The sequence below is a fragment of the Aegilops tauschii genome, chromosome 3, assembly GCF_002575655.3.
Source record: "Aegilops tauschii subsp. strangulata cultivar AL8/78 chromosome 3, Aet v6.0, whole genome shotgun sequence".
In the NCBI taxonomy this organism is placed as follows: domain Eukaryota; kingdom Viridiplantae; phylum Streptophyta; class Magnoliopsida; order Poales; family Poaceae; genus Aegilops; species Aegilops tauschii.
The window spans coordinates 127509524-127581612 of NC_053037.3; positions in this window are offsets into that span (position 1 = coordinate 127509524).

A 72089-nucleotide genomic window follows, 5' to 3' on the forward strand; every position below is an offset into this window, starting at 1 on the left:
ATTATAGATACATTGGAGACGTATCAAGCATCCCCAAGCTTAATTCCTGCTCGTCATCGAGTAGGTAAATGATAAAAACAGAATTTTTGATGCGGAGTGCTACTTGGCATAATTTCAATGTAATTCTTCTTAATTGTGGTATGAATATTCAGACCTGAAACATTCAAGATAAAAGTTCATATTGACATAAAAATAATAATACTTCAAGCATACTAGCTAAGCAATTATGTCTTCTCAAAATAACATGGCCAAAGAAAGTTCATCCCTACAAAATCATATAGTTTAGTCATGCTCCATTTTCGTCACACAAGAATGCTCTCATAATTCACAACCCCGATGACAAGCCAAGCAATTGTTTCATACTTTAGTAATCTCAAACTTTATAAACCATCACGCAATACATGAGCGTGAGCCATGGATATAGCACTATGGGTGGAATAGAATATCATGATGGGGGTTATGTGGAGAAGACAAAAAAGGAGAAAGTCTCACATCAACGAGGCTAATCAACGAGCTATGGAGATGCCCATCGATTGATGTTAATGCAAGGAGTAGGGATTGCCATGCAACGGATGCACTAGAGCTATAAATGTATGAAAGCTCAACAAAAGAAACCAAGTGGGTGTGCATCCAACTTGCTTGCTCATGAAGACCTAGGGCACTTGAGGAGGCCCATTGTTGGAATATACAAGCCAAGTTATATAATGAAAAATTCCCACTAGTATATGAAAGTGACAAAACAAGAGACTCTCTATCATGAAGATTATGGTGCTACTTTGAGGCACAAGTGTGGAAAAAAAGGATAGTAGCATTGGAACTTAAATTTATCATGAACTTAAGTGGGAGTTCTTAAATAATATGATTAATTGAACTTAAATTTATCATGAACTTAAGTGGGAGTTCTTAAGTGCTTGTCTATGTTGATTGTAGATAGATGGCCCGTGCTGTTGTTCCGTTCAATTTTAATGCGTTCCTTGAGAAAGCAAAGTTGAAAGATGATGGTAGCAATTACACGGACTGGGTCCGTAACTTGAGGATTATCCTCATTGCTGCACATAAGAGTTACGTCCTGGAAGCACTGCTAGGTGTACCACCTGCGCCAGCAACTGCAGACATTGTGAATACCTGACAGTCATGAGTTGATGACTACTCAATAGTTCAGTGTGCCATGCTTTACGGCTTAGAACCGGGACTTCAGTGACGTTTTGAACGTCATGGAGCATATGAGATGTTCCAGGAGTTGAAGTTAATATTTCAAAAGAATGCCCGGATTGAGAGATATGAAGTCTCCAATAAGTTCTACAGCTACAAGATGGAGGAGAATAGTTCTGTCAGTGAGCATATACTCAAGATGTCTGGGTACTGCAATCACTTGATTCAACTGGGAGTTAATCTTCCGGATGATAGCGTCATTGACAGAATTCTTCAATCACTGCCACCAAGCTACAAGAGCTTCGTGATGAACTATAACATGCAAGGGACGGATAAGACGATTCCCGAGCTGTTCGCAATGCTAAAGGCTGCGGAGGTAGAAATCAAGAAGGAGCATCAAGTGTTGATGGTCAGTAAGACCACCAGTTTCAAGAAAAAGGGCAAAGGGAAGAAGAAGGGGAACTTCAAGAAGAACAACAAGCAAGTTGCTGCTCAAGAGAAGAAACCCAAGTCTGGACCTAAGCCTGAGACTGAGTGCTTCTACTGCAAGCAGACTGGTCACTGGAAGCAGAACTGCCCCAAGTATTTGGCGAATAAGAAGGATGGCAAGGTGAACAAAGGTATATGTGGTATACATGTTATTGATGTGTACCTTACCAGAGCTCGCAGTAGCACCTGGGTATTTGATACTGGTTCTGTTGCTAATATTTGCAACTCAAAACAGGGTCTACGGATTAAGCGAACACTGGCCAAGGACGAGGTGACAATGCCTGTGGGAAACGGTTCCAAAGTCGATGTGATCACCGTCGGCACGCTACCTCTACATCTACCTTCGGGATTAGTATTAGACCTAAATAATTGTTATTTGGTGCCAGCGTTGAGCATGAACATTATATCTGGATCTTGTTTGATGCGAGACGGTTATTCATTTAAATCAGAGAATAATGGTTGTTCTATTTATATGAGTAATATATTTTATGGTCATGCACCCTTGAAGAGTGGTATATTTTTTATGAATCTCGATAGTAGTGATACACATATTCATAATGTTGAAGCCAAAAGATGCAGAGTTGATAATGATAGTGCAACTTATTTGTGGCACTGCCGTTTAGGTCATATCGGTATAAAGCGCATGAAGAAACTCCATACTGATGGACTTTTGGAACCACTTGATTATGAATCACTTGGTACTTGCGAACCGTGCCTCATGGGCAAGATGACTAAAACGTCGTTCTCCGGTACTATGGAGAGAGCAACAGATTTGTTGGAAATCATACATACAGATGTATGTGGTCCGATGAATGTTGAGGCTCGTGGAGGATATCGTTATTTTCTCACCTTCACAGATGATTTGAGCAGATATGGGTATATCTACTTAATGAAACATAAGTCTGAAACATTTGAAAAGTTCAAAGAATTTCAGAGTGAAGTTGAAAATCATCGTAACAAGAAAATAAAGTTTCTACGATCTGATCGTGGAGGAGAATATTTGAGTTACGAGTTTGGTATACATTTAAAACAACGCGGAATAGTTTCCCAACTCACGCCACCCGGAACACCACAACGTAATGGTGTGTCCGAATGTCATAATCGTACTTTACTAGATATGGTGCGATCTATGATGTCTCTTACTGATTTACCGCTATCGTTTTGGGGTTATGCTTTAGAGACGGCTGCATTCACGTTAAATAGGGCACCATCGAAATCCGTTGAGACGACGCCTTATGAACTGTGGTTTAGCAAGAAACCAAAGTTGTCATTTCTTAAAGTTTGGGGCTGCGATGCTTATATGAAAAAGCTTCAACCCAAATCGGAGAAATGTGTCTTCATAGGATACCCAAAGGAGACTGTTGGGTACACCTTCTATCACAGATCCGAAGGCAAGACATTCGTTGCTAAGAATGGATCCTTTCTAGAGAAGGAGTTTCTCTCGAAAGAAGTGAGTGGGAGGAAAGTAGAACTTGATGAGGTAACTGTGCCTGCTCCCTTATTGGAAAGTAGCTCATCACAGAAATCTGTTCCTGTGACGCCTACACCAATTAGTGAGGAAGTTAATGATGATGATCATGGAACTTCAGATCAAGTTGTTGCTAAACCTCGTAGGTCAACCAGAGTAAGATCCGCACCAGAGTGGTACGGTAATCCTATTCTGGAGGTTATGTTACTAGACTATGATGAACCTACAAACTATGAAGAAGCAATGGTGAGCCCAGATTCCGCAAAATGGCTTGAGGCCATGAAATCTGAGATGGGATCCATGTATGAGAACAAAGTGTGGACTTTGGTTGACTTGCCCGATGATCGGCAAGCAATTGAGAATAAATGGATCTTCAAGAAGAAGACTAATGCTGACGGTAATGTTACTGTCTATAAAGCTCGACTTGTTGCAAAAGGTTTTCGACAAGTTCAAGGGATTGACTACGATGAGACCTTCTCACCCGTAGCGATGCTTAAGTCTGTCCAAATCATGTTAGCAATTGCCGCATTTTATGATTATGAAATTTGGCAAATGGATGTCAAAAATGCATTCCTGAATGGATTTCTGGAAGAAGAGTTGTATATGATGCAACCGGAAGGTTTTGTCGATCCAAAGGGAGCTATCAAAATGTGCAAGCTCCAGCGATCCATTTATGGACTGGTGCAAGCCTCTCGGAGTTGGAATAAACGCTTTGATAGTGTGATCAAAGCATTTGGTTTTGTACAGACTTTTGGAGAAGCCTGTATTTACAAGAAAGTGAGTGGGAGCTCTGTAGCATTTCTGATATTATATGTGGATGACATATTGTTGATTGGAATTGATATAGAATTTCTAGATAGCATAAAGGGATACTTGAATAAGAGTTTTTCAATGAAAGACCTCGGTGAAGCTGCTTATATATTGGGAATCAAGATCTATAGAGATAGATCAAGACGCTTAATTGGACTTTCACAAAGCACATACCTTGGCAAAGTTTTGAAGAAGTTCAAAATGGATCAAGCAAAGAAAGGGTTCTTGCCTGTGTTACAAGGTGTGAAGTTGAGTAAGACTCAATGCCCGACCACTGCAGAAGATAGAGAGAAAATGAAAGATGTTCCCTATGCTTCAGCCATAGGCTCTATCATGTATGCAATGCTGTGTACCAGACCTGATGTGTGCCTTGCTATAAGTCTAGCAGGGAGGTACCAAAGTAATCTAGGAGTGGATCACTGGACAGCGGTCAAGAACATCCTGAAATACCTGAAAAGGACTAAGGATATGTTTCTCGTTTATGGAGGTGACAAAGAGCTCATCGTAAATGGTTACGTTGATGCAAGCTTTGACACTGATCCGGATGATTCTAAATCGCAAACCGGATACGTGTTTACATTGAACGATGGAGCTGTCAGTTGGTGCAGTACTAAACAAAGCGTCGTGGCGGGATCTACGTGTGAAGCGGAATACATAGCTGCTTCGGAAGCAGCAAATGAAGGAGTCTAGATGAAGGAGTTCATATCCGACCTAGGTGTCATACCTAGTGCATCGGGTCCAATGAAAATCTTTTGTGACAATATTGGTGCAATTGCCTTGGCGAAGGAATCCAGATTTCACAAGAGAACCAAGCACATCAAGAGACGCTTCAATTCCATCTGGGATTTAGTCCAGGTGGGAGACATAGAAATTTGCAAGATACATACGGATCTGAATGTTGCAGACCCGTTGACTAAGCGTCTTCCACGAGCAAAACATGATCAGCACCAAGGCTCCATGGGTGTTAGAATCATTACTGTGTAATCTAGATTATTGACTCTAGTGCAAGTGGGAGACTGAAGGAAATGTGCCCTAGAGGCAATAATAAAGTTATTATTTATTTCCTTATATCATGATAAATGTTTATTATTCATGCTAGAATTGTATTAACTGGAAACATAATACATGTGTGAATACATAGACAAACAGAGTGTCACTAGTATGCCTCTACTTGACTAGCTTGTTGATCAAAGATGGTTAAGTTTCCTAGCCATTGACATGGGTTGTCATTTGATTAACGGGATCACATCATTAGGAGAATGATGTGATTGACTTGACCCATTCCGTTAGCTTAGCACTTGATCGTTTAGTTTGTTGCTATTGCTTTCTTCATGACTTATACATGTTCCAATGACTATGAGATTATGCAGCTCCCGTTTACCGGAGGAACACTTTGTGTGCTACCAAACGTCACAACGTAACTGGGTGATTATAAAGGTGCTCTACAGGTGTCTCCGAAGGTACTTGTTGGGTTGGCGTATTTCGAGATTAGGATTTGTCACTCCGATTGTCGGAGAGGTATCTCTGGGCCCACTCGGTAATGCACATCACTATAATCCTTGCAAGCATTGCAACTAATGAGTTAGTTGCGGGATGATGTATTACGGAACGAGTAAAGAGACTTACCGGTAACGAGATTGAACTAGGTATTGAGATACCGACGATCGAATCTCGGGCAAGTAACATACTGATGACAAAGGGAACAACGTATGTTGTTATGCGGTCTGACCGATAAAGATCTTCGTAGAATATGTGGGAGCCAATATAAGCATCCAGGTTCCGCTGTTGGTTATTGACCGGAGACATGTCTCGGTCATGTCTACATAGTTCTCGAACCCGTAGGGTCCGCACGCTTAACGTTTCGATGACAGTTATATTATGAGTTTATATGTTTTGATGTACCAAATGTTGTTCGGAGTCCCCAATGTGATCACGGACATGACGAGGAGTCTCGAAATGGTCGAGACATGAAGTTGATATATTGGAAGCCTATATTTGGATATCGGAAGTGTTCCGGGTGAAATCGGGATTTTACCGGAGTACCGGAGGGGTTACCGGAACCCCCCGGGGGTTAATGGGCCATAGTGGGCCTTAGTAGAGAAGAGGAGAGGCGGCCAGGGCAAGGGCCGCGCGCCCCTCCCCCCTAGTCCGAATAGGACAAGGAGAGGGGGGCGGCGCCCCCCCCCTTTTTCCTTCTTCTCCTCCACCTCTTTCCCCCTCTTCTCCTAATCCAACAAGGAATAGGGAGGGAGTCCTACTCCCGGTGGGAGTAGGACTCCTCCTGGCGCTCCCCCTCCTGGCCGGCCGCACCTCCCCCCTTGCTCCTTTATATACGGGGGAAGGGGGCACCCTAGAGACACAACAATTGAGCATTGATCTTTTAGCCGTGTGCGGTGCCCCCCTCCACCATAGTCCACCTCAATAATATTGTAGCGGTGCTTAGGCGAAGCCCTGCGTCGGTAGAACATCATCATCGTCACCACGCCATCGTGCTGACGAAACTCTCCCTCAACACAGCTGGATCAGAGTTCGAGGGACGTCATCGGGCTGAACGTGTGCTGAACTCGGAGGTGACGTGCGTTCGGTACTTGATCGGTCGGATCGTGAAAACGTACGACTACATCAACCGCGTTGTGCTAACGCTTCCGCTTTCGGTCTACGAGGGTACGTGGACAATACTCTCCCCTCTCGTTGCTATGCATCACCATGATCTTGCGTGTGCGTAGGATTTTTTTTTTTGAAATTACTACGTTCCCCAACAGCAAAGTAGCTTAAGTATTTCCCTCAGTTTTTTAGAACCAAGGTATCAATCCAGTAGGAGGCTACGCGCGAGTCCCTCGCACCTGCACAATACAAATAAATCCTCGCAACCAACGCGATAAGGGGTTGTCAATCCCTTCACGGTCACTTACGAGAGTGAGATCTGAAAGATATGATAGGATAATATTTTTGGTATTTTTGTGATAAAGATGCAAAGTAAAATAAAAGCAAAGTAAAAAGCAAAGGCAATAACAAAGTGTTGGAAGATTAATATGATGAAGATAGACCCGGGGGGCATAGGTTTCACTAGTGGCTTCTCTCAAGAGCATAAGTATTTTACGGTGGGTGAACGAATTACTGTTGAGCAATTGAGAGAATTGAGCATAGTTATGAGAATATCTAGGTATGATCATGTATATAGGCATCACGTCCGAGACAAGTAGACCGACTCCTGCCTGCATCTACTACTATTACTCCACTCATCGACCGCTATCCAGCATGCATCTAGAGTATTAAGTTCATGAAAACAGAGTAGCGCCTTAAGCAAGATGACATGATGTAGAGGGATAAATTCATGCAATATGATAAAAAAACCCATCTTGTTATCCTCGATGGCAACAATACAATACATGCCTTGCTGCCCCTGCTGTCACTGGGAAAGGACACCGCAAGATTGAACCCAAAGCTAAGCACTTCTCCCATTGCAAGAAAGATCAATCTATCTAGTAGGCCAAACCAAACTGATAATTCGAAGAGACTTGCAAAGATAACCAATCATACATAAAAGAATTCAGAGAAGATTCAAATATTGTTCATAGATAATCTTGATCATAAACCCACAATTCATCGGTCTCAACAAACACACCGCAAAAAGAAGATTACATCGAATAGATCTCCACGAGAGAGGGGGGGACATTGTATTGAGATCCAAAAAGAGAGAATAAGCCATCTAGCTACTAACTATGGACCCGAAGGTCTGAGGTAAACTACTCACACTTCATCGGAGAAGCTATGGTGTTGATGTAGAAGCCCTCCGTGATGGATGCCCCCTCCGGCGGAGCTGCGGAACAGGCCCCAAGATGGGATCTCGTGGGTACAGAAGGTTGCGGCGGTGGAATTAGGTTTTTGGCTCCGTATCTGATCGTTTGGGGGTACGTAGGTATATATAGTAGGAAGAAGTACGTCGGTGGAGCAACATGGGGCCCACGAGGGTGGAGGGCGCGCCCCCTACCTCGTGGCCTCCTGGAAGCTTCTCTTACGTAGGGTCCAAGTCTCCTGGATCATGTTCGTTCCAAAAATCACGCTCCCGAAGGTTTCATTCCGTTTGGACTCCGGTTGATATTCTTTTTCTGCGAAACTCTGAAATAGGCAAAAAAAACAGCAATTCTGGGCTGGGCCTCCGGTTAATAGGTTAGTCCCAAAAATAATATAAAAATGGATAATAAAGCCCAATATTGTCCAAAACAGTAGATAATATAGCATGGAGCAATCAAAAATTATAGATACGTTGGAGACGTATCAAGCATCCCCAAGCTTAATTCCTGCTCGTCCTCGAGTAGGTAAATGATAAAAACAGAATTTTTGATGCGGAGTGCTACTTGGCATAATTTCAATGTAATTCTTCTTAATTGTGGTATGAATATTCAGATCCGAAACATTCAAGATAAAAGTTCATATTGGCATAAAAATAATAATACTTCAAGCATACTAACTAAGCAATTATGTCTTCTCAAAATAACATGGCCAAAGAAAGTTCATCCCTACAAAATCATATAGTTTAGTCATGCTTCATTTTCGTCACAGAAGAATGCTCTCATCATGCACAACCCCGATGACAAGCCAAGCAATTGTTTCATACTTTAGTAATCTCAAACTTTATAAACCTTCACGCAATACATGAGCGTGAGCCATGGATATAGCACTATGGGTGGAATAGAATATGATGATGGGGGTTATGTGGAGAAGACAAAAAAGGAGAAAGTCTCACATCAACGAGGCTAATCAACGAGCTATGGAGATGCCCATCGATTGATGTTAATGCAAGGAGTAGGGATTGCCATGCAACAGATGCACTAGAGCTATAAATGTATGAAAGCTCAACAAAAGAAACTAAGTGGGTGTGCATCCAACTTGCTTGCTCACGAAGACCTAGGGCACTTGAGGAGGCCCATTGTTGGAATATACAAGCCAATTTCTATAATAAAAAATTCCCACTAGTATATGAAAGTGACAAAACAAGAGACTCTCTATCATGAAGATTATGGTGCTACTTTGAAGCACAAGTGTGGAAAAAAAGGATAGTAGCATTGCCCCTTTTTTTGGGCCTTTTTTTATTTGGCCTTTCTCTTTTTTTATTGGGACAATGCTCTATTAAATGATGATCATCACACTTCTATTTATTTACAACTCAATGACTACAACTCGATACTAGAACAAAGTATGACTCTATATGAATGCCTCCGGCGGTGTACCGGGATATGCAATGAATCAAGAGTGACATGTATGAAAGAATTATGAAAGGTGGCTTTTCCACAAATACTATGTCAACTATATGATCATGCTAAGTAATATGACAATGATGAATGTGTCATGATAAACGGAATGGTGGAAAGTTGCATGGCAATATATCTCGGAATGGCTATGGAAATTCCATAATAGGTAGGTATGGTGGATGTTTTGAGGAAGATATAAGGAGGTTTATGTGTGAAAAAGCGTATCATATCACGGGGTTTGGATGCACCGGCGAAGTTTGCACCAACTCTCAATGTGAGAAAGGGCAATGCACGGTACCGAAGAGCCTAGCAATGATGGAAGTGTGAGAGTGCGTATAATCCATGGACTCAACATTAGTCATAAAGAACTCACATACTTATTGCAAAAATCTACAAGTCATCAAAAACCAAGCATTACGCGCAGACTCCTAGGGGGATAGATTGGTAGGAAAAGACCATCGCTCGTCCCCGACCGCCACTCATAAGGAAGACAATCAAAGAACACCTCATATTTCAAATTTGTTACATAATGTTTACCATACGTGCATGCTACGGGACTTGCAAACTTCAACACAAGCATTTCTCAAATTCACAACTACTCAACTAGCACAACTTTAATATCACTACCTCCATATCTCAAAACAATCATCAAGTATCAAACTTCTCTTAGTATTCAACACACTCATAAGAAAGTTTTTACAAATCTTGAATACCTAGCATATTAGGATTATTTAAGCAAATTACCATGCTATTTAAGACTCTCAAAATAATCTAAGTGAAGCATGAGAGATCAATAGTTTCTATAAAACAAATACACCACCGTGCTCTAAAAGATATAAGTGAAGCACTAGAGCAAAACTATATAACTCAAAAGATATAAGTGAAGCACATAGAGTATTCTTACAAATTCCAAATCATGTATGGCTTTCTCAAAATGTGTGTACAGCAAGGATGATTGTGGTAAACTAAAAAGCAAAGACTCAAATCATACAAGACGCTCCAAGCAAAACACATATCATGTGGTGAATAAAAATATAGTTCCAAGTAAAGTTACCGATGGAAGTAGACGAAAGAGGGGATGCCTTTCGGGGCATCCCCAAGCTTTGGCTTTTTGATGTCCTTAGATTATCTTGGGGGGGGGCCATGGTAATCCCCAAGCTTAGGCTCTTTCCACTCCTTGTTCCATAATCCATCAAAATCTTTCACCCAAAACTTGAAAACTTCACAACACAAAACTCAACAGAAATCTCGTGAGCTCCGTTAGCGAAAGAAAAAACAAAAGACCACTTCAAGGTACTTTAATGAACTCATTCTTTATTTATATTGGTGTTAAACCTACTGTATTCCAACTTATCTATGGTTTATAAACTATTTTACTAGCCATAGATTCACCAAAATAAGCAAACAACACACGAAAAACAGAATCTGTCAAAAACAGAACAATCTGTAGTAATCTGTAACTAACGCAAACTTATCGAACTCCCAAAAATCAGCCAAAATAGGACGACCTAGGCAATTTATTTATTGATCAGCAGCAATTGGAATCAGTATTTTATCACGTTCTGGTGAGTTTTAACAATTATTTTCGTGAACAGAAAGTTTATGGAAATTTCTGCAAGATCAAATAACTATCATCCAAGAAGATCCTATAGGTTTAACTTGGCACAAACACTAATTAAAACATAAAAACACATCTAACCAGAGGCTAGATCAAAGATTTATACCTAAACAGAAGCAAAAGCAAAAAAAACTAAAAATAAAATTGGGTTGCCTCCCAACAAGCGCTATCGTTTAACGCCCCTAGCTAGGCATAAAAGCAAGGATAGATCTAGGTATTGCCATCTTTGGTAGGCAATCCATAAGTGGCTCTCATGATAGATTCATATGGCAATTTTATTTTCTTCCTAGGAAAGTGTTCCATGCCTTTTCTTTAGTGGAAATTGGAATCTAATATTCCCTTCCTTCATATCAATAATTGCACCAATCGTTCTAAGGAAAGGTCTACCAAGAATAATAGGACATGAAGGATTGCAATCTATATCAAGAACGATAAAATCTACGGGCACATAATTCCTATTTGAAACAATAAGAACATCATTAATTCTTCCCATAGGTTTCTTAATAGTGGAATCCGCAAGGTGCAAGTTTAGAGAGCAATCATCAAATTCGTGGAAATCTAGCAAATCGCACAAAGTTTTAGGAATAGTGGAAACACTAGCACCCAAATCACATAAAGCATAGAACTCATGATCCTTAATATTAATTTTAATAGTTGGTTCCCACTCATCATAAAGTTTTCTAGGGATAGAAACTTCCAACTCAAGCTTTTCTTCATAAGATTGCATCAAGGCATCAACGATATGTTTAGTAAACGCTTTATTTTGACTATAAGCATGAGGAGAATTTAGCACGGATTGCAACAAGGAAATACAATCAATCAAAGAGCAATTTTCATAATTAAATTCCTTGAAATCCAAAATAGTGGGTTTAGCAACATCTAGGGTTTTGATTTCTTCAATCCCACTTTTATCAAATTTAGCATCAAGATCTAAAAACTCCGAATTCTTGGAACGCCTTCTAGGTAAAGGTGGATCACATTCAGTCCCATCATTATCAAGATTCATATTGCAAAACAAAGATTTAATAGGGGACACATCAATAACTTTTAGATCTTGAAATAAATAAGAGGCAATGGATATCGTTTCGTCCCCAAAGGTGCGACGTTCCCTACCGAAAACCATCATGCTTGTTGTGAGAAGCTCCGGTTTGTGAGAAGCATATACCCAAACCTGCCCCACATGGGACAAAATTTGTACCACGGCATGTTGATGCCGCTCCATGATAGCATGCCAAGTTTCATGAATTTCAGACGAGTTTTGGATTTACTAGAATTTAAAAACCAGGCATCTCACTGTTTTGCCGGCAATCAACGGTGCCTTGGTGTTTGAAATTCATTCCCATTTCTTGATGCGTCCCAAGTATGCACCCAACGACAAAGATTTGATTTTTCAACGAATTTATATGCACTGGAGCATGCACATGTAGTTCAAATTTGAATTATGCACATAAATGCATTGAAAACTCACTTAATGCATAAAAATGTCCAAACGAACCCCCAAAAATCACAAAAATTCACACAACACTCCTGTTGTTCTATGTTGACACGAGAAAAAAACTTGAAAGCAATAATAGGCAATGGATATCGTTTCGTCCCCAAAGGTGGGACGTTCCCTACCGAAAACCATCATGCTTGTTGTGAGAAGCTTCGGTTTATGAGAAGCATATACCCAAACCTCCCCCAAATGGGACAAAATTTGTACCACAACATGTTGATGCCGCTCCATGATAGCAAGCCAAGTTCCATTAATTTCAGACGAGTTTTCGATTTCTAGAATTTAAAAACCAGGCATCTCACTATTTTGCCGGCAATCAACGGCGCCTTGGTGTTTGAAATTCATTCCCATTTCTTGCATGGGTCCTAAGCATGCACCCAACGACAGAGATTTGATTTTTCAACTAATTTATATGCACTGGAGCATGCACATGTAGTTCAAATTTGAATTATGCACATAAATGCATTGAAAACTCACTTAATGCATAAAATGTCCAAATGAACCCCGAAAATTCACAAAAATTAAGACAACACTCCTGTTGTTCTATGTTGACACGAGAAAAAAACTTGAAAGCAATAAGAGGCAATGGATATCGTTTCGTCCCCAAAGGTGGGACGTTCCTTACCGAAAACCATCATGCTTGTTGTGAGAAGCTCCGGTTTATGAGAAGCATATACCTGAACCTGCCCCAAACAGGACAAAATTTGTACCACGGCATGTTGATGCCGCTCCATGATAGCATGCCAAGTTCCATGAATTTTAGATGAGTTTTGGATTTCTAGAATTTAAAAACCAGGCATCTCACTATTTTGCCGGCAACCAACGGTGCCCTGGTGTTTGAAATTCATTCCCATTTCTTGCATGGGACCTAAGTATGCACCCAACGACAAAGATTTGATTTTTCAACGAATTTATATGCAATGGAGCATGCACATGTAGTTCAAATTTGAATTATGCACATAAATGCATTGAAAACTCAGTTAATGCATAAAAATGTCCAAACGAACTCCGAAAAATAACAAAAATTCACACAGCACTCCTGTTGTTCTATGGTAACACGAGAAAATAACTTGAAAGCAATAAGAGGAAATGGATATCGTTTCGTCCCCAAAGGTGGGACGTTCCCTACCGAAAACCATCATGCTTGTTGTGAGAAGCTCCAGTTTGTGAGAAGCATATACCCAAACCTGCCCCACATGGGACAAAATTTGTAACACGGCATGTTGATGCCGCTCCATGATAGCATGCCAAGTTTCATGAATTTCAGATGAGTTTTGGATTTACTAGAATTTAAAAACCAGGCATCTCACAGTTTTGCCGGCAATCAATGGTGCCTTGGTGTTTGAAATTCATTCCCATTTCTTGCATGGGTCCTAAGTATGCACCCAATGACAAACATTTGATTTTTCAACGAATTTATATGCACTGGAGCATGCGCATGTAGTTCAAATTTGAATTATGCACATAAATGCATTGAAAACACTATTCATGAATAAAAATGTCAAAACGAACCCCGAAAAATCACAAAAATTCACACAACACTCCTGTTGTTCTACGTTGACACGAGAAAAAAACTTGAAAGCAATAAGAGGCAATGGATATCGTTTCATCCCCAAAGGTGGGACGTTCCCTACCGAAAACCATCATGCTTGTTGTGAGAAGCTCTGGTTTGTGAGAAGCATATACCCAAACCTGCCCCAAATGCCACAAAATTTGTACCACGGCATGTTGATGCCGCTCCATGATAGCATGCCAAGTTTCATGAATTTCAGACGAGTTTTGGATTTACTACAATTCAAAAACTAGGCATCTCACTGTTTTGCCGGCAATCAACGGTGCCTTGGTGTTTGAAATTCATTACCATTTCTTGCATGGGTCCTAAGTATGCACCCAACGACAAAGATTTGATTTTTCAACGTATTTGTATGCACTAGAGCATGCACATGTCGTTCAAATTTGAATTATGCACATAAATGCATTGAAAACTCACTTAATGCATAAAAATGTCCAAACGAACCCCCAAAAATCACAAAAATTCACACAACACTCCTGTTGTTCTATGTTGACACGAGAAAAAAACTTGAAAGCAATAAGAGGCAATGGATATCGTTTCGTCCCCAAAGGTGGGACGTTCCCTACCGAAAACCATCATGCTTGTTGTGAGAAGCTCCGGTTTATGAGAAGCATATACCCAAACCTCCCCCAAATGGGACAAAATTTGTACCACAACATGTTGATGCCGCTCCATGATAGCAAGCCAAGTTCCATTAATTTCAGACGAGTTTTCGATTTCTAGAATTTAAAAACCAGGCATCTCACTATTTTGCCGGCAATCAACGGCGCCTTGGTGTTTGAAATTCATTCCCATTTCTTGCATGGGTCCTAAGCATGCACCCAACGACAAAGATTTGATTTTTCAACTAATTTATATGCACTGGAGCATGCACATGTAGTTCAAATTTGAATTATGCACATAAATGCATTGAAAACTCACTTAATGCATAAAATGTCCAAATGAACCCCGAAAATTCACAAAAATTCAGACAACACTCCTGTTGTTCTATGTTGACACGAGAAAAAAACTTGAAAGCAATAAGAGGCAATGGATATCGTTTCGTCCCCAAAGGTGGGACGTTCCTTACCGAAACCATCATGCTTGTTGTGAGAAGCTCTGGTTTATGAGAAGCATATACCTGAACCTGCCCCAAACAGGACAAAATTTGTACCACGGCATGTTGATGCCGCTCCATGATAGCATGCCAAGTTTCATGAATTTTAGATGAGTTTTGGATTTCTAGAATTTAAAAACCAGGCATCTCACTATTTTGCCGGCAACCAACGGTGCCTTGGTGTTTGAAATTCATTCCCATTTCTTGCATGGGACCTAAGTATGCACCCAACGACAAAGATTTGATTTTTCAACGAATTTATATGCAATGGAGCATGCACATGTAGTTCAAATTTGAATTATGCACATAAATGCATTGAAAACTCAGTTAATGCATAAAAATGTCCAAACGAACTCCGAAAAATCACAAAAATTCACACACCACTCCTGTTGTTCTATGGTAACACGAGAAAATAACTTGAAAGCAATAAGAGGCAATGGATATCGTTTCGTCCCCAAAGGTGGGACGTTCCCTACCGAAAACCATCATGCTTGTTGTGAGAAGCTCCGGTTTGTGAGAAGCATATACCCAAACCTGCCCCACATGGGACAAAATTTGTAACACGGCATGTTGATGCCGCTCCATGATAGCATGCCAAGTTTCATGAATTTCAGATGAGTTTTGGATTTACTAGAATTTAAAAACCAGGCATCTCACAGTTTTGCCGGCAATCAACGGTGCCTTGGTGTTTGAAATTCATTCCCATTTCTTGCATGGGTCCTAAGTATGCACCCAATGACAAACATTTGATTTTTCAACGAATTTATATGCACTGGAGCATGCGCATGTAGTTCAAATTTGAATTATGCACATAAATGCATTGAAAACACTATTCATGAATAAAAATGTCAAAACGAACCCCGAAAAAACACAAAAATTCACACAACACTCCTGTTGTTCTATGTTGACACGAGAAAAAAACTTGAAAGCAATAAGAGGCAATGGATATCGTTTCATCCCCAAAGGTGGGACGTTCCCTACCGAAAACCATCATGCTTGTTGTGAGAAGCTCTGGTTTGTGAGAAGCATATACCCAAACCTGCCCCAAATGCCACAAAATTTGTACCACGGCATGTTGATGCCGCTCCATGATAGCATGCCAAGTTTCATGAATTTCAGACGAGTTTTGGATTTACTACAATTCAAAAACTAGGCATCTCACTGTTTTGCCGGCAATCAACGGTGCCTTGGTGTTTGAAATTCATTACCATTTCTTGCATGGGTCCTAAGTATGCACCCAACGACAAAGATTTGATTTTTCAACGTATTTGTATGCACTAGAGCATGCACATGTCGTTCAAATTTGAATTATGCACATAAATGCATTGAAAACTCACTTAATGCATAAAAATGTCCAAACGAACCCCCAAAAATCACAAAAAATCACACAACACTCCTGTTGTTCTATGTTGACACGAGAAAAAAACTTGAAAGCAATAAGAGGCAATGGATATCGTTTCGTCCCCAAAGGTGGGACGTTCCCTACCGAAAACCATCATGCTTGTTGTGAGAAGCTCCGGTTTATGAGAAGCATATACCCAAACCTCCCCCAAATGGGACAAAAATTTGTACCACAACATGTTGATGCCGCTCCATGATAGCAAGCCCAGTTCCATTAATTTCAGACGAGTTTTCGATTTCTAGAATTTAAAAACCAGGCATCTCACTATTTTGCCGGCAATCAACGGCGCCTTGGTGTTTGAAATTCATTCCCATTTCTTGCATGGGTCCTAAGCATGCACCCAACGACAAAGATTTGATTTTTCAACTAATTTATATGCACTGGAGCATGCACATGTAGTTCAAATTTGAATTATGCACATAAATGCATTGAAAACACTATTCATGAATAAAAATGTCAAAACGAACCCCCAAAAATCACAAAAAATCACACAACACTCCTGTTGTTCTATGTTGACACGAGAAAAAAACTTGAAAGCAATAAGAGGCAATGGATATCGTTTCGTCCCCAAAGGTGGGACGTTCCCTACCGAAAACCATCATGCTTGTTGTGAGAAGCTCCGGTTTATGAGAAGCATATACCCAAACCTCCCCCAAATGGGACAAAATTTGTACCACGGCATGTTGATGCCGCTCCATGATAGCAAGCCAAGTTCCATTAATTTCAGACGAGTTTTCGATTTCTAGAATTTAAAAACCAGGCATCTCACTATTTTGCCGGCAATCAACGGCGCCTTGGTGTTTGAAATTCATTCCCATTTCTTGCATGGGTCCTAAGCATGCACCCAACGACAAAGATTTGATTTTTCAACTAATTTATATGCACTGGAGCATGCACATGTAGTTCAAATTTGAATTATGCACATAAATGCATTGAAAACTCACTTAATGCATAAAATGTCCAAATGAACCCCGAAAATTCACAAAAATTCAGACAACACTCCTGTTGTTCTATGTTGACACGAGAAAAAAACTTGAAAGCAATAAGAGGCAATGGATATCGTTTCGTCCCCAAAGGTGGGACGTTCCTTACCGAAACCATCATGCTTGTTGTGAGAAGCTCTGGTTTATGAGAAGCATATACCTGAACCTGCCCCAAACAGGACAAAATTTGTGCCGGCAACCAACGGTGCCCTGGTGTTTGAAAATCATTCCCATTTCTTGCATGGGACCTAAGTATGCACCCAACGACAAAGATTTGATTTTTCAACGAATTTATATGCAATGGAGCATGCACATGTAGTTCAAATTTGAATTATGCACATAAATGCATTGAAAACTCAGTTAATGCATAAAAATGTCCAAACGAACTCCGAAAAATCACAAAAATTCACACAGCACTCCTGTTGTTCTATGGTAACACGAGAAAATAACTTGAAAGCAATAAGAGGCAATGGATATCGTTTCGTCCCCAAAGGTGGGACGTTCCCTACCGAAAACCATCATGCTTGTTGTGAGAAGCTCCGGTTTGTGAGAAGCATATACCCAAACCTGCCCCACATGGGACAAAATTTGTAACACGGCATGTTGATGCCGCTCCATGATAGCATGCCAAGTTTCATGAATTTCAGATGAGTTTTGGATTTACTAGAATTTAAAAACCAGGCATCTCACAGTTTTGCCGGCAATCAACGGTGCCTTGGTGTTTGAAATTCATTCCCATTTCTTGCATGGGTCCTAAGTATGCACCCAATGACAAACATTTGATTTTTCAACGAATTTATATGCACTGGAGCATGCGCATGTAGTTCAAATTTGAATTATGCACATAAATGCATTGAAAACACTATTCATGAATAAAAATGTCAAAACGAACCCCGAAAAATCACAAAAATTCACACAACACTCCTGTTGTTCTATGTTGACATGAGAAAAAAACTTGAAAGCAATAAGAGGCAATGGATATCGTTTCATCCCCAAAGGTGGGACGTTCCCTACCGAAAACCATCATGCTTGTTGTGAGAAGCTCTGGTTTGTGAGAAGCATATACCCAAACCTGCCCCAAATGCCACAAAATTTGTACCACGGCATGTTGATGCCGCTCCATGATAGCATGCCAAGTTTCATGAATTTCAGACGAGTTTTGGATTTACTACAATTCAAAAACTAGGCATCTCACTGTTTTGCCGGCAATCAACGGTGCCTTGGTGTTTGAAATTCATTACCATTTCTTGCATGGGTCCTAAGTATGCACCCAACGACAAAGATTTGATTTTTCAACGTATTTGTATGCACTAGAGCATGCACATGTCGTTCAAATTTGAATTATGCACATAAATGCATTGAAAACTCACTTAATGCATAAAAATGTCCAAACGAACCCCCAAAAATCACAAAAAATCACACAACACTCCTGTTGTTCTATGTTGACACGAGAAAAAAACTTGAAAGCAATAAGAGGCAATGGATATCGTTTCGTCCCCAAAGGTGGGACGTTCCCTACCGAAAACCATCATGCTTGTTGTGAGAAGCTCCGGTTTATGAGAAGCATATACCCTAACCTCCCCCAAATGGGACAAAATTTGTACCACAACATGTTGATGCCGCTCCATGATAGCAAGCCAAGTTCCATTAATTTCAGACGAGTTTTCGATTTCTAGAATTTAAAAACCAGGCATCTCACTATTTTGCCGGCAATCAACGGCGCCTTGGTGTTTGAAATTCATTCCCATTTCTTGCATGGGTCCTAAGCATGCACCCAACGACAAAGATTTGATTTTTCAACTAATTTATATGCACTGGAGCATGCACATGTAGTTCAAATTTGAATTATGCACATAAATGCATTGAAAACTCACTTAATGCATAAAATGTCCAAATGAACCCCGAAAATTCACAAAAATTCAGACAACACTCCTGTTGTTCTATGTTGACACGAGAAAAAAACTTGAAAGCAATAAGAGGCAATGGATATCGTTTCGTCCCCAAAGGTGGGACGTTCCTTACCGAAAACCATCATGCTTGTTGTGAGAAGCTCCGGTTTATGAGAAGCATATACCTGAACCTGCCCCAAACAGGACAAAATTTGTACCACGGCATGTTGATGCCGCTCCATGATAGCATGCCAAGTTTCATGAATTTTAGATGAGTTTTGGATTTCTAGAATTTAAAAACCAGGCATCTCACTATTTTGCCGGCAACCAACGGTGCCCTGGTGTTTGAAATTCATTCCCATTTCTTGCATGGGACCTAAGTATGCACCCAACGACAAAGATTTGATTTTTCAACGAATTTATATGCAATGGAGCATGCACATGTAGTTCAAATTTGAATTATGCACATAAATGCATTGAAAACTCAGTTAATGCATAAAAATGTCCAAACGAACTCCGAAAAATCACAAAATTCACACAGCACTCCTGTTGTTCTATGGTAACACGAGAAAATAACTTGAAAGCAATAAGAGGCAATGGATATCGTTTCGTCCCCAAAGGTGGGACGTTCCCTACCGAAAACCATCATGCTTGTTGTGAGAAGCTCCGGTTTGTGAGAAGCATATACCCAAACCTGCCCCACATGGGACAAAATTTTTAACACGGCATGTTGATGCCGCTCCATGATAGCATGCCAAGTTTCATGAATTTCAGATGAGTTTTGGATTTACTAGAATTTAAAAACCAGGCATCTCACAGTTTTGCCGGCAATCAACGGTGCCTTGGTGTTTGAAATTCATTCCCATTTCTTGCATGGGTCCTAAGTATGCACCCAACGACAAACATTTGATTTTTCAACTAATTTATATGCACTGGAGCATGCACATGTAGTTCAAATTTGAATTATGCACATAAATGCATTGAAAACTCTATTCATGAATAAAAATGTCAAAACGAACCCCGAAAAATCACAAAAATTCACACAACACTCCTGTTGTTCTACGTTGACACAAGAAAAAAACTTGAAAGCAATAAGAGGCAATGGATATCGTTTCATCCCCAAAGGTGGGACGTTCCCTACCGAAAACCATCATGCTTGTTGTGAGAAGCTCTGGTTTGTGAGAAGCATATACCCAAACCTGCCCCAAATGCCACAAAATTTGTACCACGGCATGTTGATGCCGCTCCATGATAGCATGCCAAGTTTCATGAATTTCGGACGAGTTTTGGATTTACTACAATTCAAAAACTAGGCATCTCACTGTTTTGCCGGCAATCAACGGTGCCTTGGTGTTTGAAATTCATTACCATTTCTTGCATGGGTCCTAAGTATGCACTCAACGACAAAGATTTGATTTTTCAACGTATTTGTATGCACTAGAGCATGCACATGTCGTTCAAATTTGAATTATGCACATAAATGCATTGAAAACTCACTTAATGCATAAAAAAGACCAAACGAACCCAGAAAAATCACAAAAAATCACACAACACTCCTGTTGTTCTATGTTGACACGAGAAAAAAACTTCAAAGCAATAAGAGGCAAAGGATATCGTTTCGTCCCCAAAGGTGGGACGTTCCCTACCGAAAACCATCATGCTTGTTGTGAGAAGCTCCGGTTTATGAGAAGCATATACCTGAACCTGCCCCAAATGGCACAAAATTTGTACGACGGCATGTTGATGCCGCTCCATGATAGCATGCCAAGTTTCATGAATCTCAGACGAGTTATGGATTTACTAGAATTTAAAAACCAGGCATCTCACTATTTTGCCGGCAATCAACGGTGCCCTGGTGTTTGAAATTCATTCCCATTTCTTGCATGGGACCTAAGTATGCACCCAACGACAAAGATTTGATTTTTCAACGAATTTATATGCAATGGAGCATGCGTATGTATTTCAAATTTGAATTATGCACATAAATGCATTGAAAACTCAGTTAATGCATAAAAATGTCCAAAGAACCCTGAAAATCACAAAAATTCACACAGCACTCCTGTTGTTCTATGTTGACACGGGAAAAAAACTTGAAAGCAATAAGAGGCAATTTATATCGTTTCGTCCCCAAAGGTGGGACGTTCCCTACCGAAAACCATCATGCTTGTTGTGAGAAGCTCCGGTTTGTGAGAAGCATATACCCAAACCTCCCCCAAATGGGACAAAATTTGTACCACGGCATGCTGATGCCGCTCCATGATAGCATGCCAAGTTTCATGAATTTCAGACGAGTTCTGGATTTACTAGAATTTAAAAACCAGGCATCTCACTGTTTTACCGGCAATCAACGGTGCCCTTGTGTTTGAAATTCATTCCCAATACTTGCATGGGACTTAAGCATGCACCCAACGACAAAGATTTGATTTTTTTCAATGAATTTATATGCACTGGAGCATGCGCATGTAGTTCAAATTTGAATTATGCACATAAATGCATTGAAAACTCACTTAATGCATAAAAATGTCCAAACAAACCCCGAAAAATCACAAAAATTCACACAACACTCCTGTTGTTCTTTGTTGACACGAGAAAAAACTTGAAAGCAATAAGAGGCAATGGATATCTTTTCGTCCCCAAAGGTGGGACGTTCCCTACCGAAAACCATCATGCTTGTTGTGAGAAGCTCCGGTTTGTGAGAAGCATATAGCCAAACCTTCCACAAATGGGAAAAAATTTGTACACGGCATCCTGATGCCGCTCCATGATAGCATGCCAAGTTTCATGAATTTTAGACGAGTTTTGGATTTACTAGAATTTAAAAACCAGACATCTCACTGTTTTGCTGGCAATCAACGGTGCCCTGGTGTTTGAAATTCATTCCCATTTCTTGCATGGGACCTAAGGATGCACCCAACGACAAAGATTTGATTTTTCAATGAATTTATATGCATTGGAGCATGCACATATAGTTGAAATTTGAATTATGCACATAAAACTCAGTTAATGCATAAAAATGTACAAACGAACACCGAAAAATCACAAAAATTCACACAACACTCCTGTTGTTCGATGTTGACACGAGAAAAACACTTAAAAGCAATGAGAGGCAATGGATATCGTTTCATCCCCAAAGGTGGGACGTTCCCTACCGAAAACCATCATGCTTGTTGTGAGAAGCTCCGGTTTGTGAGAAGCATATACCCAAACCTTCCACAAATGGGAAAAAAATTGTACACGGCATGCTGATGCCGCTCCATGATAGCATGCCAAGTTTCATGAATTTTAGACAAGTTTTGGATTTACTAGAATTTAAAAACCAGACATCATATTTTTTTTCTGGCAATCAACGGTGCCCTGGTGTTTGAAATTCATTCCCATTTCTTGCATGGGACCTAAGGATGCACCCAACGACAAAAATTTGATTTTTAATGAATTTATATGCATTGGAGCATGCACATATAGTTGAAATTTGAATTATGCACATAAAACCCCGAAAAATCATAAAAATTCACACAGCACTCCTGTGGGTCTATGTTGACACGAGAAAAAAACTTGCAAGCAATAAGAGGCAATGGATATCGTTTCGTCCCCAAAGGTGGGATATTCCCTACCGAAAACCATCATGCTTGTTGTGAGAAGCTCCGGTTTGTGAGAAGCAGATACCCAAACCTGCCCCAAATGGGACAATATTTGTACCACGACATGTTGATGCTGCTCCATGATAGCATGCCAAGTTTCATGAATTTCAGACGAGTTCCGGATTTACTAGAAATTTAAAAACCAGGCATTTCACTGTTTTGCCGGCAATCAACGGCGCCCTCGTGTTTAAAATTCATTCCCATTTCTTGCATCGGACCTAAGTATGCACCAAACGACAAAGATTTGAATTTTTTTTCAATGAATTTATATGCACTGGATCATGCGCATGTAGTTCAAATTTGAATTATGCACACAAATGCATTGAAAACTCACTTAATGCATAAAAATTTCCAAACAAACAACGAAAAATCACAAAAATTCACACAACACTCCTGTTGTTCTATGTTGACAGGAGAAAAAAACTTGAAAGCAAAAAGAGGCAATGGATATCGTTTCATCCCCAAAGGTGGGACGTTCCCAACCGAAAACCGTCATGCTTGTTGTGAGAAGCTCCGGTTTGTGAGAAGCATATACCCAAACCTCCCCCAAATGGGACAAAATTTGTACCACGACCTGTTGATGCCGCTTCATGATAGCATGCCAAGTTTCATGAATTTCAGACGAGTTTTGGATTTACTAGAATTTAAAAACGAGACATCTTACTGTTTTGCCGGTAATCAATGGTGCCCTAGTGTTTGAAATTCATTCCCATTTCTTAAATGGCACCTAAGTATGCAGCCAATGACAAAGATTCGATTTTTCTATGAATTTATATGCACTGGAGCATGCGCATGTAGTTCAAATTTGAATTATGCACATAAATGCATTGAAACCTCACTTAATGCATAAAAATGTCCAAACGAACCCTGAAAAATCACCAAAATTCACACAACACTTCTGTTGTTCTATGTTGACACGAGAAAAAAACATGAAAGCAATAAGAGGCAATGGATATTCTTTCGTCCCCAAAGGTGGGACGTTCCCTGCCGAAAACACAGATGCTTATTGTGAGAAGCTCCGGTTTGTGAGAAGCATATACCAAACCTGCCCCAAATGGGATAAAATTTCTACCACGGCATATTGATGCCTCTCCATGATAGCATGCCAAGTCTCATGAATTTCAGATGAGATTTGGATTTACTAGAATTTAAAAACCAGGCATCTCACTGTTTTGCCGGCAATCAATGGTGCCATGGTGTTTGAAATTCATTCCCATTTCTTGCATGAGACCTAAGCATGCACCCAACGACAAAGGATTGATTTTTCAACGAATTTATATGCACTGGAGCATGCACATGTAGTACAAATTTGAATTATGCACATAAATGCATTGAAAACTCAGTTAATGCATAAAAATGTCCAAACGAACCCCGGAAAATCACAAAAACTCACACAACACTCATGTTGTTCTATGTTGACACGAGAAAAAAACTTGAAAGCAATAAGAGGCAATGGATATCGTTTCGTCCCCAAAGGTGGGACGTTCCCTACCGAAAACCATCATGCTTGTTCTGAGAAGCTCCAGTTTGTGAGAAGCATATGCCCAAACCTGCCCCAAATGGGACAAAAATTTTACCACGGCATATTGATGCCTCTCCATGATAGCATGCCAAGTCTCATGAATTTCAGATGAGTTTTGGATTTACTAGAATTTATAAACCAGGCATCTCACTGTTTTGCCGGCAATCAACGGTGCCATGGTGTTTGAAATTCATTCCCATTTCTTGCATGGGACCTAAGCATGCACCCAATGACAAAGATATGATTTTTCAACAAATTTATATGCACTGGAGCATGCGCATGTAGCTCAAATTTGAATTATGCACATAAATGCATTTAAAACTCAGTTAATGCATAAAAATATCCAAACGAACCCTGAAAAATCACAAAAATTCACACAGCACTCCTGTTGTTCTATGTTGACACGAGAAAAAACCTTAAAAGCAATAAGAGGCAATGGATATCGTTTCCTCCCCAAAGGTGGGACGCTCCCTATCGAAAACCATCATGCTTGTTGTGAGAAGCTCCGGTTTATGAGAAGCATATACCCAAACCTGCCCCAAATGGGACAAAATTTGTGCCACGGCATGTTGATGCCGCTCCATGATAGCATGCCAATTTCATGAATTTAAGACGAGTTATGGATTTACTAGAATTTAAAAACCAGGCATCTCACTGTTTTGCCGGCAATCCACGGTGCCATGGTGATTGAAATTCATTCCCATTTCTTGCATGGGACCGAAGCATGCACCCAACGACAAAGATTTGATTTTTCAATGAATTTATATGCACTGGAGCATGCGCATGTAGTTCAAATTTAAATGATGCACATAAATGCACTGAAAACTCACTTAATGCATAAAAATATCCAAACGAACCCTGAAAAATCACAAAAATTCACACTACACTCCTGTTGTTCTATGTTGACAGGAGAAAAAACTCGACAGCAATAAGAGGCAATGGATATCGTTTCGTCCCCAAAGGTGGGACGTTCCCTACCGAAAACCATCATGCTTATTGTGAGAAGCTCCGGTTTATGAGAAGCATATACCCAAACCTGCCCCAAATGGGACAAAATTTCTACCACGGCATGTTGATGCCGCTCCATGATAGCATGCGAAATTTCATGAATTTCAGACGAGTTTTGGATTTACTCGAATTTAGAAACCAGGCATCTCACTGTTTTGCCGGCAATCAACGGTGCCCTAGTGTTTGAAATTCATTCCCATTTCTTGCATGGGACCTAAGTCTGCACCCAACGACAAAGATTTGATTTTTCAACGAATTTATATGCACTGGAGCATGCGCATGTAGTGCAAATTTGAATTATGCACATAAATGCATTGAAAACTCAATTAATGCATAAAAATGTCCAAACGAACCCCGGAAAATCACAAAAAATCACACAACACTCCTGTTGTTCTATGTTGACACGAGAAAATAACTTGAAAGAAAAAAGAGGCAATGGATATCGTTCCGTCCCCAGAGGTGGGCCGTTCCCTACCGAAAACCATCATGCTTGTTGTGAGAAGCTCCGGTTTGTCAGAAGCATATACCCAAACCTCCCCCAAATGGGACAAAATTTGTACCACGGCATGTTGATGCCGCTCCATGATAGCATGCCAAGTTTCATGAATTTCAGACGAGTTTTGGATTTACTAGAATTTAAAAACCAGACATCTCACTATTTTGCCGGCAATCAACGGTGCCCTAGTGTTTGAAATTCATTCCCATTTCTTGCATGGGACCTAAGTCTGCACCCAACGACAAAGATTTGATTTTTCAACGAATTTATATGCACTGGAGCATGCGCATGTAGTGCAAATTTGAATTATGCACATAAATGCATTGAAAACTCACTTAATGCATAAAAATGTCCAAACGAACCCCGGAAAATCACAAAAATTCACACAACACTCCTGTTGTTCTATGTTGACACGAGAAAAAACTAGAAAGGAATAAGAGGCAATGGATATCGTTTCATCCCCAAAGGTGGGACGTTCCCTACCGAAAACCATCATGCTTGTTGTGAGAAGCTCCGGTTTGTGAGAAGCATATAACCAAACATGCCCCAAATGGGACAAAATTTGTACCACGGCATGTTGATGCTGCTCCATGATTGCATGCCAAGTTTCATGAATTTCAGACGAGTTTTGGATTTAGTATAATTTAAAAACCAAGCATCTCACTGTTTTGCCGGCAATCAACGGTGCCATGGTGTTTGAAATTCATTTCCATTTCTTGCATGGGACCTAAGCATGCACCCAACGACAAAGATTTGATTTTCAACGAATTTATATGCACTGGAGCATGCGCATGTAGTTCAAATTTGAATTATGCACATAAATGCACTGATAACTCAGTTAATGCATAAAAATGTCCAAACGAACCCCGAAAAATCACAAAAATTCACACAGCACTCCTGTTGTTCTATGTTGACAGGAGAAAAAAACATGAAAGCAATAAGAGGCAATGGATATCATTTCGTCCCCAAAGGTGGGATGTTCCTTACGAAAACCAGCATGCTTGTTGTGAGAAGCTCCGGTCTATGAGAAGCATATACCCAAACCTGCCCCAAATGGGACAGAATTTGTACCACGGCATGTTGATGCCTCTCCATGATAGCATGCAAAGTTTCATGAATTTCAGATGAGTTTTGGATTTACTAGAATTTCAAAACCAGGCATCTCACTATTTTGCCGGCAATCAATGGTGCCCTGGTGTTTGAAATTCATTCCCATTTCTTCCATGGGACCTAAGTATGCACCCAACGACAAAGATTTGATTTTTCAACGAATTTTTATGCACTGGAGCATGCGCATGTAGTTCAAATTTGAATTATGCACATAAATGCATTGAAAACTCACTTAATGCATAAAAATGTCCAAACAAACCCTGAAAAATCAAAAAAATTCACACAACACTCCTGTTGTTCTATGTTGACCCGAGAAAAAAACTTGAAAGCACAAAGAGGCAATGGATATCGTTTCGTCCCCAAAGGTGGGACGTTCCCTACCTAAAACCATCATGCTTGTTGTGAGAAGCTCCGGCTTGTGAGATGCATATACCCAAACCTCCCCCAAATGGGACAAAATTTGTACCACGGCATGTTGATGCCACTCCATGATAGCATGCCAAGTTTCATGAATTTCAGACGAGTTTTGGATTTACTAGAATTTAAATACCAGGCATCTCACTGTTTTGCCGGCAATCAACGATGCCCTAGTGTTTGAAATTCATTCCCATTTCTTCCATGGGACCTAAGTATGCACCCAACGACAAAGATTTGATTTTTCAATGAATATATATGCACTGGAGCTTGCGCATGTAGTTCAAATTTGAATTATGCACATAAATGCATTGAAAATTCACTTAATGCATAAAAAAGTCCAAACGAACCCCAAAAAATCACAAAAATTCACACAACACTCCTGTTGTTCTATGCTGACATGAGAAAAAAACTTGAAAGCAATAAGAGGCAAAGGATATCGTTTCGTCCCCAAAGGTGGGACGTTCCCTACCGAAAACCATCATGCTTGTTGTGAGAAGCTCCGGTTTGTGAGAAGCATATGCCCAAAGTTGCCCCAAATGGGACAAAATTTCTACCACGGCATATTGATGCCTCTCCATGATAGCATGCCAAGTTTCATGAATTTCAGATGAGTTTTGGATTTACTAGAATTTAAAAACCAGGCATCTCACTGTTTTTCCAGCAATCCACGGTGCCATGGTGTTTGAAATTCATTCCCATTTCTTGCATGGGACCTAAGCATGCACCCAACGACAAAGATTTGATTTTTCAACGAATTTATATGCACTGGAGCATGCGCATGTAGTTCAAATTTGAATTATGCACGTAAATGCATTGAAAACTCAGTTAATGCATAAAAATGTTCAAACGAACCCCGAAAAATCACAAAAAATCACACAACACTCATGTTGTTCTATGTTGACACGAGAAAAAAATTGAAAGCAATAAGAGGCAATGGATATCGTTTCATCCCCAAAGGTGGGACGTTCCCTACCGAAAACCATCATGCTTGTTGTGAGAAGCTCCGGTTTATGAGAAGCATATACCCAAACCTGCCCCAAATGGGACAAAATTTGAACCACGGCATTTTGATGCCGCTCCATGATAGCATGCCAAGTTTCATGAATTTCAGACGAGCTTTGGATTTACTAGAATTTAGAAACCAGGCATCTCACTGTTTTGCCGGCAATCAACGGTGCCCTGGAGTTTGAAATTCATTCCCATTTCTTACATGGGACCTAAGTATGCACCCAACGACAAAGATTTGATTTTTGAACGAATTTATATGCGCTGGAGCATGCGCATGTAGTTCAAATTTGAATTATGCACATAAATGCATTGAAAACTTACTTAATGCATAAAAATGTCCAAACGAACCCCAAAAATCACAAAATTTCACACAACACTCCTGTTGTTCTATGTTGACACGAGAAAAAAACTAGAAAACAATAAGAGGCAATGGATATCGTTTCGTCCCCAAAGGTGGGACGTTCCCTACCGAAAACCATCATGCTTGTTGTGAGAAGCTCCGGTTTGTGAGAAGCATATAACCGAACCTGCCCCAAATGGGACAAAATTTGTACCACGGCATGTTGATGATGCTCCCTCATAGCATGCCAAGTTTCATGAATTTCACACGAGTTTTGGATTTACTAGAATTTTAAAAACCAGGCATCTCATTGTTTTGCCGGCAACAATTGGTGCCATGGTGTTTGAAATTTATTCCCATTTCTTGCATGGGACCTAAGCATGCACCCAACGACATAGATTTGATTTTTCAATGAATTTATATGCACTGGAGCATGCGCATGTAGTTCAAATTTGAATTATGCACATAAATGCATTGAAAACTCAGTTGATGCATAAAAATTTCCAAACGAACCCCGAAAAATCACAAAAATTCACACAACACTCATGTTGTCCTATGTTGACACGAGAAAAAAATGAAAGCAATAAGAGGCAATGGATATCGTTTCGTCCCCGAAGGTGGGACGTTCCCTACCGAAAACCATCATGCTGGTTGTGAGAAGCTCCGGTTTATGAGAAGCATATATCCAAACCTGCCCCAAATGGGACAAAATTTGTACCACCGCATGTTGATGCCGCTCCATGATAGCATGCCATGTTTCATGAATTTCAGACGAGGTTTGGATTTACTAGAATTTGGAAACCAGGCATCTCACTGTTTTGCCGGCAATCAACGGTTCCCTGGTGTTTGAAATTCATTACCATTTCTTGCATGGGACCTAAGTATGCACCAAACGACAAAGATTTGATTTTTCAACGAATTTATATGCACTGGAGCATGCGCATGTAGTTCAAATTTGAATTATGCACATAAATGCATTGAAAACTCACTTAATGCATAAAAATGTCCAAACAAACCCTGAAAAATCAAAAAAATTCACACAACACTCCTGTTGTTCTATGTTGACACGAGAAAAAAACTTGAAAGCAAAAAGAGGCAATGGATATCGTTTCGTCCCCAAAGGTGGGACGTTCCCTACCGAAAACCATCATGCTTGTTGTGAGAAGCTCCGGCTTGTGAGATGCATATACCCAAACCTCCCCCAAATGGGACAAAATTTGTACCACGGCATGTTGATGCCACTCCATGATAGCATGCCAAGTTTCATGAATTTCAGACGAGTTTTGGATTTACTAGAATTTAAATACCAGGCATCTCACTGTTTTGCCGGCAATCAACGATGCCCTAGTGTTTGAAATTCATTCCCATTTCTTCCATGGGACCTAAGTATGCACCCAACGACAAAGATTTGATTTTTCAATGAATATATATGCACTGGAGCTTGCGCATGTAGTTCAAATTTGAATTATGCACATAAATGCATTGAAAATTCACTTAATGCATAAAAAAGTCCAAACGAACCCCAAAAAATCACAAAAATTCACACAACACTCCTGTTGTTCTATGTTGACATGAGAAAAAAAACTTGAAAGCAATAAGAGGCAAAGGATATCGTTTCGTCCCCAAAGGTGGGACGTTCCCTACCGAAAACCATCATGCTTGTTGTGAGAAGCTCCGGTTTGTGAGAAGCATATACCCAAAGTTGCCCCAAATGGGACAAAATTTCTACCACGGCATATTGATGCCTCTCCATGATAGCATGCCAAGTTTCATGAATTTCAGATGAGTTTTGGATTTACTAGAATTTAAAAACCAGACATCTCACTGTTTTGCCAGCAATCCACGGTGCCATGGTGTTTGAAATTCATTCCCATTTCTTGCATGGGACCTAAGCATGCACCCAACGACAAAGATTTGATTTTTCAACGAATTTATATGCACTGGAGCATGCGCATGTAGTTCAAGTTTGAATTATGCACGTAAATGCATTGAAAACTCAGTTAATGCATAAAAATGTTCAAACGAACCCCGAAAAATCACAAAAATTCACACAACACTCATGTTGTTCTATGTTGACACGAGAAAAAAATTGAAAGCAATAAGAGGCAATGGATATCGTTTCCTCCCCAAAGGTGGGACGTTCCCTACCGAAAACCATCATGCTTGTTGTGAGAAGCTCCGGTTTATGAGAAGCATATACCCAAACCTGCCCCAAATGGGACAAAATTTGAACCACGGCATTTTGATGCCGCTCCATGATAGCATGCCAAGTTTCATGAATTTCAGACGAGCTTTGGATTTACTAGAATTTAGAAACCAGGCATCTCACTGTTTTGCCGGCAATCAACGGTGCCCTGGAGTTTGAAATTCATTCCCATTTCTTACATGGGACCTAAGTATGCACCCAACGACAAAGATTTGATTTTTCAACAAATTTATATGCGCTGGAGCAGGCGCATGTAGTTCAAATTTGAATTATGCACATAAATGCATTGAAAACTTACTTAATGCATAAAAATGTCCAAACGAACCCCAAAAATCACAAAATTTCACACAACACTCCTGTTGTTCTATGTTGACATGAGAAAAAAACTAGAAAACAATAAGAGGCAATGGATATCGTTTCGTCCCCAAAGGTGGGACGTTCCCTACCGAAAACCATCATGCTTATTGTGAGAAGCTCCGGTTTGTGAGAAGCATATAACCAAACCTGCCCCAAATGGGACAAAATTTGTACCACGGCATGTTGATGATGCTCCCTCATAGCATGCCAAGTTTCATGAATTTCACACGAGTTTTGGATTTACTAGAATTTTAAAAACCAGGCATCTCATTGTTTTGCCGGCAACAATTGGTGCCATGGTGTTTGAAATTTATTCGCATTTCTTGCATGGGACCTAAGCATGCACCCAACGACATAGATTTGATTTTTCAATGAATTTATATGCACTGGAGCATGCGCATGTAGTTCAAATTTGAATTATGCACATAAATGCATTGAAAACTCAGTTGATGCATAAAAATTTCCAAACGAACCCCGAAAAATCACAAAAATTCACACAACACTCATGTTGTCCTATGTTGACACGAGAAAAAAATGAAAGCAATAAGAGGCAATGGATATCGTTTCGTCCCCGAAGGTGGGACGTTCCCTACCGAAAACCATCATGCTGGTTGTGAGAAGCTCCGGTTTATGAGAAGCATATATCCAAACCTGCCCCAAATGGGACAAAATTTGTACCACCGCATGTTGATGCCGCTCCATGATAGCATGCCATGTTTCATGAATTTCAGACGAGGTTTGGATTTACTAGAATTTGGAAACCAGGCATCTCACTGTTTTGCCGGCAATCAACGGTTCCCTGGTGTTTGAAATTCATTACCATTTCTTGCATGGGACCTAAGTATGCACCAAACGACAAAGATTTGATTTTTCAACGAATTTATATGCACTGGAGCATGCGCATGTAGTTCAAATTTGAATTATGCACATAAATGCATTGAAAACTCACTTAATGCATAAAAATGTCCAAACAAACCCTGAAAAATCAAAAAAATTCACACAACACTCCTGTTGTTCTATGTTGACACGAGAAAAAAACTTGAAAGCAAAAAGAGGCAATGGATATCGTTTCGTCCCCAAAGGTGGGACGTTCCCTACCGAAAACCATCATGCTTGTTGTGAGAAGCTCCGGCTTGTGAGATGCATATACCCAAACCTCCCCCAAATGGGACAAAATTTGTACCACGGCATGTTGATGCCACTCCATGATAGCATGCCAAGTTTCATGAATTTCAGACGAGTTTTGGATTTACTAGAATTTAAATACCAGGCATCTCACTGTTTTGCCGGCAATCAACGATGCCCTAGTGTTTGAAATTCATTCCCATTTCTTCCATGGGACCTAAGTATGCACCCAACGACAAAGATTTGATTTTTCAATGAATATATATGCACTGGAGCTTGCGCATGTAGTTCAAATTTGAATTATGCACATAAATGCATTGAAAATTCACTTAATGCATAAAAAAGTCCAAACGAACCCCAAAAAATCACAAAAATTCACACAACACTCCTGTTGTTCTATGTTGACATGAGAAAAAAAACTTGAAAGCAATAAGAGGCAAAGGATATCGTTTCGTCCCCAAAGGTGGGACGTTCCCTACCGAAAACCATCATGCTTGTTGTGAGAAGCTCCGGTTTGTGAGAAGCATATACCCAAAGTTGCCCCAAATGGGACAAAATTTCTACCACGGCATATTGATGCCTCTCCATGATAGCATGCCAAGTTTCATGAATTTCAGATGAGTTTTGGATTTACTAGAATTTAAAAACCAGGCATCTCACTGTTTTGCCAGCAATCCACGGTGCCATGGTGTTTGAAATTCATTCCCATTTCTTGCATGGGACCTAAGCATGCACCCAACGACAAAGATTTGATTTTTCAACGAATTTATATGCACTGGAGCATGCGCATGTAGTTCAAATTTGAATTATGCACGTAAATGCATTGAAAACTCAAATAATGCATAAAAATGTTCAAACGAACCCCGAAAAATCACAAAAATTCACACAACACTCATGTTGTTCTATGTTGACACGAGAAAAAAATTGAAAGCAATAAGAGGCAATGGATATCGTTTCCTCCCCAAAGGGGGGACGTTCCCTACCGAAAACCATCATGCTTGTTGTGAGAAGCTCCGGTTTATGAGAAGCATATACCCAAACCTGCCCCAAATGGGACAAAATTTGAACCACGGCATTTTGATGCCGCTCCATGATAGCATGCCAAGTTTCATGAATTTCAGACGAGCTTTGGATTTACTAGAATTTAGAAACCAGGCATCTCACTGTTTTGCCGGCAATCAACGGTGCCCTGGAGTTTGAAATTCATTCCCATTTCTTACATGGGACCTAAGTATGCACCCAACGACAAAGATTTGATTTTTCAACAAATTTATATGCGCTGGAGCAGGCGCATGTAGTTCAAATTTGAATTATGCACATAAATGCATTGAAAACTTACTTAATGCATAAAAATGTCCAAACGAACCCCAAAAATCACAAAATTTCACACAACACTCCTGTTGTTCTATGTTGACATGAGAAAAAAACTAGAAAACAATAAGAGGCAATGGATATCGTTTCGTCCCCAAAGGTGGGACGTTCCCTACCGAAAACCATCATGCTTATTGTGAGAAGCTCCGGTTTGTGAGAAGCATATAACCAAACCTGCCCCAAATGGGACAAAATTTGTACCACGGCATGTTGATGATGCTCCCTCATAGCATGCCAAGTTTCATGAATTTCACACGAGTTTTGGATTTACTAGAATTTTAAAAACCAGGCATCTCATTGTTTTGCCGGCAACAATTGGTGCCATGGTGTTTGAAATTTATTCGCATTTCTTGCATGGGACCTAAGCATGCACCCAACGACATAGATTTGATTTTTCAATGAATTTATATGCACTGGAGCATGCGCATGTAGTTCAAATTTGAATTATGCACATAAATGCATTGAAAACTCAGTTGATGCATAAAAATTTCCAAACGAACCCCGAAAAATCACAAAAATTCACACAACACTCATGTTGTCCTATGTTGACACGAGAAAAAAATGAAAGCAATAAGAGGCAATGGATATCGTTTCGTCCCCGAAGGTGGGACGTTCCCTACCGAAAACCATCATGCTGGTTGTGAGAAGCTCCGGTTTATGAGAAGCATATATCCAAACCTGCCCCAAATGGGACAAAATTTGTACCACCGCATGTTGATGCCGCTCCATGATAGCATGCCATGTTTCATGAATTTCAGACGAGGTTTGGATTTACTAGAATTTGGAAACCAGGCATCTCACTGTTTTGCCGGCAATCAACGGTTCCCTGGTGTTTGAAATTCATTACCATTTCTTGCATGGGACCTAAGTATGCACCAAACGACAAAGATTTGATTTTTCAACGAATTTATATGCACTGGAGCATGCGCATGTAGTTCAAATTTGAATTATGCACATAAATGCATTGAAAACTCACTTAATGCATAAAAATGTCCAAACAAACCCTGAAAAATCAAAAAAATTCACACAACACTCCTGTTGTTCTATGTTGACACGAGAAAAAAACTTGAAAGCAAAAAGAGGCAATGGATATCGTTTCGTCCCCAAAGGTGGGACGTTCCCTACCGAAAACCATCATGCTTGTTGTGAGAAGCTCCGGCTTGTGAGATGCATATACCCAAACCTCCCCCAAATGGGACAAAATTTGTACCACGGCATGTTGATGCCACTCCATGATAGCATGCCAAGTTTCATGAATTTCAGACGAGTTTTGGATTTACTAGAATTTAAATACCAGGCATCTCACTGTTTTGCCGGCAATCAACGATGCCCTAGTGTTTGAAATTCATTCCCATTTCTTCCATGGGACCTAAGTATGCACCCAACGACAAAGATTTGATTTTTCAATGAATATATATGCACTGGAGCTTGCGCATGTAGTTCAAATTTGAATTATGCACATAAATGCATTGAAAATTCACTTAATGCATAAAAAAGTCCAAACGAACCCCAAAAAATCACAAAAATTCACACAACACTCCTGTTGTTCTATGTTGACATGAGAAAAAAAACTTGAAAGCAATAAGAGGCAAAGGATATCGTTTCGTCCCCAAAGGTGGGACGTTCCCTACCGAAAACCATCATGCTTGTTGTGAGAAGCTCCGGTTTGTGAGAAGCATATACCCAAAGTTGCCCCAAATGGGACAAAATTTCTACCACGGCATATTGATGCCTCTCCATGATAGCATGCCAAGTTTCATGAATTTCAGATGAGTTTTGGATTTACTAGAATTTAAAAACCAGACATCTCACTGTTTTGCCAGCAATCCACGGTGCCATGGTGTTTGAAATTCATTCCCATTTCTTGCATGGGACCTAAGCATGCACCCAACGACAAAGATTTGATTTTTCAACGAATTTATATGCACTGGAGCATGCGCATGTAGTTCAAGTTTGAATTATGCACGTAAATGCATTGAAAACTCAGTTAATGCATAAAAATGTTCAAACGAACCCCGAAAAATCACAAAAATTCACACAACACTCATGTTGTTCTATGTTGACACGAGAAAAAAATTGAAAGCAATAAGAGGCAATGGATATCGTTTCCTCCCCAAAGGTGGGACGTTCCCTACCGAAAACCATCATGCTTGTTGTGAGAAGCTCCGGTTTATGAGAAGCATATACCCAAACCTGCCCCAAATGGGACAAAATTTGAACCATGGCATTTTGATGCCGCTCCATGATAGCATGCCAAGTTTCATGAATTTCAGACGAGCTTTGGATTTACTAGAATTTAGAAACCAGGCATCTCACTGTTTTGCCGGCAATCAACGGTGCCCTGGAGTTTGAAATTCATTCCCATTTCTTACATGGGACCTAAGTATGCACCCAACGACAAAGATTTGATTTTTCAACAAATTTATATGCGCTGGAGCAGGCGCATGTAGTTCAAATTTGAATTATGCACATAAATGCATTGAAAACTTACTTAATGCATAAAAATGTCCAAACGAACCCCAAAAATCACAAAATTTCACACAACACTCCTGTTGTTCTATGTTGACATGAGAAAAAAACTAGAAAACAATAAGAGGCAATGGATATCGTTTCGTCCCCAAAGGTGGGACGTTCCCTACCGAAAACCATCATGCTTATTGTGAGAAGCTCCGGTTTGTGAGAAGCATATAACCAAACCTGCCCCAAATGGGACAAAATTTGTACCACGGCATGTTGATGATGCTCCCTCATAGCATGCCAAGTTTCATGAATTTCACACGAGTTTTGGATTTACTAGAATTTTAAAAACCAGGCATCTCATTGTTTTGCCGGCAACAATTGGTGCCATGGTGTTTGAAATTTATTCGCATTTCTTGCATGGGACCTAAGCATGCACCCAACGACATAGATTTGATTTTTCAATGAATTTATATGCACTGGAGCATGCGCATGTAGTTCAAATTTGAATTATGCACATAAATGCATTGAAAACTCAGTTGATGCATAAAAATTTCCAAACGAACCCCGAAAAATCACAAAAATTCACACAACACTCATGTTGTCCTATGTTGACACGAGAAAAAAATGAAAGCAATAAGAGGCAATGGATATCGTTTCGTCCCCGAAGGTGGGACGTTCCCTACCGAAAACCATCATGCTGGTTGTGAGAAGCTCCGGTTTATGAGAAGCATATATCCAAACCTGCCCCAAATGGGACAAAATTTGTACCACCGCATGTTGATGCCGCTCCATGATAGCATGCCATGTTTCATGAATTTCAGACGAGGTTTGGATTTACTAGAATTTGGAAACCAGGCATCTCACTGTTTTGCCGGCAATCAACGGTTCCCTGGTGTTTGAAATTCATTACCATTTCTTGCATGGGACCTAAGTATGCACCAAACGACAAAGATTTGATTTTTCAACGAATTTATATGCACTGGAGCATGCGCATGTAGTTCAAATTTGAATTATGCACATAAATGCATTGAAAACTCACTTAATGCATAAAAATGTCCAAACAAACCCTGAAAAATCAAAAAAATTCACACAACACTCCTGTTGTTCTATGTTGACACGAGAAAAAAACTTGAAAGCAAAAAGAGGCAATGGATATCGTTTCGTCCCCAAAGGTGGGACGTTCCCTACCGAAAACCATCATGCTTGTTGTGAGAAGCTCCGGCTTGTGAGATGCATATACCCAAACCTCCCCCAAATGGGACAAAATTTGTACCACGGCATGTTGATGCCACTCCATGATAGCATGCCAAGTTTCATGAATTTCAGACGAGTTTTGGATTTACTAGAATTTAAATACCAGGCATCTCACTGTTTTGCCGGCAATCAACGATGCCCTAGTGTTTGAAATTCATTCCCATTTCTTCCATGGGACCTAAGTATGCACCCAACGACAAAGATTTGATTTTTCAATGAATATATATGCACTGGAGCTTGCGCATGTAGTTCAAATTTGAATTATGCACATAAATGCATTGAAAATTCACTTAATGCATAAAAAAGTCCAAACGAACCCCAAAAAATCACAAAAATTCACACAACACTCCTGTTGTTCTATGTTGACATGAGAAAAAAAACTTGAAAGCAATAAGAGGCAAAGGATATCGTTTCGTCCCCAAAGGTGGGACGTTCCCTACCGAAAACCATCATGCTTGTTGTGAGAAGCTCCGGTTTGTGAGAAGCATATACCCAAAGTTGCCCCAAATGGGACAAAATTTCTACCACGGCATATTGATGCCTCTCCATGATAGCATGCCAAGTTTCATGAATTTCAGATGAGTTTTGGATTTACTAGAATTTAAAAACCAGGCATCTCACTGTTTTGCCAGCAATCCACGGTGCCATGGTGTTTGAAATTCATTCCCATTTCTTGCATGGGACCTAAGCATGCACCCAACGACAAAGATTTGATTTTTCAACGAATTTATATGCACTGGAGCATGCGCATGTAGTTCAAATTTGAATTATGCACGTAAATGCATTGAAAACTCAAATAATGCATAAAAATGTTCAAACGAACCCCGAAAAATCACAAAAATTCACACAACACTCATGTTGTTCTATGTTGACACGAGAAAAAAATTGAAAGCAATAAGAGGCAATGGATATCGTTTCCTCCCCAAAGGTGGGACGTTCCCTACCGAAAACCATCATGCTTGTTGTGAGAAGCTCCGGTTTATGAGAAGCATATACCCAAACCTGCCCCAAATGGGACAAAATTTGAACCACGGCATTTTGATGCCGCTCCATGATAGCATGCCAAGTTTCATGAATTTCAGACGAGCTTTGGATTTACTAGAATTTAGAAACCAGGCATCTCACTGTTTTGCCGGCAATCAACGGTGCCCTGGAGTTTGAAATTCATTCCCATTTCTTACATGGGACCTAAGTATGCACCCAACGACAAAGATTTGATTTTTCAACAAATTTATATGCGCTGGAGCAGGCGCATGTAGTTCAAATTTGAATTATGCACATAAATGCATTGAAAACTTACTTAATGCATAAAAATGTCCAAACGAACCCCAAAAATCACAAAATTTCACACAACACTCCTGTTGTTCTATGTTGACATGAGAAAAAAACTAGAAAACAATAAGAGGCAATGGATATCGTTTCGTCCCCAAAGGTGGGACGTTCCCTACCGAAAACCATCATGCTTATTGTGAGAAGCTCCGGTTTGTGAGAAGCATATAACCAAACCTGCCCCAAATGGGACAAAATTTGTACCACGGCATGTTGATGATGCTCCCTCATAGCATGCCAAGTTTCATGAATTTCACACGAGTTTTGGATTTACTAGAATTTTAAAAACCAGGCATCTCATTGTTTTGCCGGCAACAATTGGTGCCATGGTGTTTGAAATTTATTCGCATTTCTTGCATGGGACCTAAGCATGCACCCAACGACATAGATTTGATTTTTCAATGAATTTATATGCACTGGAGCATGCGCATGTAGTTCAAATTTGAATTATGCACATAAATGCATTGAAAACTCAGTTGATGCATAAAAATTTCCAAACGAACCCCGAAAAATCACAAAAATTCACACAACACTCATGTTGTTCTATGTTGACACGAGAAAAAAATGAAAGCAATAAGAGGCAATGGATATCGTTTCGTCCCCGAAGGTGGGACGTTCCCTACCGAAAACCATCATGCTGGTTGTGAGAAGCTCCGGTTTATGAGAAGCATATATCCAAACCTGCCCCAAATGGGACAAAATTTGTACCACCGCATGTTGATGCCGCTCCATGATAGCATGCCATGTTTCATGAATTTCAGACGAGGTTTGGATTTACTAGAATTTGGAAACCAGGCATCTCACTGTTTTGCCGGCAATCAACGGTTCCCTGGTGTTTGAAATTCATTACCATTTCTTGCATGGGACCTAAGTATGCACCAAACGACAAAGATTTGATTTTTCAACGAATTTATATGCACTGGAGCATGCGCATGTAGTTCAAATTTGAATTATGCACATAAATGCATTGAAAACTCACTTAATGCATAAAAATGTCCAAACAAACCCTGAAAAATCAAAAAAATTCACACAACACTCCTGTTGTTCTATGTTGACACGAGAAAAAAACTTGAAAGCAAAAAGAGGCAATGGATATCGTTTCGTCCCCAAAGGTGGGACGTTCCCTACCGAAAACCATCATGCTTGTTGTGAGAAGCTCCGGCTTGTGAGATGCATATACCCAAACCTCCCCCAAATGGGACAAAATTTGTACCACGGCATGTTGATGCCACTCCATGATAGCATGCCAAGTTTCATGAATTTCAGACGAGTTTTGGATTTACTAGAATTTAAATACCAGGCATCTCACTGTTTTGCCGGCAATCAACGGTACGATGGTGTTTGAAATTCATCCCCATTTCTTGCATCGGACCTAAGCATGCACCCAACGACGAAGATTTGATTTATCAACGAATTTATATGCACTGGAGCATGCGCATGTAGTTCAAATTTGAATTATGCACATAAATGCATTGAAAACTCAGTTAATGCATAAAAATGTTGAAACGATCCCCGAAAAATCACAAATTTTCACACAGCACTCCTATTGTTCTATGTTGACACGATAAAAAAACTAGAAAGCAATAAGAGGCAATGGATATCGTTTCGTCCCCAAAGGTGGGACGTTCCCTACCGAAAACCATCATGCTTGTTGTGAGAAGCTCCAGTTTGTGAGAAGCATGTACCCAAACCTGGCCCAAATGGGACAAAATTTGTACCACGGCATGTTGATGCCGCTCCATGACAGAGTTTCATGAATTTCAGACGACCTCTGGATTTACTAGAATTTAAAAACCAGGCATCTCACTGTTTTGCTGGCAATCAACGGTGCCTTGGTGTTTGAAATTCATTCCCATTTCTTGCATGGGACCTAAGTATGCACCCAACGACAAAGATTTGATTTTTCAATGAATTTATATGCACTGGAGCATGCGCATGTAGTTCAAATTTAAATTATGCACATAAATGCACTGAAAACTCACTTAATGCATAAAAATGTCCAAACGAACTCTGAAAAATCACAAAAATTCACACAACACTGTTGTTCTATGTTGACAGGAGAAAAAAACTTGAAAGCAATAAGAGGCAATGGATATCGTTTCGTCCCCAAAGGTGGGACGTTCCCTACCGAAAACCATCATGCTTGTTGTGAGAAGCTCCGGTTTATGAGAAGCATATACCCAAACCTGCCCCAAATGGGACAAAATTTCTACCACGGCATGTTGATGCCGCTCCATGATAGCATTCCAAATTTCATGAATTTCAGACGAGTTTTGGATTTACTAGAATTTAGAAACCAGGCATCTCACTGTTTTGCGGCAATCAACGGTGCCCTAGTGTTTGAAATTCATTCCCATTTCTTGCATGGGACCTAAGTATGCACCCAACGACAAAGATTTGATTTTTCAACGAATTTATATGCACTGGAGCATGCGCATGTAGTGCAAATTTGAATTATGCACATAAATGCATTGAAAACTCACTTAATGCATAAAAATGTCCAAACGAACCCCGGAAAATCACAAAAAATCACACAACACTCCTGTTGTTCTATGTTGACACGAGAAAAAAACTTGAAAGCAAAAAGAGGCAATGGTTATAGTTCCGTCCCCAAAGGTGGGACGTTCCCTACCGAAAACCATCATGCTTGTTGTGAGAAGCTCCGGTTTGTCAGAAGCATATACCCAAACCTCCCCCAAATGGGACAAAATTTGTACCACGGCATGTTGATGCCGCTCCATGATAGCATGCCTAGTTTCATGAATTTCAGACGAGTTTTGGATTTACTAGAATTTAAAAACCAGACATCTCACTGTTTTGCCGGCAATCAAGGGTGCCCTAGTGTTTGAAATTCATTCCCATTTCTTGCATGGGACCTAAGTATGCACCCAACGACAAAGATTTGATTTTTCAACAAATTTATATGCACTGGAGCATGCGCATGTAGTTCAAATTTGAATTATGCAAATAAACGCATTGAAAACTCACTTAATGCATAAAAATGTCCAAACGAACCCCAAAAAATCACAAAAATTCACACAACACTCCTGTCGTTCTATGTTGACACGAGAAAAAAACTAGAAAGGAATAAGAGGCAATGGATATCGTTTCGTCCCCAAAGGTGGGACGTTCCCTACCGAAAACCATCATGCTTGTTGTGAGAAGCTCCGGTTTGTGAGAAGCATATAACCAAACCTGCCCCAAATGGGACAAAATTTGTACCACGGCATGTTGATGCTGCTCCATGATTGCATGCCAAGTTTCATGAATTTCGGACGAGTTTTGGATTTAGTATAATTTAAAAACCAAGCATCTCACAGTTTTGCCGGCAATCAACGGTGCCATGGTGTTTTAAATACATTTCCATTTCTTGCATGGGACCTAAGCATGCACCCATCGACAAAGATTTGATTTTTCAACGAATTTATATGCACTGGAGCATGCGCATGTACTTCAAATTTGAATTATGCACATAAATGCACTGATAACTCAGTTAATGCATAAAAATGTCCAAACGAACCCCGAAAAATCACAAAAATTCACACAGCACTCCTGTTGTTCTATGTTGACAGGAGAAAAAAACATGAAAGCAATAAGAGGCAATGGATATCATTTCGTCCCCAAAGGTGGGATGTTCCTACCGAAAACCAGCATGCTTGTTGTGAGAAGCTCCGGTCTATGAGAAGCATATACCCAAACCTGCCCCAAATGGGACAAAATTTGTACCACGGCATGTTGATGCCTCTCCATGATAGCATGCAAAGTTTCATGAATTTCAGACGAGTTTTGGATTTACTAGAATTTAAAAACCAGGCATCTCACTATTTTGCCGGCAATCAATGGTGCCCTGGTGTTTGAAATTCATTCCCATTTCTTGCATGGGACCTAAGTATGCACCCAACGACAAAGATTTGATTTTTCAACGAATTTATATGCACTGGAGCATGCGCATGTAGTTCAAATTTGAATTATGCACATAAATGCATTCAAAACTCACTTAATGCATAAAAATGTCCAAACAAACCCTGAAAAATCAAAAAAATTCGGACAACACTCCTGTTGTTCTATGTTGACACGAGAAAAAAACTTGAAAGCAAAAAGAGGCAATGGATATCGTTTCGTCCCCAAAGGTGGGACGTTCCTACCTAAAACCATCATGCTTGTTGTGAGAAGCTCTGGCTTGTGAGATGCATATACCCAAACCTCCCCCAAATGGGACAAAATTTGTACCACGGCATGTTGATGCCACTCCATGATAGCATGCCAAGTTTCATGAATTTCAGACGAGTTTTGGATTTACTAGAATTTAAAAACCAGACATCTCACTGTTTTGCCGGCAATCAACGATGCCCTAGTGTTTGAAATTCATTCCCATTTCTTCCATGGGACATAAGTATGCACCCAACGACAAAGATTTGATTTTTCAATGAATTTATATGCACTGGAGCTTGCGCATGTAGTTCAAATTTGAATTATGCACATAAATGCATTGAAAACTGCCTTAATGCATAAAAATGTCCAAACGAACCCCAAAAAATCACAAAAATTCACACAACACTCCTGTTGTTCTATGTTGACATGAGAAAAAAACTTGAAAGCAATAAGAGGCAATGGATATCGTTTCGTCCCCAAAGCTGGGACGTTCCCTACCGAAAACCATCATGCTTGTTGTGAGAAGCTCCGGTTTGTGAGAAGCATATACCCAAAGTTGCCCCAAATGGGACATAATTTCTACCACGGCATATTGATGCCTCTCCATGAGAGCATGCCAAGTTTCATGAATTTCAGATGAGTTTTGGATTTACTAGAATTTAAAAACCAGTCATCTCACTGTTTTGCCGGCAATCCACGGATCCATGGTGTTTGAAATTCATTCCCATTTCTTGCATGGGACCTAAGCATGCACCCAACGACAAAGATTTGATTTTTCAACGAATTTATATGCACTGGAGCATGCGCATGTATTTAAAATTTGAATTATGCACGTAAATGCATTGAAAACTCAGTTAATGCATAAAAATGTTCAAACGAACCCCGAAAAATCACAAAAATTCACACAACACTCATGTTGTTCTATGTTGACACGAGAAAAAAATTGAAAGCAATAAGAGGCAATGGATATCGTTTCATCCCCAAAGGTGGGACGTTCCCTACCGAAAACCATCATGCTTGTTGTGAGAAGCTCCGGTTTATGAGAAGCATATACCCAAACTTGCCCCAAATGGGACAAAATTTGAACCACGGCATTTTGATGCCGCTCCATGATAGCATGCCAAGTTTCATGAATTTCAGACGAGCTTTGGATTTACTAGAATTTAAAAACCAGGCATCTCACTGTTTTGCCGGCAATCAACGGTGCCCTGGAGATTGAAATTCATTCCCATTTCTTACATGGGACCTAAGTATGCACCCAACGACAAAGATTTGATTTTTCAATGAATTTATATGCGCTGGAGCATGCGCATGTAGTTCAAATTTGAATTATGCACATAAATGCATTGAAAACTTACTTAATGCATAAAAATGTCCAAACGAACCCCAAAAATCACAAAAATTCACACAACACTCCTGTTGTTCTATGTTGACACGAGAAAAAACTAGAAAACAATAAGAGGCAATGGATATCGTTTCGTCCCCAAAGGTGGGACGTTCCCTACCGAAAACCATCATGCTTGTTGTGAGAAGCTCCGGTTTGTGAGAAGCATATAACCAAACCTGCCCCAAATGGGACAAAATTTGTACCACGGCATGTTGATGATGCTCCCTCATAGCATGCCAAGTTTCATGAATTTCACATGAGTTTTGGATTTACTAGAATTTTAAAAACCAGGCATCTCATTGTTTTGCCGGCAACCAATGGTGCCATGGTGTTTGAAATTTATTCCCATTTCTTGCATGGGACCTAAGCATGCACCCAACGACATAGATTTGATTTTTCAATGAATTTATATGCACTGGAGCATGCGCATGTAGTTCAAATTTGAATTATGCACATAAATGCATTGAAAACTCAGTTAATGCATAAAAATTTCCAAACGAACCCCGAAAAATCACAAAAATTCACACAACACTCATGTTGTTCTATGTTGACACGAGAAAAAAAATGAAAGCAATAAGAGGCAATGGATATCGTTTCGTCCCCGAAGGTGGGATGTTCCCTACCGAAAACCATCATGCTGGTTGTGAGAAGCTCCGGTTTATGAGAAGCATATACCCAAACCTGCCCCAAATGGGACAAAATTTGTACCACCGCATGTTAATGCCGCTCCATGATAGCATGCCATGTTTCATGAATTTCAGACGAGGTTTGGATTTACTAGAATTTGGAAACCAGGCATCTCACTGTTTTGCCGGCAATCAACGGTTCCCTGGTGTTTGAAATTCATTACCATTTCTTGCATGGGACGTAAGTATGCACCAAACGACAAAGATTTGATTTTTCAACGAATTTATATGCACTGGAGCATGCGCATGTAGTTCAAATTTAAATTATGCACATAAATGCATTGAAAACTCACTTAATGCATAAAATGTCCAAACGAACCCCGAAAAATCACAAAAATTCACACAACACTCATGTTTTTCTATATTGACACGAGAAAAAAACTAGAAAACAATAAGAGGCAATGGATATCGTTCCCTCCCCAATGGTGGGACGTTCCCTACCGAAAACCATCATGCTTGTTGTGAGAAGCTCCGGTTTGTGAGAAGTATATAACCAAACCTGCCCCAAATGGGACAAAATTTGTACAACGGCATGTTGATGCTGCTCCATGATAGCATGCCAAGTTTCATGAATTTCAGACAAGTTTTGGATTTACTAGAATTTAAAAACCAGGCATCTCACTGTTTTGCCGGCAATCAACGGTACGATGGTGTTTGAAATTCATCCCCATTTCTTGCATCGGACCTAAGCATGCACCCAACGACGAAGATTTGATTTTTCAACGAATTTATATGCACTGGAGCATGCGCATGTAGTTCAAATTTGAATTATGCACATAAATGCATTGAAAACTCAGTTAATGCATAAAAATGTTGAAACGAACCCCGAAAAATCACAAATTTTCACACAGCACTCCTGTTGTTCTATGTTGACACGATAAAAAAACTAGAAAGCAATAAGAGGCAATGGATATCGTTTCGTCCCCAAAGGTGGGACGTTCCCTACCGAAAACCATCATGCTTATTGTGAGAAGCTCCAGTTTGTGAGAAGCATGTACCCAAACCTGCCCCAAATGGGACAAAATTTGTAACACGGCATGTTGATGCCGCTCCATGACAGAGTTTCATGAATTTCAGACGACCTCTGGATTTACTAGAATTTAAAAACCAGGCATCTCACTGTTTTGCTGGCAATAAACGGTGCCCTGGTGTTTGAAATTCATTCCCATTTCTTGCATGGGACCTAAGTATGCACCCAACGACAAAGATTTGATTTTTCAATGAATTTATATGCACTGGAGCATGCGCATGTAGTTCAAATTTAAATTATGCACATAAATGCACTGAAAACTCACTTAATGCATAAAAATATCCAAACGAAGCCTGAAAAATCACAAAAATTCACACAACACTCCTGTTGTTCTATGTTGACAGGAGAAAAAAACTTGAAAGCAATAAGAGGCAATGGATATCGTTTCGTCCCCAAAGGTGGGACGTTCCCTACCGAAAACCATCATGCTTGTTGTGAGAAGCTCCGGTTTATGAGAAGCATATACCCAAACCTGCCCCAAATGGGACAAAATTTCTACCACGGCATGTTGATGCCGCTCCATGATAGCATGCCAAATTTCATGAATTTCAGACGAGTTTTGGATTTACTAGAATTTAGAAACCAGGCATCTCACTGTTTTGCCGGCAATCAACGGTGCCCTAGTGTTTGAAATTCATTCCCATTTCTTGCATGGGACCTAAGTATGCACCCAACGACAAAGATTTGATTTTTCAACGAATTTATATGCACTGGAGCATGCGCATGTAGTGCAAATTTGAATTATGCACATAAATGCATTGAGAACTCACTTAATGCATAAAAATTTCCAAACGAACCCCGAAAAATCACAAAAATTCACACAACACTCCTGTTGTTCTATGTTGACACGAGAAAAAAAACTTGAAAGCAATAAGAGGCAATGGATATCATTTCTTCCCCAAAGGTGGGACGTTCCCTACCGAAAACCATCATGCTTGTTGTGAGAAGCTCCGGTTTGTGAGTAGCATATACCCAAACCTGCCCCAAATGGGACAAAATTTGTACCACGGCATTTTCATACCTCTCCATGATAGCATGCCAAGTTTCATGAATTTCAGGTGAGTTTTGGATTTACTAGAATTTAAAAACCAGGCATCTCACTGTTTTGCCGGCAATCAACAGTGCCATGGTGTTTGAAATTCATGCCCATTTCTTGCATGGGACCTAAGCATGCACCCAACGACAAAGATTTGATTTTTTAACAAATTTATATCCACTGGAGCATGCGCATGTAGTTCAAATTTGAATTATGCACATAAATGCATTGAAAACTCAGTTAATGCATAAAATGTCCAAACGAACCCCGAAAAATCACAAAAATTCACAGAACACTCCTGTTGTTCTATGTTGACACGAGAAAAAAACTTGAAAGTAATAAGAGGCAATGGATATCGTTTCGTCCCCAAAGGTGGGACGTTCCCTACCGAAAACCATCATGCTTGTTGTGAGAAGCTCCAGTTTATGAGAAGCATATACCCAAACCTGCCCCAAATGGGACAAAATTTATACCACGGCATGTTGATGCCGCTCCATGATGGCATGCCAAGTTTCATGAATTTTAGTCGAGTTTTGGATTTAGTAGAATTTAAAAACCAGGCATCTCACTGTTTTGCCGGCAATCAATGGTGCCCTGGTGTTTGAAATTCATTCCCATTTCTTGCATGGGACCTAAGTATGCACCCAACGACAATGATTTGATTTTTCAATGAATTTATATGCACTGGAGCATGCGAATGTAGTTCAAATTTGAATTCTGCACATAAATGCATTGAGAACTCACTTAATGCATAAAAATTTCCAAACGAACCCCGAGAAATCACAAAAATTCACACGACACTCCTGTTGTTCTATGTTGACACGAGAAAAAAACTTGAAAGCAATAAGAGGCAATGGATATTGTTTCGTCCCCAAAGGTGGGACGTTCCCTACCGAAAACCATCATGCTTGTTGTGAGAAGCTCCGGTTTGTGAGAAGCATATACCCAAACTTGCCCCAAATGGGACAAAATTTGTACCAGGGCATGTTGATGCCGCTTCATGGTAGCATGCCAAGTTTCATGAATTTCAGACGAGTTTTGGATTTACTAGGATTTAAAAACCAGGCACCTCACTGTTTTGCCGGCAATCAATGGTGCCATGGTGTTTTGAAATTCATTCCCATTTCTTGTATGGGACCTAAGCATGCACCCAATGACAAAGATTTGATTTTTCAACGAATTCCTATGCACTGGAGCATGTGCATGTAGTTCAAATTTGAATTATGCACATAAATGCATTGAAAACTCACTTAATGCATAAAAATGTCCAAACGAACCCTGAATAATTCCAATTCTTTTATGATCACTTCATATAAAAGGTCTAGCAATTCAAACACCGTCCATGGCCGCTGTGACCCCATTATGTAATTCAAATCAAGACCAAAAATCAAGTAGATCCCACACAATTTATTATAACCAACCGTGTGAGATGCAGCAGAAAATATCTTAGGACCTTGTATGAATAAGGGACCGTGTCTGATGACACTTTGCGCGCCAGTTTTTTGGCTGAAGCGATTCTAAGTTTCGGCTTCCGCGGAAATATCTACCTCCCCGCCCCCTCCCCCTTACCAAAAGCCCAATTTCCCCTCTTTCCACCTTCCTTTCCAAGTTGAAACCTTCACTCCTTGCTTACAGCGCCGCCGCCTCCTCGCTTGCGACCCTCCTTCACGCTGCTCGGCCTCGCCTATCCAGGTAGGTAATCCACACCCGACCCCCATCCTCCTCCTTCTTCCACATCCCACATGGCCCGACCGCCGGCGCGAGCGCGACACCTTCCACCCAAGTCACCGACCCCTCCACCAAATAAGCGTTGGCCTAAGCCATGGTGCACGCAGTATAGCCAGGACCTCAAGGAGCATTTGGCAGCGGAGAAGCAAATCGCGGCCACACGCGCGGATGAGGTCGCGATGGCTGCCATCCGTGTCGACCCCCAGATCTTGGAGGAGCACCTCGCCGTCGAGGCCACCGTTGACGCCTCGCGCACCGACGCCGCGATGCGGTTGGCTGCTTTAAATGATAGTTCGTGGCGTTTTCTCGAGGCCACCGTCGGTGCCTTTGACGAAGACTACGAGGTGTTTTCTCAGCGTGCACGTGCTTACCTCATCTCGAGAGCCAGCAGGTTGGTGCCCGGAGCGGCTCAGGCAACTCACCACTACAACGAGGGCACCCACGATGCAGAGGCCTCGCCCTCTTCCATGTCCAAGGAGCCAATCGTCATCGATATCTCCGACAATGAGGAGTAGCTTGTCTTATTAGCTCACTATAAGGACCCATGTTCAGTTTGCGACCTACTGCCTTTCCTTAAAAAATTCTAGTGAATTGTGCTATCTACTTTTACCATGCAATCTTCTGCTATAGTGTATATGTTCTATATGTCGTGCAATGTGGTGTTCAGTTAACTACTTGGTTCAATTCTGCAAATGTGATGTTCAATTCTTCAGGGTGCAATATTTCCAAGTTGTTAAGCATGCTTGGTTTGGTTAACTGTCTGATCTTCTATTAGGAGTATGTTATATTGTTCAATTGGTGTTTACTTAACTGCTTGGTTCATTTGTTGTGGTGTTTAGTTAAGTGCCTTGTTCAATTCTGCAATGCGATGTTCAATTGTTGTGGCTGCATTCTGTTATTGTATACCATGTGAGGAATAAATCGAATTTGGCTGTACTAAATACATGAGAAACAAATACAATTGCTATATTTCCAAGTTGTTAAGCATGCTTGGTTTGGTTAACTGTCTGATCTTCTATTAGGAGTATGTTATATTGTGCAATGTGGTGCTCAGTTAACGTTTGGTTCATTTGTTGTGGTGTTTAGTTAACTGCTTGGTTCAATTATGCAATGCGATGTTCAATTGTTGTGGCTGCATTCTGTTATTTTATATCATGTGAGGAATAAATCGAATTTGGCTGCACTTAATACATGAGAAACATATACAAGTGCTATATTTCCTAGTTCTTAATCATGCTTGGTATGGATAAATGGGTTTTCCATGTGGCTTGAATTAATCTGATGAATCTGCAATGTGCTTATTTATCATCAACATATTTTACTGATAGCATGCGAACCCTTACTTAACCTGATGAGTAACTACCTTATATGTGTTGCACAGAAACAATGGGAAGCACTGAGGTTTACAAGATGGTACTTACTATTATACCTTGCCTTTTTGTATTCCTTTGCCCCATTTCCAATATAGAGAAGATATTTATGCACATCCTTGTTTTCAGGCTTCACTGATGATTACCTCTCAAACCACCTCTGTGGTCAGGAGGTGAGGAAAGTTTTCATACAACACCAACGGTTCAATATTGAAGTGTTCCTGAAGAGGTCGAAGGATGAAGGGTCAATCATCCACACGCACTGGCCTAAAGTTGCAAAGACATTCAACATGAATGAAGGCTCAATATTCGCCTTCCGCTTCAGCAGTTTTCCAGATGAGATGCATCTCTCTATGTACCGTCTAAGATGCTAATTTCGAAAGGTTCTAGATGTTGCATGTGAAACTTGCTGCTGGTGCAGTTGTGTAATGGGGTAGCTGAGTGCTGAAGCTATACCATGTTGTACTATGATGTATTTGAATTATGAAATCCTACTTCCTTAATATGGAAATGGGATATATTATGTGCTTAATATGAATGTCAATTAGATTTGTAAATGGATTATTAATAATAGGGCAGTTAGCCCGCTAATTGGCCAATTAGCTTGCTAATTGGGTTTTCCTATTGCAAACAGTTAATGAGAAACGACCGTGGGCGATGGCCTCAGGCAACGCACACAGTTTCTAGGAATAAACCATGTTGGATCAATGAACAATCACACACGACATTCTCTTCAAAACTGTTTGCGTTACGCCACCTTGCGCAAACGTTTTCTTTGGAGCGACTGTGTGGGATGTACATACGAACGGAAACATTTAGCGGGGACTGACTGTGTGGGATGTACTTGCGACCGGAAACAATTTCGCCGTATAATTGTATTTTTTAGCTATATTGTACGTATTTCCATATTTGCGCGCTCGCCGGTCGCACACGACCTCATTTTGCCGAACGTGTGTACCAGGAGGGCATATCCCCAACGGTTTCTGGGTCGTGTGGGAAGGACCCCCCTATCGCCCACACTCACTTGGCGACGGTTCCAGATGCCGTCGCGGAAAGGGGTTAAAAACCGTTTGTTTAGGACCGACGCGCACCAGTGTAGTTTGATTTTTTGCTTATTTACTTTCTTGTTAATCCCATGGGAAGTAATAAGTTCACATAGGAAAAGTATGGTTGATAAAAATTATTGGAAATTAACAAACATATTATTGGTCATTGATGCAATTCATGCAAGATTATTAAAGGAAGAGAGGATTCACATGTAAATATATTTTCTGCTTGGTCAAATAGTTGATGTTGGACAAGGAAGACAACGTAATGAGTTATGTTTGCTTACATTCACATAGAAGTTATTTTTTCATGGATCCTCTAACATGTGGTGCTTGTTTATAATCTTTTTCCAGCCAAAACTTCATACTAAGTAGAGATACTATTTGTACATCCATAACCCCTTAAACCCAGTTTCTTATCATGAGAGTCCACTATATCTACCTATGGATTGAATAAGATCCTTCAAGTAAGATGTCATCGGTGCAAAAGCAATAAAAATTGCTCCTAAATATGTATGATCTTTTATTGTAAGGGAAAATAAGCTTTTGTACGATCTTGTGGTGGCAAAGAAATAAAAGCGACAGATTGCGTAATAAAGGTTGCTATCATAAGGGGCAATATAAAGTGACATTCCTTTACATTAAGAGCTTGCACATCCAAAACTAAAAAGCGCATGAGAATCTCTGCTTCCCTCCTCCAAGGGCATATCTTTTACTTTTCTGTATTTACTTTTATGCAAGAGTCAATAGTGAGTATCCCTATTCCATTCTTATTTATCCTTTACTTGGCAAACATCATGTGGTGGGGAAAGATCCAGGCATATATATCCAGTTGGATGTAGGTAATCATGATTAATTATTGTTTACATTATCCTCAAGATAAATGAGTTGGGAGGTGAAATCGATAAACCCCCATCTTCCTATGTGTCTGACGGAAATGTTTGTTCCCAAAAACATGCATTGAGTGTTAGCAATCATAGAAGACTATATGATAGTTGAGTATGTGGACTTGCTAAAACAAAAGTTCTTACATAGACTCTTCTTGGAAATATGATGAATTGTGATTGTTTCGATGATTGAGAACATAGTTTGTTTGCTTTCAAGAGTGTTTATACTTCATACTTCAAAGTTGTGAATGAATTGTTACTTGATTATGAGAATTTATATGATAAATATTTGCTACTATGATAATGAACATGATGATATCATGTCCGTATTTTGTTTTATCGACACCCCTCCCTCTCTTCTCTCTCTCCCTAAACATGTGGTCATGATTATCGAGTTCGGCTTTCTCTTGAGGACAAGCGAGGTCTAAGCTTTGGGGAGTTGATACATTCATTTTGCATCATGTTTTCCTATTGTTATTTATAATTTTTTTGGTCATTATTTCACTTTATGATGCAATTCTTGAAGGAAATATGCCCTAGAGGCAATAATAAAGTTATTATTTATTTCCTTATATCATGATAAATGTTTATTATTCATGCTAGAATTGTATTAACCGGAAACATAATACATGTGTGAATACATAGACAAACATAGTGTCACTAGTATGCCTCTACTTGACTAGCTCGTTGATCAAAGATGGTTATGTTTCCTAGTCATATACATGTGTTGTCATTTGATTAACGGGATCACATCATTAGGAGAATGATGTGATTGACTTGACCCATTCCGTTAGCTTAGCACACGATCGTTTAGTATTCTGCTATTGCTTTCTTCATGACTTATACATGTTCCTATGACTATGAGATTATGCAACTCCCGTTTACCAGAGGAACACTTTGTGTGCTACCAAACGTCACAACGTAACTGGGTGATTATAAAGGTGCTCTACAGGTGTCTCCGAAGGTACTTGTTGGGTTGGCGTATTTCGAGATTAGGATTTGTCACTCCGATTGTCGGAGAGGTATCTCTGGGCCCACTCGGTAATGCACATCACTATAAGCCTTGCAAGCATTGCAACTAATGAGTTAGTTGCGGGATGATGTATTACGGAACGAGTAAAGAGACTTGCCGATAACGAGATTGAACTAGGTATTGAGATACCGACGATCGAATATCGGGCAAGTAACATACCGATGACAAAGGGAACAATGTATGTTGTTATGCGGTCTGACCGATAAAGATCTTTGAAGAATATGTGGGTGCCAATATGAGCATCCAGGTTCCGCTATTGGTTATTGACCGAAGACGTGTCTCGGTCATGTCTACATAGTTCTCGAACCCGTAGGGTCCGCACGCTTAACATTTCGATGACAGTTATATTATGATTTTATATGTTTCAATGTACCGAAGGTTGTTCGGAGTCCCGGATGTGATCACGGACATGACGAGGAGTCTCGAAATGGTTGAGACATGAAGATTGATATATTGGAAGCCTATATTTGGATATCGGAAGTGTTCCGGGTGAAATCGGGATTTTACCGGAGTATCGAGGGGTTACCGAACCCCCCGGGGGCTTAATGGGCCATAGTGGGCCTTTGTGGAGAAGAGGAGAGGCGGCCAGGGCATGGCCGCGCGCCCCTCCCCCCTAGTCCGAATAGGACAAGGAGAGGGGGGTGGCGCCCCCCCCCCTTTCCTTCCTCTCCTCCACCTCTTTCCCCTCCACTCCTAATCCAACTAGGAAAAGGGAGGGAGTCCTACTCCCGGTGAGAGTAGGACTCCACCTAGCGCGCCCCTCCTGGCCGGCCGCACCTCCCCCCCTTGCTCCTTTATATACGGGGGCAGGGGGCACCCTAGAGACACAACAATTGATCTCTTGATCTCTTAGCCGTGTGCGGTGCCCCCCTCCACCATAATCCACCTCGATAATATCGTAGCGGTGCTTAGGCGAAGCCTTGCTCGGTAGAACATCATCATCGTCACCACACTGTCGTGCTGATGAAACTCTCCCTCAACACTCGGCTGGATCGGAGTTCGAGGGACATCATCGGGCTGAACGTGTGCTGAACTCGGAGGTGTCGTGCGTTCGGTACTTGATCGGTCGGATCGTGAAGACGTACGACTACATCAACCGCGTTGTGCTAACGCTTCCGCTTTCGGTCTACGAGGGTACGTGGACAACACTCTCCCCTCTCGTTGCTATGCATCACCATGATCCTGTGTGTGCGTAGGAATTTTTTTGAAATTACTACGTTCCCCTATAATTCTAATGCCTTGTCTCTCTTAATTTGCAAGATTTACATGGAGGGGGGAATTACCGGCAACTGGAATTCTGGACCTAAAAGAGCTACAGCAGAGATAGCTATTCTACGAAGCTCCAAATGACCTGAAACTTCACAAGGATTTTTTATTGAACATATAACAAACACTGGAACAAAGAAATACCAGAGGGGGCCACCCGTTGCCCACAAGGCAACCCCCCCCCCCAGAGCGCGCCATGATGCCTTGTGTGGCCCACAGCTGGCCTCCACTGCCCATGTTCTGCTATATGAAGGGTTTTACCCTAGATAAAAAATAAGAGGAAGACTTTCGGGATGAAGCGCCGCCATCTCGAGGCGGAACCTGGGTAGGAGAAGTTTTGCTCTCCGGGGGAGCACTTTCGCTGGGGATACTTCCCTCCGGGAGGGGGAAACCGAAGTCATCGACATCACCAGCAATCCTCTAATCATGGGAGAACAAATCTTTATCAACATATTCACCAGCACCATCTCCTCACAAACCCTAGTTCATCTCTTGTATTCAATCTTTGTCCCAAAACCTCAGATTGGTACCCGTGGGTTGCTAGTAGTGTTGATTACATATTGTACTTGATGCTAGTTGGTTTATTTGGTGGAAGATTACATTTTCAAATCCTCAAACATATTCAATACATCTTTGATCTTGAACACGAATATGATTTGTGATTATTTACTTTTGCTCTTGAGGACATGAGAGAAGTCTTGTTATAAGTAATCATGTGAAGTTGGTATTCGTTTGATATTTTGATGATATCTATGTTGTTCTTCCTTTAGTGGTGTCATGTGAACGTCGACTACATGAGACTTCACCATACTTGGGCCTAAGGGAAGGCATTGGGGAGAAATAACTAGATGATGGGTTGCGAGAGTGATAGAAGCTTAAACCCTAGTTTATGTGTTATTCCATAAGGGGCTGATTTGGATTCATATGTTTCATGCTATGGTTAGATTTATCTTAATACTTCTTTCGTAGTTGTGGATGCTTGCGAGAGAGGGTAATCATAAGAGGGTTGCTTGTTCAAGTAAGAATAGCACCCTAGCACTGGTTCACCCACATATCAAATTATCAAAGTAGCGAACGTGAATCAACTAAACATGGTAAAGGTGACTAGAGGAGAATTCCCATGTCAACAGAATTTTCCAGCTTGTCCTTTGCTATAAAAAGGATTAGTCCACCTTGATACACCTTTTTTACTATTGCTACTTGTTACTTGTTAGGAATTACTATCGGATTCAGGGTTCCGCAGACCCTTGAGAGGTTCGAACTCTGGGGTGCGTACGAAGAACACTCTCTCCCCAGCCTGCCTACTCAACGATTCCACGACCTAGCTCGACGAACCCAAAGAACAAGACACACAAGGATTTATCCTGGTTCGGGCCACCTTGCGGTGTAATACCCTACCCCAGCTTTGTGGTGGATTGCCTCAAGGGGCTGAGGATGAACTAGTACAATGGATGAACAGCCTCAGGAGGTGAGGTGTTCTTGAGCTCGATGAGCTGGTGAGGTGGTCAGGGTGGAATGTCCCCGATCTCGGATCCCCTCTCTATGGTGGTGGCTAAGTCCTATTTATAGTGGCCTTGGTCGTCTTCCCAAATGTAGGCGGGAAGGGATCCCACAACTGCCAAATTTGAAGGGAGACAACTACTACAAGCTATCCTGACAAAAGTAGTCTTCGCCTACAAAAGGCTCTGGTGGTGACGCTGTAGACCTCCGTCCTGCCGTCCTGGCAGTCTTGGTCTCGTTGCGCTGATATGGAAACCTTTGCCCGATGCCTCGGGGCCTCGCGCCTGCGCTTGCCTCCTTAGCACCAAAGAGGAAACTGGTACACTGCGTGCGCTGGCGCCTGCCTGGCCTTGGTCGTCATGGCTCACATCACGTGTACCTCGCGAGGTGCACCTTGCATAGATATCTCCGCTCCTCAGGACCCAGCCTAGTGAGGCTACCCCCAGGGAGGTCTTGGTGTCGTCCGCCTCACGAGGCTTGGTCCCTCATGAGGGTCTTGTGTTGTTGTTGTTGAAACTGGGTCGTACCAGGCCACTGATGGAGCCATGCCGTGGGCCGCAAGAAGGCAAGTATGGGTACCCCCGTTCCCAGCACACCGACAATAGCCCCAGGGCCTAAGGCGTTCTCGGACTTGGCTTCGAGGCGAAGCCAAAGGGCAAGTGTGGAGCACCGCGGGCCCCAACCGCCTGTGTCCTCGGGTGATGCGTGGCGATTGACGAGACGTGGGCGCCTCTGCTTCCCCACGCTGCCTCGGCAACCGTCCGACTTGACGAGACCCTGCTGCATGCAGAGGAAAACCATCATTATGCATGATCGTGGAGGCCGGCCGTTGGCCTCCTCTTGGCTATAAATGAGGAGGGGGCGGAGCCCCTTCTACTCATCATCTTCTTCTTGCAGTCCACTTCTTCTCTCCCTCTTGGTCTCTCCATCTTGCTAACTTGCCGAAGCACCCATGGCACCGACGAAGAGGTTCTCAGCCACGGAGAAGGGGAAGGCTCGTCAGGAGGGGCCCAGCTCGCCGCCACCCAAGAGGGGGCGGGGCCGCCCCCGCAAGAACGCCGCGACCCCTGCTGTGGCTCCTCGGGGGCGCGTGCGTACTCCTCCGAGAACCGGCGTCGTCCTCGGCGGCCGCAGCAGTGTCTCCTCTCGCGGCAAGGGCCGCTCGAGGGGGGGGGCAGCCCTTGCGCCGAGGGAAGGCGCGCTGTGGTCGCCCGGCCTCCACGGTCGCGCTTCCATTCGGCGGAGGTGCTCCCGGAGTTCGTCGTTTGGTCGGAGAGGCCGGCCGCCACATGGCTCCAGCTCCCGCGCTCCTTTGCCGGCGAGCTGCCGGCCATGGGTCTCGACGGCTTCTGGTTGCAAGCCGACGGTTGCTGCAACAAGGCCTCATGGGCCGCGGTGGAGGTTTCTAACACGGGCAACGTGGTCCTAGCCCGCGGCTAGCAGACGTTCGCCCGCGCGCGCGGCCTGAGCAGGAGGTGCACCCTCCACTTCAAGTATGACGGCGTCGCAACCCTCACAAATGGTCTCCGCGCAGGGTGCTACCCCGAGGACAGTGGCGGCGACGACGAGTTTGGCCTTGACGACGTCCGCGACGATGATGAGGGCGAGCTTGCCCTTGGCGACGGCCGTGGCTCGTCCAGTGGCGGCGGCTCCTCCTCCAGCAAGAGCTCTAGCAACGGCGGCTACGACCATCCGCCATGTCGCCAGGCTCACTTCGAGGACGGTGGCGGGTCGTCCCATCGCCACGCTCTGGTGAAGCGCGAGGAAGGCTCTGGCTGAGTCCGGGGGGCCCTTGGAGCCAACCCTCGTGAGCTGCTGCGGTTGTGCGTGCCGCTTTTGTTTATCCTTTCCTTTCTTCCTGCATTTAAAAAACAAGCATGGGGCCCTGCGGGGGCGTGTAATGAACTATGGTATTTATGCTGCTATGTTATGCTTATTGCTCCGATGTTACACTGCGGTGCTCAATCTCCAAATGAGTATGGTAGGATACTTAGCTTGATATGCTTGCGGTAGTTCCCCTCCTCGCGAGAGTGGGCGTTCTACTACCTGGTGAGGCCCTTCTCGTTGTCGGCTCGGGAATCTCCAACCTCAGGGGGTGTCACAAAGTTGTGGAGTTGTTAGAAAGCTCTGTCGGGTGCCTTATTCTTCTTTGCGTGAGCCCTCAGGCGTGGGCCCGTCGTGGCTCAGTGCACCACATCGCAGTACCCGAGGGGCATGGACATCAAGAGGGTGCGTAGATCATGAGCTTGCTCGAGGGCGTCTCGCGAGGATAGAAAAAGCCGGAGCTCCGAGGGAGCGGGGCTACGGCGAAGTGTGTTTGCTGCGCGGGGCGAGCCCGTTGCACACTGATACGTCTCCAACGTATCTATAATTTTTGATTGTTCCATGCTATTATACTATCCATCTAGGATGTTTTATATGCATTTATATGCTATTTTATATGATTTTTGTGACTAACCTATTAACCTCGAGCCCAGTGCCAGTTTCTGTTTTTTCCTTGTTTTTGATTATCGCAGAAAAGGAATACCAAACAGAGTCCAATTGACGTGCCAATTTTTGATGATTTTTTATGGACCAAAAGAAGCCCCCGGAGTAAAAGAGTTGGGCCAGAAGAGTCCCTGGCCGTCCACGAGGGTGGGGGCGCACCCTACCCCCCTGGGCGCGTCCCCCTATCTCGTGGACGACTCGGAGACCCCCCCCCTCACGTGAGACCTACGCCAAAAATTCCTATAAATACATAAACCTCCAGAAAATAACCTAGATCGGGAGTTCCGCTGCCGCAAGCCTCTGCAGCCACCAAAAACCAATCGGGACCCTGTTCCGGCACCCTGCCGGAGGGGGGATCCCTCACCGGTGGCCATCTTCTTCATCCCGGCGCACTCCATGACGAGGAGGGAGTAGTTCACCCTCGGGGCTGAGGGTATGTACCAGTAGCTATGTGTTTAATCTCTCTCTCTCTCTCTCTCGTGTTCTTGATTTGGCACGATCTTGATGTATCGCGAGCTTTTCTATTATGGTTGGATCTTATGATGTTTCTCCCCCTCTACTCTCTTGTAATGGATTGAGTTTTCCCTTTTAAGTTATCTTATCGGATTGAGTCTTTAAGGATTTGAGAACACTTGATGTATGTCTTGTGTGGCATAACCGTGGTGACAATGGGGTATTCTATTGATTCACTTGATGTATGTTTTGGTGATCAACTTGCGGCTTCTGTGACCTTGGGAATCTATGCATAGGGGTTGGCACACGTTTTCGTCTTGACTCTCCGGTAGAAACTTTGGGGCACTCTTTGAAGTTCTTTGTGTTGGTTGAATAGATGAATCTGAGATTGTGTGATGCATATCGTACAATCATACCCGTGGATACTTGTGGTGACATTGGAGTATCTAGGTGACATTAGGGTTTTGGTTGATTTGTGTCTTAAGGTGTTATTCTAGTATGAACTCTAGGATAGATCGAATGAAAAGAATAGCTTCATGTTATTTTACTACGGACTCTTGAATAGATCGATCATAAAGGATAACTTTGAGGTGGTTTCGTACCCTAAAATAATCTCTTCGTTTGTTCTCTGCTATTAGTAACTTTGGAGTGACTCTTTGTTGCATGTTGAGGGATAGTTATATGATCCAATTATGTTATTATTGTTGAGAGAACTTGCACTAGTGAAATTATGAACCCTAGGCCTTGTTTCCTAGCATTGCAATACCGTTTATGCTCACTTTTATCGCTTGTTACCTTGCTGTTTTTATAATTTCAGATTACAAAAACCTATATCTACCATCCATATTGCACTTGTATCACCATCTCTTCGCCGAACTAGTGCACCTATACAATTTACCATTCTATTGGGTGTGTTGGGGACACAAGAGACTCTTTGTTATTTGGTTGCAGGGTTGCTTGAGAGAGACCATCTTCATCCTACGCCTCCCATTTATTGATAAACCTTAGGTCATCCACTTGAGGGAAATTTGCTACTGTCCTACAAACCTCTGCATTTGGAGGCCCAACAACGTCTACAAGAAGGAGGTTGTGTAGTAGACATCAAGCAATTTCTGGCGTCGTTGCCAGGGAGGCTAGGTAAGCGGCACTAACACCCCGTCAACTAAGCCAATTTCTGGCGTCGTTGCCGGGGAGGTGAGTGCTTGAAGGTATATCTTTAGATCTTGCAATCGAGTCTTTTAGTTTCTTGTTTTATCGCTAGTTTAGTTTATAAAAGAAAACTACAAAAAAATGGAATTGAGGGTGCCTCATATGCTTCATCTTTTTAATTTCTTTCGTGAAAATGATGGAAAGGAAAATTGTGCCCAAGTGCTAGAAGAAGAATGCATTAAAATATTTGGCACTAAATCTTTGAATCATGAGCATGATTGTAATGTTGTTAGTACGAACTCTTTGAATATCCATAGTGAAGGAAATATGCCCTCGAGGTAGTAATAAAGTTATTATTTATTTCCTTATATCATGATAAATTTTTATTATTCATGCTAGAATTGTATTAACCGGAAACATAATACTGGTGTGAATACATAGACAAACAGAGTGTCACTAGTATGCCTCTACTTGACTAGCTCATTGATCAAAGATGGTTATGTTTCCTAGCCATAGACATGAGTTGTCATTTGATTAACGGGATCACATCATTAGGAGAATGATGTGATTGACTTGACCCATTCCGTTAGCTTAGCACTTGATCGTTTAGTATTCTCCTATTGCTTTCTTCATGACTAATACATGTTCCTATGACTATGAGATTATGCAACTCCCGTTTACCGGAGGAACACTTTGTGTGCTACCAAATGTCACAACGTAACTGGGTGATTATAAAGGTGCTCTACAGGTGTCTCCGAAGGTACTTGTTGGGTTGGCGTATTTCGAGATTAGGATTTGTCACTCCGATTGTCGGAGAGGTATCTCTGGGCCCACTCGGTAATGCACATCACTATAAGCCTTGCAAGCATTGCAACTAATGAGTTAGTTGCAGGATGATGTATTACAGAACGAGTAAAGAGACTTGCCGGTAACGAGATTGAACTAGGTATTGAGATACCGACGACCGAATCTCGGGCAAGTAACATACCGATAACAAAGGGAACAACGTATGTTGTTATGCGGTCTGACCGATAAAGATCTTCGTAGAATATGTAGGAGCCAATATGGGCATCCAGGTCCCGCTATTGGTTATTGACCAGAGAGGTGTCTCGGTCATGTCTACATAGTTCTTGAACCCGTAGGGTCCGCACGCTTAATGTTCGTTGACGATATTGTACTATGAGTTATGTATGTTGGTGACCGAATGTTGTTCGGAGTTTTGGATGAGATCACGGATATGACGAGGAACTCCGGAATGGTCCGGAAGTAAAGATTGATATGTGGATAGTAGTGTTTGATCTCCGGAAAGGTTCCGGAATCCATCGGAAGGGGTTCCGGATGTTTCCCGAAATGTTTGGGCACGAGAACACTTTGGGCCAAAGGGGAAAGCCCATGAGGTTTTTGGAAAGCACAAAAGGAAGTTTTGCGGAGTCCAGGGGCCAGACGCCAGGGTCCCTGGCGTCTGGGTCCAGACGCCGGGAACCCTGGCGTCTGGCCCTGGAGTCCGAGAAGGACTCTTGCCTTTCGGGTGAAACCGACTTTGTGGAGGCTTTTACTCCAAGTTTCGACCCCAAGGCTCAACATATAAATAGACGGGTAGGGCTAGCACCCAAGACACATCAAGAAACACCAAGCCGTGTGCCGGCAACCCCGTCTCCTCTAGTTTATCCTCCGTCATAGTTTTCATAGTGCTTAGGCGAAGCCCTACGAAGATTGTTCTTCGCCAACACCGTCACCACACCGTCGTGCTGCCAGAACTCATCTACTACTTCGCCCCTCTTGCTGGATCGAGAAGGCGAGGACGTCACCGAGCCGAACGTGTGCATAACTCGGAGGTGCCGTGCTTTCAGTACTTGGATCGGTCGGATCATGAAGACGTATGACTACATCAACCGCGTTGATATAACGCTTCCGCTTTTGGTCTACGAGGGTACGTGGACACACTCTCCCCTCTCGTTGCTATGCATCACCATGATCCTATGTGTGCGTAGGATTTTTTTTTTGAAATTACTACGTTCCCCAACAGTGGCATCCGAGCCAGGTTTTATGCGTAGATGTTATATGCACGAGTAGAACACAAGTGAGTTGTGGGCGATACAAGTCATACTGCTTACCAGCATGTCATACTTTGGTTCGGCGGTATTGTTGGATGAAGCGGCTCGGACCGACATTACGCGTACGCTTACACGAGACTGGTTCTACCGACGTGCTTTGCACACAGGTGGCTGGCGGGTGTCAGTTTCTCCAACTTTAGTTGAACCGAGTGTGGCTATGCCCGGTCCTTGAGAAGGTTAAAACAGCACTAACTTGACGAAGTATCGTTGTGGTTTTGATGCGTAGGTAAGAACGGTTCTTGCTCAGCCCATAGCAGCCACGTAAAACTTGTTTTTGCAGGGCATGTTGTGATGTGATATGGTCAAAGCATGATGCTAAATTTTATCGTATGAGATGATCATGTTTTGTAACCGAGTTATCGGCAACTGGCAGGAGCCATATGGTTGTCGCTTTATTGTATGCAATGCAATCGCCCTGTAATGCTTTACTTTATCACTAAGTGGTAGCGATAGTCGTAGAAGCATAAGATTGGCGAGACGACAACGATGCTACGATGGAGATCAAGGTGTCGCGCCGGTGACGATGGTGATCATGACGGTGCTTCGGAGATGGAGATCACAAGCACAAGATGATGATGGCCATATAATATCACTTATATTGATTGCATGTGATGTTTATCTTTTATGCATCTTATCTTGCTTTGATTGACGGTAGCATTATAAGATGATCTCTTACTAAATTTCAAGATAAAAGTGTTCTCCCTGAGTATGCACCGTTGCCAAAGTTCGTCGTGCCCAGACACCACGTGATGATTGGGTGTGATAAGCTCTACGTCCATCTACAACGGGTGCAAGCCAGTTTTGCACACGCGGAATACTCAGGTTAAACTTGACGAGCCTAGCATATGCAGATATGGCCTCGGAACACTGAGACCGAAAGGTCGAGCGTGAATTATATAGTAGATATGATCAACATAATGATGTTCACCATTGAAAGCTACTCCATTTCACGTGATGATCGGTTATGGTTTAGTTGATATGGATCACGTGATCACTTAGAGGATTAGAGGGATGTCTATCTAAGTGGGAGTTCTTAAGTAATATGATTAATTGAACTTTAATTTATCATGAACTTAGTCTTGGTAGTATTAGCATATCTATGTTGTAGATCAATAGCTCGCGTTGTTGCTTCCCTATGTTTTATATATGTTCCTAGAGAAAACTAAGTTGAAAGATGTTAGTAGCAATGATGCGGATTGGATCCGTGATCTGAGGTTTATCCTCATTGCTGCACAGAAGAATTATGTCCTTGATGCACCGCTAGGTGACAGACCTATTGCAGGAGCAGATGCAGACGTTATGAACGTTTGGCTAGCTCAATATGATGACTACTTGATAGTTTAGTGCACCATGCTTAACGGCTTAGAATCAGGACTTCAAAGACGTTTTGAACGTCATGGACCATATGAGATGTTCCAGGAATTGAAGTTAATATTTCAAGCAAATACCCGAGTTGAGAGATATGAAGTCTCCAACAAGTTCTATAGCTAAAAGTTGGAGGAGAATAGCTCAAGCAGTGAGCATGTGCTCAGATTGTCTGGGTACTACAATCACTTGAATCAAGTGGGAGTTAATCTTCCAGATAAAATAGTGATTGACAGAATTCTCTAGTCACCATCACCAAGTTAGTAGAACTTCGTGATGAACTATAATATGCAAGGGATGGCAAAAATAATTCCCAAGCTCTTCGTGATGCTGAAATCGACGAAGGTAGAAATCAAGAAAAACATCAAGTGTTGATGGTTAACAAGACCACTAGTTTCAAGAAAGGGGCAAAGGGAAGAAGGGGGACTTCAAGAAGAACGGCAAGCAAGTTGCTGCTCAAGTGAAGAACCCCAAGTCTGGACCTAAGCCTGAGACTAAGTGCTTCTACTGCAAAGGGACTGGTCACTGGAAGCGGAACTACCCCAAGTAATTGGTGGATAAGAAGGATGGCAAAGTGAACATAGGTATATTTGATATACATGTTATTAATGTGTACTTTACTAGTGTTTATAGCAACCCCTCAGTATTTGATACTAGTTCAGTTGCTAAGAGTAGTAACTCAAAACGGGAGTTGCAGAATGAACAGAAACTAGCTAAGGGCGAGGTGACGATGTGTGTTGGAAGTAGTTCCAAGATTGATATGATCATCATCGCACACTCCCTATACTTTCGGGATTAGTGTTGAACCTAAATAAGTGTTATTTGGTGTTTGCGTTGAGCATGAATATGATTTGATCATGTTTATTGCAATACGGTTATTCATTTAAGTTAGAGAATAATTGTTGTTCTGTTTACATGAATAAAACCTTCTATGGTCATACACCCAATGAAAATGGTTTGTTGGATCTCGATCATAGTAATACACATATTCATAATATTGAAGCCAAAAGATGCAAAGTTAATAATGATAGTGCAACTTATTTGTGGCACTGCTGTTTAGGTCATATTGGTGTAAAGCGCATGAAGAAACTCCATGCTGATGGGATTTTGGAATCACTTGATTATGAATCACTTGATGCTTGCGAACCATGCCTTATGGGCAAGATGACTAAGACTCCGTTCTCTGAAACAATGGAGCGAGCAACTGACTTATTGGAAATAATACATACTGATGTATGCGATCCGATGAGTGTTGAGGCTCGCGGCGGGTATCGTTATTTTCTGACCTTTACAGATGATTTGAGCAGATATGGGTATATCTACTTGATGAAACACAAGTCTGAATCATTTGAAAAGTTCAAAGAATTTCAGAGTGAAGTGGAGAATCATCGTAACAAAAATAAAAGTTTCTACGATATGATCGCCGAGGTAAAATATTTGAGTTACGAGTTTGGCCTTCAATTAAAACAATGTGGAATAGTTTCACAAAATTAGTGCCACCTGGAACACCACAGCATAATGGTGTGTCCAAATGTCATAACCGTACTTTATTGGATATAGTGAAATCTATGATGTTTCTTACCAATTTACCACTATAGTTTTGGGGTTATGCATTAGAGACAGCTGCATTCACATTAAAAAGGGCACCATCTAAATCCGTTGAGACGACACCGTATGAACTGTGGTTTGGCAAGAAACCAAAGTTGTCGTTTCTTAAAATTTGGGGTTGCGATGCTTATAAGAAAAAGTTTCATCCTGATAAGCTCAAACCCAAATCGGAGAAATGTGTCCTCATAGGATACCCAAAGGAGACAGTTGGGTACACCTTCTATCACAGATCCGAAGGCAAGATATTCGTTGCTAAGAATGGATTCTTTCTAGAAAAGGAGTTTCTCTCGAAAGAAGTGAGTGGGAGGAAAGTAGAACTTGATGAGGTAACTGTACCTGCTCCCCTATTGGAAAGTAGTTCATCGCAGAAATCTGTTCCTGTGACTACTACAACAATTAGCGAGGAAGCTAATGATGGTGATCATGTAACTTCAGATCAAGTTACTACCAAACCTCGTAGGTCAACCAGAGTACGGTCCGCACCAGAGTGGTACGGTAATCCTGTTCTGGAGGTCATGTTACTAGACCATGACGAACCTACGAACTATGAGGAAGCGATGATGAGCCCAGATTCCGCAAAATGGCTTGAGGCCATGAAATCTGAGATGGGATCCATGTATGAGAACAAAGTATGGACTTTGGTTTACTTGCCCGTTGATCAGTAAGCCATAGAAAATAAATGGATCTTCAAGAGGAAGACGGACGCTGATAGTAGTGTTACTATCAACAAAGCTTGACTTGTCGAAAAAGGTTTTGACAAAGTTCAAGGAGTTGACTACGATGAGACCTTCTCACTCGTAGCGATGCTTAAGTCTGTCCGAATCATGTTAGCAAATTGCCACATTTTATGAAATCTGGCAAATGGATGTAAAGACTGCATTCTTGAATGGATTTCTGGAAGAAAAGTTGTATATGATGCAACTTGAAGGTTTTGTCAATCCTAAAGGTGCTAACAAAATGTGCAAGCTCCAGCGATCCATCTATGGACTGGTGCAAGCATCTCGGAGTTGGAATATACGCTTTGATGAGTTGATCAAAGCATATAGTTTTATACAGACTTGCGGTGAAGCCTGTATTTACAAGAAAGTGAGTGGGAGCACTACAACATTTCTGATAAGTATATGTGAATAACATATTGTTGATCGGAAATAATGTAGAATTATTCTGCAAAGCATAAAGGAGTGTTTGAAAGGAGTTTTTCAAAGAAAGACCTCGGTGAAGCTGCTTACAGATTGAGCATCAAGATCTATAGAGATAGATCAAAACGCTTGATAAGTTTTTTCAATGGGTACATACCTTGACAAGATTTTGTAGTTCAAAATGGAACATTCAAAGAAAGAGTTCTTGCCTGTGTTACAAGGTGTGAAATTGAGTAAGACTCAAAGCCCGACCACGGCAGAAGATAGAAAGAGAATGAAAGTCATTCCCTATGCCTCAGCCATAGGTTCTATAAAGTATGCCATGCTATGTACCAGATCTATTGTATACCCTACACTGGTTTTGGCAAGGGAGTACAATAGTGATCTAGGAGTAGATCACTGGACAGCGGTCAAAATTATCCTTAGTGGAATAAGGATATGTTTCTCGATTATGGAGGTGACAAAAAGGTTCGTCGTAAAGGGTTACGTCGATGCAAGTTTTGACACTCATCTAGATGACTCTAAGTCTCAATCTAGATACATATTGAAAGTGGGAGCAATTTGCTAAAGTAGCTTCGTGCAGAGCATTGTAGACATAGAAATTTGCATAATACATACGGATCTGAATGTGACAGACCCGTTGACTAAAATTATCTCACAAGAAAAACATGATCACACCTTAGTACTCTTTGGGTGTTAATCACATAGCGATGTGAACTAGATTACTGACTCTAGTAAACCCTTTGGGTGTTGGTCACATATCGATGTGAACTATGGGTGTTAACCACATAAAGATGTAAACTATTGATGTTAAATCACATGGCGATGTGAACTAGATTATTGACTCTAGTGCAAGTGGGAGACTGAAAAATATGCCCTAGAGGCAATAATAAAGTTATTATTTATTTCCTTATATCATGATAAATTTTTATTATTCATGCTAGAATTGTATTAACCGGAAACATAATACTTGTGTGAATACATAGACAAACAGAGTGTCACTAGTATGCCTCTACTTGACTAGCTCGTTGATCAAAGATGGTTATGTTTCCTAGCAATAGACATGAGTTGTCATTTGATTAACGGGATCACATCATTAGGAGAATGATGTGATTGACTTGACCCATTCCGTTAGCTTAGCACTTGATCGTTTAGTATTCTGCTATTGCTTTCTTCATGACTTATACATGTTCCTATGACTATGAGATTATGCAACTCCCGTTTATCGGAGGAACACTTTGTGTGCTACCAAACGTCACAACGTAACTGGGTGATTATAAAGGTGCTCTACAGGTGTCTCCGAAGGTACTTGTTGGGTTGGCTTATTTCGAGATTAGGATTTGTCACTCCTATTGTCGGAGAGGTATCTCTGGGCCCACTCGGTAATGCACATCACTATAAGCCTTGCAAGCATTGCAACTAATGAGTTAGTTGTGGGATGATGTATTACAGAACGAGTAAAGAGACTTGCCGGTAACGAGATTGAACTAGGTATTGAGATACCGATGATCGAATCTCGGGCAAGTAACATACCGATGATAAAAGGAACAACGTATGTTGTTATGCGGTCTGACCGATAAAGATCTTCGTAGAATATGTAGGATCCAATATGGGCATCCAGGTCCCGCTATTGGTTATTGACCAGAGAGGTGTCTCGGTCATGTCTACATAGTTCTCGAACCCGTAGGGTCCGCACGCTTAACGTTCGTTGACGATATAGTACTATGAGTTATGTATGTTGGTGACCGAATGTTGTTCGGAGTTTTGGATGAGATCACGGATATGACGAGGAACTCCGGAATGGTCCGGAAGTAAAGATTGATATGTGGATAGTAGTGTTTGATCTCCGGAAAGGTTCTGGAATCCATCAGAAGGGGTTCCGGATGTTTCCCGAAATGTTTGGGCACGAGAACACTTTATCTGGGCCAAAGGGGAAACCCATGAGGTTTTTGGAAAGCGCAAAAGGAAGTTTTGCGGAGTCCAGGGGCCAGACGCCAGGGTCCCTGGCGTCTGGGTCCAGACGCCGGGAACCCTGGCGTCTGGCCCTGGTGTCCGAGAGGGACTCTTGCCTTTCGGGTGAAACCGACTTTATGGAGGCTTTTACTACAAGTTTCGACCCCAAGGCTCAACATATAAATAGAGGGGTAGGGCTAGCACCCAAGACACATCAAGAAACACCAAGCCGTGTGCCGGCAACCCCGTCTCCTTTAGTTTATCCTCCGTCATAGTTTTCGTAGTGCTTAGGCGAAGCCCTGCGAAGATTGTTCTTCACCAACACCGTCACCACACTGTCGTGCTGCCGGAACTCATCTTCTACTTCGCCCCTCTTGCTGGATCGAGAAGGCGAGGACGTCACCGAGCCGAACATGTGCAGAACTCGGAGGTGCCGTGCTTTCGGTACTTGGATTGGTCGGATCATGAAGACGTACGACTACATCAACCGCGTTGATATAACGCTTCCGCTTTCGCTCTACGAGGGTACGTGGACACACTCTCCCCTCTCGTTGCTATGCATCAACATGATCCTGTGTGTGCGTAGGATTTTTTTTGAAATTACTACGTTCCCCAACACATAGTACTAATGATGATTGCACTAGTCATGATGAAAATGTCTCTTATAAGCATGTCAATTTTTGTGGAGTGCATAGAGTTTGCAAGTACACACCAAATAGGGAAGATAGATTTTGTAAGAGGCATAAGTATTTAGAAACTAAATGGTTGCAAGAGAGGCTAGATGTTTGTGCTGAAAATTTATATTTTCTTAGCCATCCTTGTGAACTTTGCAATGAACGTGGTCATTTAAATATCCAGTGCAAATTGTTTCATGATCGAATCGTGTCCAAAAATTGTGATGACTTTATTTCCCTTGCGCATCATAATGAACTTAGTTTGCTTCTGGGTTATGAAGAAATGAAACGTATAACTAAGGATATTCCAGAATTTTCCCTTGATAAAGTTCTTGATTTTGATCTAGAGGAAATTTATATGTATTGTGCGGTGAATTGCATTGAAAATCCTTATATTGCCAATTACATAAAGATAAGAAAACAAATAGAAGATGAAGAGAATACTAATGAAAGGGAAGAGATTTCCCAATATCCTCATATTCTTTCTTATGATGAATCAGGTAACGAGGAGGAGCTTTCTATTCAACTAATCTCATTAATAAGGAGCTCCAAAAAGAGGATTAAACCCACACATGATGTGAAGAAGAGAAAGAAAAGATGGAGAAGCAAAGGTAAAAAGGTATCCCTCCCAAATGATGTTGCTTCTATTACTCATTGTGATGATGATAATTGCTATACTATTATTGGTGCTATCCATACAATTAATGATGAGAGTGATTATGCTTATGATATGAAAAGGCCCAAGCTTGGGGATGCTATGTTTGATGAGAATGACATGTTCGAGAATTTATTTGCTGCAATTAATGTTTGTCCCAAGCTTGGGGATGCTATTTTTTATGAAGATGATATGTTTAACCTCCCAATCTTTGATATGCAAATTTACTATGATGATAGCATGCCTCCTATTTATGATGATTATATTGATGAAAGTGGGTTTGGAGGAGTGTCAACTTTAGGAAGTAATGATCCCACTATTTTGGAGGGTGTTGAATCTTATTGTGACAATTATGAAAGTGGATTTGGAGAGGTCATTGTAGGAGATATGCCCTAGAGGCAATAATAAATGATATTATTTATCTCCAAGTTCATAATTATGTTTATGTTCCATGCTATAACTGCTATGGTTCTCGAGTCTGCAATAACACGAGGCTCGGAGGAAGACTCATATGCACGTGTGGAATAATAAACGGTAAGAAGTATTCCTAGTCTGGCCTCTAAGACTAGCTCAAGTGTTGCATGATGGTTCTGTTTTCCTGATCATGGGCATGTCAATGCCAGCAACTTTGAGGGCACAATGTTAAGAGAACATTTGTGTTGAATCGACCCGGATTGATGTTATGCTATGAGATACATTCGTCACAAGTTAATGGTTTATAACACAGAGATAGTTAATGTTTGCATAATTCCTTAGACCATGAGAGTATCGAGTTTCTTCATGCTTGCTTCATGAACTTTGGGGTTTGTTAAACGTCATCCGTAACTGGATGGCTATTACGGCGGCTTACGGGTTCATGGGAAAGTATGTTAATTAACTTGATAGCTCGAGATTGGGATTTGCTCCTCCGACGATGGAGAGATATACTCGGGCCCTCTCGGTGTTACGGTGTCCATCATCGTCTGGCCAGACACTTTGTGATTTGATCACGGGGATGCCGGAACACGAAACGAGAAAAGAGAACAAAACCGATAACGAGGTAACTAGCATAGTGGACAAGTTGTTGATCCACGGGAATGCCAACATGTCTCACCTCGGGTATTTGTAACATATCGCGAAGCAACAGGAATAGCACACGGCAACTGGAGGTTCACTCGAATATTTATTCGTGTGGGTATAGGGGTCAATATGGGTGTCCACGGCTCCGATGTTGATCATTGATCGGAAGGGGTTCCGGGTCATGTCTATACTTCACCGAACCTATAGGGTCACACGCTTAAGGGTCATCTATCTGCTGAATACTAGACAGGGAGTTTGAGAGAAAATCACCGAAAAAGTTTCGGACACCGAAAAGTTTCGGACAGCGGAATCGTACCACAGAGAGAGGTCATCGGATAAGTTTCGATGATACCGAGAAGTTGTTTCGGGATACACCATTAAGTCAAATTGGTTTCGGTACATGCCTGATAATTCTTGGAGGATGCCAGAATCATTCTGGAAGCTTTTTGGAATTTTCTGAGATAAAAACCGGAAATGTTCCGGAGCTGCCGGAGCCACTTCAGATGCGTTTCGCAGATGAAAATCACTAAAACCGGAATTGTTTCGGAATGAGTTGAAAATCATTTTAGTGGGTACTGGAAATGTTCTTAGCCCACATAAATATTTTCAGTTCAATCAGACGCTGAAAAATGTCGTCATGAATAGTGAAAATCAGCTTTATGGTTACTTTATGGAAAGCCACCTTTTGGGGCTTTGCTCCAAAAGATCTTGGGGATGACATGGATGGATAGGAGCCATTTTTTGGGCCCCTCATGGGGGTGTGGCCGGCCACATGGGGTATCCCCCCTTGGGGACCCTCTTGTTAATTGGTTTCACTCCTATGTCCTTGTGGAAGGACTTCATTCATGTGCATTTTGGGTTTTTTGTGAAACTACCCTACCCCCTTGGGATTTCCTATAAATAGAGGTGGAGGGGCAGCCCTCCACACTCATCCCTTGCTCTCATACACATGCCATGCATTACCTGGCTTCTTCTCTCCCTCCCACGAAAAGAGTTATGTAGAGCCGTAAGGCTGTCTGGGTTCCGGCAGGAACTAGTTCTGGACGGCGAAGCCCTGCCGGATAGATGACACCGTATGTATGCAACTCTGTAGAGAGATCGTAGTTTCGGTCTTAGTTCGTGAGTGCCTCCCGAAGGGCTGTCCGTGTGACCGTCCGAGTTTCGAAGGTCCTCCCGAAGGGCTGTCCGAGTGACCGTTCGAGTTTCGAAGGTCCTCCCGAAGGGCTGTCCGCGACACCGTCCAGGGGGGCTGTTCGATCGCCTCCCGGAGGGCTGTCTGAGGAGCAGATGAGGGTATACATCCTCGCGGTTGGGAGGTTGTAAATCCTAGCTGCGGGGATCTGCACCGCCGATCGTCATCGACTCTACTTCCCGCTGCGCTACGAGTCGGTAACGAAAAAGATCAAACCATGTATGCAGTCTCCATAGTGGTCCTGGGCTGGTG